We start from the raw sequence: 72089 nt of genomic DNA on the forward strand, positions 1-72089 counted from the left end.
TAAGATAAAATGCTTTGTGAATACAGCCCCAGGAGGGCAAAGTGCATAGAGTCATAGAAAGTATAAGGTGGGACCAGTGTGTGTGTGTGTGTGTGTGTGGTGTGTGGGGGGGAGGGCGCATGGGCAGTAGTGTAGTGGAGGGTATACGCAGGTATACGGCGTATACCCACTTATTTTTCAGGCGACATTGCGTATATCCACTTCTAACGGCCGCGTAGTGGAGGGTATACGCAGGTATACGGCGTATAACCACTTATTTTTCAGGCGACATTGCATATATCCACTTCTAACGGCCGCCTCCATTCGTTTCCACTGTTGTCTGTGTTAGTGTGTACTTCCACTGCGTGTGTCTGTGTGTCAGGAGTCAGGACAGTGAACGCCCCCCTAATGGCTGTGCCGCTCTGCCAGCTACGCTCTCTCGACCAATTAGATTACTCGAAACATTTTTTGATAGTAGCCGGCGTTTTTTTCTTCTGGCGGATAAATGCTGGTCCAAGCGCTTCCCGAGCGCTTCCGAGCACATTTTGTTTCCTATGACGCGAAGGCATGATAAAATAAGATATGAAGCGAACTAGTCAGACAAAAATCTGCTTTGTGAATAAAAATGCATGCGTTGCTACATCGCCGTTGCTGTTAGCAAGCAGCCCAGCACCCGCACCTGCTCCGTCTCACAGTCCCAGCCCAGTCGGAGTCGGAGAGGATGTCGATGCAGAAAGTGATACCGCTGCTCCTTCGACTACAACTTTAAATAAAGACGTCAACCACGGTGAGCACTTTAATAGCAGCAGGGACCTTGTAAATTATGTTAATAACATAGGCTATATTAAGACAATGAAAACTTAAAATGTTAAGTGTACCTGGCCCAAGAAAATGCATCCCTCACCACAAGACAGCCTGTTTTCAATATAATAGGCCTATTCATCCCTCAATTGCTTCTATTGTTTTGGCATCTAACATTCGCCTACCTGTACGTTCCAATTAATTTCGTGAGTCTGTCTGAAAATATGTCACTGAACAGAATTCAGGAGGCTAATTGTAATTAAATAGTTACATCTATAGCCTGTATTTCATTCACTCATGTTGTTTTTTGTAGCAACCAATAATGACTGGCCAGACCTGTGGACAGCCAAACAAAAAGAAGATTTTATGTCCAAGAACCCCTGGTTAGGATATAAAAACTAAAAATTGGGTAAGTTTAGGTTGTTAGTTTGGCAGCTTATATAACAGTTGACATGTGAAAATATTTGTTTATTACAGTGTGTGTGTGTGTGTGTGTGTGTGTGTGTGTGTGTGTGTGTGTTCACTACATACATACAGATGTGAATACTATTGTTACTATTGATGTGAATTTTATTGTTTAGCATGCTTCAATTTGGATTTGTTGTTTGTAGTCTATATTGTTTTGAACATGTTGGATTCTTTGAATTATGTTATTTATGATGATTTATCTGTTAACAGGTACTATGTCTGATGTTTATTAATAGTATTCAGCTATAGAAACCAAATCATTTATTTCATTTTCAGTTTTAGGACTGTGCATTTTTGATGTGTGGAAGAGGATGTGTTTTTTATTTAAAGAGGACCTATGATGCTTTTTGACTTTTATGACCTATACACGTTGTTATGATGATTCATAGTCATGCTTAACCATACTAAATTATCAAATAATGACTTACATGCATTTCGACGTATTCCCTGCTGACCGTCTGGGGTGTCGGTGCAGAGCACTAAACACTATTCTAGCCAGTCGAGAAGTCACGTCTTCAAAGCGGTCTACCCTTTCATAATTTGTGACGTCGCATAAAAATTTGTGACGTGACCACGCGGATGTTTCCATGTATGGTAATGCTGTCACTTCCCTGTTCGCGTCTGCCTCGCGCCCTTATAGGTCCATGCTCGCGCTTCCCGCCACTGAAAGTGTTCCGGAAGGAAGGTAACCAATCACAACGGAGTCGGGTTTGCAGGAGGGGGGGAGGGTAGCGGAGATGGCCGATGCACAGGCGGAGGGAGCGGAGATTGCCGAAGCACACACACTCAAGTGTTGACAGGATGTGCTGGATCGCCAAAATAAGAGAGAGAGCTTCCCGAAAATCTACATAGTTTTTTGTGATGTGATTCGTGTCAGGTTGCTCTATAGCAGTGTAAAACAAGAAATTAAGACCAGAAAAGTAGTATAATAGGTCCTCTTTAAGGTGAAATGTGAACAAAGCTGCATTGCCACAGTATGATAAATAATATTTCCTGTTATCCCTCTCTGCTATTGTCATAGCAGTACTTAACCTCTTAAGTATTTCTTTTACATGATGTTTAAAAATCAGTTTGCTGCAGTACACCCAGAGCAATCTTTCCTAAAGTTGGTTTGTGAATGCTTTTTATTTTATTTTTTTTAAATCAGTTTGTTAAAAATAAACTAATCTCTGACTGAAACACCATTTTTGCCTCATCTTGAATATATCTTATATTCATGCATTAATTTAGGCCTGTGTTGGACCACTACTCGCGAGGGGCTGTGAGGCAGCGCAATTATGGGAAATGTAGGACTGGCAAAAGCGGCTGCGCGCGCAATACAATTTAGAGTATACCCACTTCTCCAGGCACCACTACACCACTGCGCATGGGGATGAGCCAGTCGCTGCTCTTCTGAACTTCCAAAATGTTGTGAAGGGGATGGCTGTCGTTGTCGAGGATGCCCCGCACTTTCCTACTCACGCATCTCTCCACCACTGTCCCCACTGGGAGACCCTAACTCCTAACCCTAACCCTAACCCTGCCCAGCACCGAAAAGGCATTTTTAATTATCTTGTCCAGGCTTTTAAAACCCTCTGAGGGCCTGCAGCCATTTCTGGTCCGTCTGGATTTATTGTGATGCACAATCAAGCTATGAACATATATTTTTTTCAGGACAACCTGGGGCCTATTTCAGGAAGCAGGGTTGACAAACTGAGTTAAACCCTGCACTCTCAGTTGACCAACTCTGAGATGAGCAACTCTGGGATATCGGTTTCAGAACAGTGGATCAGCGTTAGGTCAGTCAACTCGGAGTCTGCTCACTCTGGGTGGAGCACGTGCTTAAAAGCCATCGTCAATGGATCGCTGATAACATGATTCACCATAGAAATAGGAGACCAAATGCCTGATCCTCCAACTTCTCCACTTCTCAGAAAAAAAATCTCCACGTCTCCACTCCTCCCACTAGAGTGAGACATATTAATGAATGAAGAATAGGCTTATGGTACGGAGAAGAATTAATGGGGATATTATCTCATAACTCTGATCTAATCACCTCTGCAATTCAGAAAAAAACGGGGCAAACATTTAATAGCCTATTTTTAAAAGTTCCCCACAGTCGCCAAGCAGCACAGGTGGGATGGGTAAGCATGATGGATAACCCTCTTTTTAATTTTGGAGGGTTCTCATGCTCGACTCCTTTTTGTTGACCATCTTATCTGCTTTTAACACAAATCAAATCCCACATCCTGACGAGCCGGCTTTTAGAACAATTCAACCTAGATTTTAATCGTGTGAGTTGGATTGTGGATTTTTTAACTAAAAGGACACAGAGAGTAAGGATAAATGGAGTACTCTCTAGCCAACTCTGCTCCTTTACTGGTTCACTACAGGGATGTGTGCTGTCATCCTTACTATTCATCCTGTACACCATAATTAAATATGCAGATGACTCTGTTATTGTACGTCTCCTTCAGAAAAGTTAGACTACATGGCCCGATCATTGAGGATTTTGTGAAGTGGTGTGAGGAGTCACATCTTTAATTAAACATATTCAAAAACCAAAGATATGATCATTGATTTTAAGGAAACATGTTTGCCCTCACGATGTCATAACAATAAAAAGACAACCAGTGCAATATGTGGATTTGTATACATACCTTGGGACGATAATTGATTCATTTTCATTTTCCTTTATTTAACCTCGAAAGATTCTAAACTGAGCTTTGAAGAAAATTGTATTGCTGTGTGTAAAAAGGGGCACCAGCGACTTCACTGTCAGAGGAAACTGTTCTTCTTCCATGTGGATAAAACCATAATCACTTTATTTTATCGTGCTTTTATTGAATCAATTATATACTCTTCTTTGTATTCATGGTATGGATTATGTGGTATATATAAGTATTTCTGTAAGGAACAGTAACTCACTCAATAAATTGGTGAAATGGTAAAGTAAGTTAATAGGAGAATCTCGGCTGAACCTGGCCTCCCTGTACACTAGACAGGTACAGCAGATAACCAACTCCATTTCAATTAAAGTTTGCATCCTTTGCATAAGGTGTTTCAGCTTTTCCCTTCTTAAAAAACCAAGCAATTTAAAAACAGCTTTGGTCCAGCTACAATCACGCTGATGAACAAGCTCTAAGAAAGACTGCCAATTAGCACAAAATTTATTTGAAGCTTATATTATTTGTATGTTTTATTAATTAATTAATTGATTTCTAGAACATTTGATCTGGTTTTAACTTATCTATCTAATATATGCTGGTCGGTTTTAAGTGTTTTAATTAGGATTAGTAATGGAGCACTTTAATTGTTTTATTTATGTAACTGTCCCATTTGTGTTATCTGAAACTGTGTGTAATAGAAGTCCACTTTTAAACCGTCTATTGTGTAAGGGTCAAAGTTGACCCATTTTCAACTTCAGATACGCAACAAATGCCTTTTAGTGTTTTTAATTGGAACACGATTTTATGATATTCTCAGTAAAAGCTATACAAACATGAAAAACAAATGTTTACCATGTAAGTCCATTCTGAATGTCTCAAAACAAAAAAGTCTGGAGGGGGCGGGGACATGAATCTGTTTGGTGTGTGCCGTGAAATCGGTCGTCGTAAATGTCGTTACATTTTGGCCGGCGGGCAGTCTTTCAGTTGGAGCAATTTGATTTGTGGAGGGCTAGCGAATCAGTGAAGCCCGGAAGTGAGGCGGGTAGCACAAACAGCTAACAACAGTTAGCCATCGTTTTAATGTGTTTGTTTGTTTCGTTCAGCGAGTACTCACATGCATCAACCCTTGTTGACTGCTCGACACCATGCTCGACACTCTCTGCTAAAAATGGTGCTCTTTATCAGGGCAGCTGCTAAGCTTTTGGGTGCCCTAAGCTTAAATTGTCAGTGTTTTTTTACCTTTTTATAGTAAAATGCATCAATCTGGTAGCCTGGTGCTACCAGACCATCGTACTTCATTTCATTTGTACAGAAGGTCTGGCAGTGCTGTAATTGGCAAACGTTCACTCATGGAGGCGGGTGTCTGTTAAAGTTTAAAACTATTGGATCTGCCCAGTGCCACTCTGGATTAGCCAACCAATCGCATAACGTTTGGTCGTCATGTGTGTCATGAGCCGGCTTCTGGCCGCAACTGAAACTGGAGCGCGACTTCGACGTCATCATTCTCAGCCACTCGCTCTGTTCGCTGATTGGACCGGCTGTCGAATCTCCGGCAAAACTGGGAAATGGGCTGTACACCCAGACTGACTACTGAAGGGAAAATAAAATTTGGCCGGAAGTAGGCGGGCGGGCAGAGCCAGGCTATCAATCTGGTGCACTTTGAGAGAAAATTTTAGAGGCTATATCAACTCCTGAGATGCAGAAGGAACATTATTTTTCAGATTTTTCTTAAACAGGCAGCACTCCTTACTCTGCAACTGTAAAAACAGTACAGTATATTGGTCTGCAGATCCATGTTCTATGATGGAGGGGCCCATTTCAACAGATAAAGGGTGGATAGCTGCTTTTTATGAACAATTTAGAATTCACACATAGAAAGCTTATTTGTGTATGTGTGAGGGGGCCTTACACAGAGCTAGTAATGTTGTTGTTTTTAACTTGCCTTTGTATTTCTCCCCTACTAGTTGAGGGGCCCATGATGATTTCTATCTTGTTACATTCTGATGAGTATACTTATATTTAGGCTATTCCTTTTTGGACCCTGTTATTGACCCTGTTATTGACATCAGTGACAGAGCTCTTTGACTATGCAACATGAAAAGTAACTATCAGTATCTCTGGCTAAGGCCCCCCCTGAGCCCTTGGGCCCCTGGGCCTGTGCCTGGTATGCCTGTGCAGTAATCCACCCCTGGATAGGTTGCACAATTAAGACAAAACAACAATGGGCCTGTTCATAACTAATTTATATATTTTTTGTAATGTAATGATCATCATGAAGTTTTTTAAAGAACCTCAATGTTGGGGGGCCCCCGGATCATATATTTTTCCTTTTTCATAAACATTTTTTTTTGGGGGCCCCCCAGGAACTTGGTGCCCTACGCACTCTGCGTACCCTGCGTATAGGGAGCGGCGGCCCTGCTCTTTATGGTCCATAAATATAAATACGTATTTCTATCTATGTTTATGGTCTAGAGAGCCGTCCCATCATTTCCGGCTTCCGTATTTTTTCGGGCCACAATACAGATTAGCGCCGCCTGCTGTTATGGGGACATTACGTCCCGCGCAAGCGCAGAGCGTACGGAAAGTCAGCAGTCGGTTTGGTGTGTTCTTTGCACTTTTTCGGCCGCGACGAGAAGACTGGAGCTCCCTGAATCGGCAGTCTCCATTTTCGGGTAGTCGGACTGGTGTGTCCTGGCCTTAAAGCTGGGAACACACCGCACTGGCCGCGCGGCGAGATTACATACAAAGTCAATGTACTAGCGCGTGGCCGCGCGTCCACCCAATAATCGGCGTCCAGCGGCGGGGGCTTGCGCGGCGCGTGGCCGCGCCTCACGAGAGGCGCGTGAATCGGGAGCGCGGCCATTAGCGGCGCATAGAAATTGTGTCATCGAAGGAGCGTGAATCGAAGGCTTGTGCGGCGAACACGGCGCTGCAGAAAAAGATTAACATTTTCATCTTTTTCTGCAGCGCCGCCGGGCACCGCGCCTCCACAGCCAATCAGCGTTGAGATTGCCCGGTGGCGGTGGTCTGCAAGACGAGGTGGGCGTGTGGAGTGAGGACATTGGGCTTCCAATACATTCTGCAAATATGTGTATTTTGCATCTGTTTAGCTGTTGGTTGTACTTTAGCCAAGGTAGCGCCGGTTAGCATAGTGAAACTCACCCAGCTGTGTGCTGCTCCTGAGGATAATATGAACCCAAAGTTGACAGGCAGTGTCCGTGTGGAATTCCATATAGTAGGCCTACAGCGAAGCACCGGTGTTGTCCTCCGTCAGCCGGCACACTTTCACTTTCAGGTAGGCTGATGTCTGCCTTTATTTGTGCTGCTGAGCACACACTGCTGTTGTTAATGTGTTTAGTATGTTGCTGAATTGCTGTTAATGTGTGTGTATTTGCGATCGGGGTGCGTCTTCAGGCTGTTTTAATGATATTTGTGACAAGACTGCTGCTGGTTACACAGTGAACCTACATCTGTATTTTTTGGCACAGCTGGACCATGTTATTGTTGTTGTTGCACCGTAAGTGTGACAGGTCTGATCTCGGCGTCGGCGTCAGGAATATATGGCCCAATATGATCAAGCGGCGAGCCTCCTGCAGTCACGCGGCCAACCGGCGCCTACGATGAGGCGGCGGTTGGCCGCGGCGGCGGCTGCGGTGAACATGGCCCAATATGACCAAGCGGCGAGCCTCCTGTGTTCACGCGGCCAACCGACGCAGGGGGCCAATGCGGTGTGTTCCCGGCTTTAGGGGTCAAATATGACCCGGCAGAGTAGTGGCTGTTACATGCATCTTTTAAGTTGTTGGTAGCTCTGTGGATCACATTTTGGCTCAAACAAGAATCATCTTTGACTCTGGACACATGGGGTCTCATTTATAAAGCTTGCTGCGCACAAAAATCTTGCGTAGACAGGCAGAAATGTGCGGTAAAACGTTGGTATTTATAGAAAAATCCTTTGCGGAGAAGTGTGCGTATTCCCAAACCAATTTTTGACCATGCGTAGAGCTCCCGCAAGGTTTCCCCGACTCGGGGAATTAGCAACACTCAATGGCAACACCACGAAATAAAGCTCAGTCATCAGAAAAACACAGACATACAGTATTACTGTGAAATGCTTGGCACCCACTATATTTAATCAATTATATGTATAAGCGTATCTACAGTTGCGAAAATGATGTAGTTATGATGTAGGTTGAATTACTTGTACAGTATCTCACAAAAGTGAGTACACCCCTCACATTTCTTCAAATGCTTCATTATATATTTCAATGGGACAACACTGAAGAAATGACACTTTGATACAATGTAAAGTAGTCAGTGTACAGCTTGTATAACTGTGTAAAGTTACTGTTCCCTCAAAAATAACTCAACACACAGCCATAAATGTCTAAACTGCTGTCAACAAAAGTGAGTACACCCCTAAGTGAAAATGTCCAAATTGGGCCCAAAGTGTCAATATTTTGTGTGGCCACCATTATTTTCCAGCACTGCCTTAATCCCGTTTGTGTGCGTGCACGTGTGTGTGCAGCAACATTATGAGCTGGATACTATCAAACACACGCTTGGGAGGAGTTTGAAAACGCTCCTGGCCGCTCCCGGCTCCATTTGACCGGAGCGCGATCCCAGTTGTCTATATCCGGCCAGCCAGACTAGTTTTGAGGTGAAAAACATTATTGGATGAGTATCAACTCTGTCAACTCTCCCTGAGATTTCTCAATTTTTTTATCCCAATAAAGGGTTTTTACTGGGAGTTATGGAATGTAAAGCCCACTGAGGAAAATGTCTATTTGTGATATTGGGCCAAACAAATAAAACTGATTTGATTGATCATTGTTTTTGGTGTATGTTGGACTATGTTAAATCATGGGTCAAATGACCTGATAACACTAAAGGTGTTTACAACTATAGTGCATAAGGTAATCTGAACCTGATATACACCCCCCCTCCCCCCACCTCTCCCTTTATATGCTGAGCCAATACAAGACCCTTAGGAGGGTGCTGGCCCAATGCCCAATTCTTTTTCATGTTGGACCGCTCCCAAAGGGAGTAAGTCTAATATACAGTGGCTGTCTTTATTATATTTGTTTGGATTAGTTTGGATTTGGATATATACAGTATATATATATATATGCTGTATAGTTGTATATAAGTTGTATAATGTGTATCTAATTTAAATTCTGTTAAATTTGTCAACACTGATTTCTGTCATTTCAGATGTTTATCCAAAATCTGTTATTATTTCTCTTGCACAGTACAGTTAAATTCTTAAATGTCAAGATCTCTCCAAAAAATGCAACATATAATCCAAAGTATTAATAAAGGGCATTTAAAATTTTGGCTAATGAGAACAACTGATTGTGAACCAAAGTGTTACATGTTGTTAAACCTAGTGGCTTTATTAAAGGGACATTTAAATACTGGTTTATGGGAAATAACATTAATCCAGCCAGTGATTCAAAGAAACATTGTAAAACATTATAATAATGATAATTAATTATGTTGTGTAAAATCTGTTGAATTGAGGAATTGTCAAATGTAGCTTCAATTCCATTCTCAGTCACACCTTTCACAAATGCTTTTGTGTTTGAAATTCCCCTTAAAACATGCATTATGCATATGTCACTTTAGGGGTTGTAATGTTCTTGGATTCTTGCTTCTCTATAATCTCCCGTGTCTGAGTTAAAGAATGTCCTAATTACAGCCATTTTAAAGGAGCGAATGACGTCTTTTGATGTAATATTACCCTCCAATCCAATTAGCCCAGCCCTTGTCAGCTTCACTCAGCAGTCATGGTTACTAGCCTGACATTTTTGCCCAGCCACTTACTGTTTCTTTCAAATTCACCATGGCATGCCTCTACTGGGGAACTACGTCAGTCTAACCTTCTATATCAGCTCAAGTTGTATTTATGTACTGTATGAGGTTTCTTCTGAAAAGACTGGTATATTTTCTTCTGCCAACATCTACTAGGATCTTTTGGCATAACAGACAGCAAGTAGACCCACACATAGTGAGTTTGTGTGTATTTTTATGCTTTATGATGTTTTTAGATGGCTCACCCACACCTACTTTTGTCCTCAACTAACTTCTATTTAGTGTGAGGTCCCAAATTAAGGCCATAGGAGGGAAAGAAATATGTGCCCTCTGAACAGCTACATTACAAAACATGTATTATGAAATGGATGAATAGTGTTGATAAAATGTTTTATCATTTTAATATATGTACAGTATATAATTGGATTCATGATTTTATTATGAAGTTAATGTAAACTGACTGGCTCTTTAACAGTGACAGACTGTGTATATTCAGAAAATATGTTGGTTCAGTTGACAGCAGTCAGGTTGTGCAGCAAATCAAGGTTTCCATCTAGTGGCCAACAGATTTAAATGTGTAGAAATGTTTCCTAAGAACATTACATAGCTGCACAACTATTTAAAGTAATAATCATTAGAAAAGAAAACTCTGAGATTACAAAACTAACTAACACCTTCTTTCTCTGTCACTCTGAGTCATCAAATTATTCAGTAAACTTTCAGTGCAATGTAAACTAACAGCATAAACAGTAAAAGGAGATTAGTTACACTAGTTAGCCTGCTATCTGTGTATGAATGTGTGTGTGAATGGTAACGTGTAAATGGGAACAGGTCTCCCTTGAAAAACAGTCTCCGGTCTCAATGGGATTTACCTGTATAAATAAAGGTTAAAAACCAAAAAAAAAACATGAAACACCTGCAGAATAAACGTTCTCTTTTATTTTACTGACACAATTTTCTTATGTCCCTTGCAAAAATAGATGAATTATTTATAATAATAATATATAATATATAATAATATAATTGTATATAAAAAACGATATTTAAATAAAAGATGTGAAGGATATATTATAATAAAAATCGTATTCCATACCACTCAAGGTATAAAGCCTATACAATTAGGGACAAAACTGTGCTTAAGACATTAACATCAATATACATGTATTTAATTCTAAATTGAGCTCTACTATGATCACAAAACCCTCGCAGTTAGAGCAATACCTTTTTTTAAATGTCCCCATGATGGGGAAATAGTTTGTTGTAGTTTTTACCCAACGATGGAGCCCTGTCCCATCTCTACTGCATCTCTATTGATGCAGTAAAAGTGTTCCCCATTGGTGGGTGATCGCTCTACTTTACATCCACATGCTATCCCATTCCAGACTGAGATCGCATCTAACTTTATATTTTAGAGTGGACACATTTTTATCTTCATTATGATTATGTTTTTATGTGCAAATGTATATGGAGATGTACATGTACTGTATATTTGAATGGAGACTTTTTATAATACACATGAAATAATGTTTTTTTTTCTTCTTTTTTACACTTGAATACTTGTAAAAAAAAGCAGGAAAAATCAAATAAAGTAATTGTATTGAAATGCATACAGCATATTGAGCTGTTTCTAATGAAAACCCAAGTAAACATCTTAGTAAAATAAAGAATAATTGAACAAAATTGTCAATATCCATATGTACATAAAACCCAACACTTGCACTGCAGCTTGCTCCCATGGAAGATGAGATGTCTTTCAGTGAGTTATGATGAGATAGATCACCCCCGCCTCCACTGACTAATGCACGGCAAATAATAATAGAACACCAAATTGGCGTGCTATTTATTTATATGGAAAGTTGCTCAGTGGTCTATGGTGCAATTTGAAACAGTTGCATTGAGTATAAACTGTCATTTGATTTATAATACTTGCTTTCATTTGTCCTTTAGTTTAAACCTTACATTGTGTTGTAGCGTGTTGACTGACACACGTCATTCAATTTGGTGTTTCGGCCATTATCACTAAACACCCTCGTCCAGGGAAGGCCCTTCTAGGATTGATCAAGTCCCCCAGTGTGTCCCGTCGCCAACCGGAGTAAACACTTACAGGAATACTTCACCCATACAGAGCCGGCATTCTGTCATTATAAAAGAAGAGGGTATTAATTGGACATTTCTGGAAACACCACTAACTTACTACAAATAAAACAACTCAGTAATCAACTGATTTAGCCAGTTCAAATTTGATGCTAAAAAGCTGAAGTTAAAAGGCTGAGTATGCAACATTTTCATTCAAAATGAAAGTATGGAGTTACACAAAAAACAATCCCTCTCAATGATCACTGCACAAAGTAGTGGCGTGAGGTAGCGCGAAGTAGCCTACCGGGAGGACCTGTGGTGGAGCCAGGTCTTAAGCTTCTGTTTACAACACAAGCAACAAATGCTACGATGTAAAATACAGCCAGAGAGAGGAGGACTGTGCAAATAAACACACCACCACATATTCTAGTGGGGCAGAAGTGATCATTGAGAGGGATTATTTTTGTGTGACTCTATAATTAATTTTCTCGTTAAAATGTTCAAAACTGGGCTTTGTTTAGTCTTGCACCTGCAGGTTTGTCTGTCACTGGGTTTTCTACTCAACGTCCCCTGTGACTTTATAGGCCGCACAGTTGCAGTACATGGCCCAGCAACACAGAGACAAAAAACAAAACCTCTTTTTCCTCAGTTTTATTAAATGAGTTACCTTATACTTTACATACACAGGTGAGATGATCAAACAAATGTACAACAACAACAACAACATGTCTGCTAAGTCTGTGAGAAACTACATGCTTATACCAGACAACCAAATAAGTTATCTAAAAGTTTTCAAACAATTAATTTAAAATTTAACATAAAGTCAAGACTTTCAACACAAATCACAAGCAACACAAACAGGAATACAGGGGTCTGTCTATGTGCTGAGGTGCAAGCTGTAGTGTAAACACACAGCTGGTAGAGCGTTAACACATGATAACTGATAGCTACACTAGCACACACAATTCTACACAGGACTGCTCATGCCTGGTGATGGTATTAGTGAATGACAAGGACTCGCTCTCCTGCTGTCGTCTGAGCTGGAGTCCAGTTCATACACAACTAAATCTATCAAACACATTAGAATAAACTGCAGGTACTCCTTCATTTTACATTGAACAGCATGTCCATAATACTGTATGTCATAGTTAAACTGTTGCTGCCCATAGGGGGCACAATTCAACACCATCATTAATGTTACTGTCACAAAATATTTTAAAGGGAAAGACATGCAGCTTTTTCTTTATACTAAAAAAAAAAATACAAGGGATATATTTACAATAACTACAGCGTGGGGGAAAACCACTACAAAATGCAATTAAGGATTCACAATGACATGACACCAGAAGAGACTGCGCTGTGACTGGAGCTGGGGGGCCAGACCAATTTAAACAATCTTGTTTTTGCACACTGTAGTAGATAAACCCCCCCGCAGTGAGAAAGCTGCAAATACTATACGGAATAGCCACACAGCAACTAAACAAAACAGTAGTGAAACATTCCAGCCAATGTGGACACAGCACTGCCTCCTCTAGCGGTTAACTGATGCAGGGGTTAGCTACATACTGGTTCACTGACCTTTGCTAAAACAAAACATAGGGATTGCAAAGCATGAATATGTGAATATGTCAGTTGTGGGACACTGTTTTCAGTCAAAGTCTCTGTTGACCAGCACAAATGGAGCCACCAGGGTCCACACGTAGAGGGCGATGCAGATCCAGCTGGAGCAGATCTTCACCCACACTGCTGGCCACTTGCTGGTCATGGCCTCGTAGTTGGCGTCAGGGCTGCACAAGACAATAGACAGCGGAGAAACACACAATCAGTGGCTGATTAACGACCTACCACTATCAGTTTTCAGACTGAAACATTATTAAGTACAATAAAGTATTTGAAAAAGATAAGATATATAAAATAATGATTTACAAATATGAATTACTAAAGTAACAGTAGCTTACAGTGGCTTGCAAAAAGTATTCATACCCCTTGAACTTTTCCACATTTTGTCACGTTACAACCACACACTTAAAAAGGTATTTTATTGGTATTTTATGTGATAGACCAATACAAAGTGGCGTATAAGTTTGAAGTGGAATGAAAATGATACATGGTTTTTAATTGTTATTATAAATATAACACTGAAAAGTGTGGCGTGCAGAAGTATTCAGCCCCCCTGAGTCATTACTGCAATTACAGCTGCAAGTCTTTTAAGTATGTGTCTACCAGCTTTGCAAATCTACAGACTGACATTTTTGCCCATTCTTCTTTTCAAAATAGCTCAAACTCAGTCAGATTAAATGGAGAGCGTCTGTTAACAGCAATTTCCAGAGATTCTCAATTTGATTTAGGTCTGGACTTCGTCTGGGCCATTCTTACACATGAATATGCTTAGATCTAAAAACGAAGTATTCTAAAACTATCAGTAACCTCTGTTTTTTTTTTGTTTTTTTTTGAGTTTGTGTTTTTGATATTAACATCATATTAAGCAAATTTAAGTTATCATACAAAAAAAGGAATGCAATGTTTTGGTCTAGAATAGTTAATAGCCTAATCAAGCAAGTAGACATAAATAATAACCATTACTCTATTAGGCTATCGCATAGTATTGTCCACAATAATCGCACAACATTTTGCAAGCCACTATACAGTATATATTTTAAATTGGATGATTAAACAAAGTATTAGCAAAATATATAATATAATATATTCATTTGGAAAGTCAGGCCTTCAGCCAGAAATGTAACCAATAATTTAAAGCTTAAAAAGCACACTAGTGAGCAAAACTTTTGCACTGGGTGACCTTATTACAATGGACACACATTAGTTTATTTTGACTCAATCTCACATACACAGTCCTGCTGCCTCCAATACTCACCAAAAAATCAAATGTGCTTGAACCACCACTGAAAATAGTCCTTAACAAATACACTACATCTTTCATTTCTAGTAGCTTTAAAATCTACTGTTATACTTATCCCCTAACTGAATCCCCCTGTCAATGTGTGGTAGTGCTGTGATGTACCCACAGCTGCTGCTTCAGTGTAAAGCCTACCTGTACCAGTTGGTGAGTGTCATCATAATGTAGAGTGATGCCAGGAACAGCATGAAGTGGAAGAAAGAGTAGGAGTAGGTGACCCCGTCCTTCTCATTGTCCACAGCTCTGTTCTGACCACCGTCCTCCTCAAAGCCGTCAGCCGCGGGTCCGTCCTCGATCAGAGTCGACTCGTCACTGGCCAGAGTCAGTCTGTTCACCTGGGCGTTGGACGAGTTACGGATACTGGTGGACAGACAGAGGAAACACACACACACACACACACACACACACACACACACACACACACACACACACACACGTTTTAGGCACCAAGTAACTATTGACTTATCTGTGAGTTTCTTAGCAAGGTGACAGTTGTTTAGATAATAAAACGAGTTCCTCACCTGGAGTAGAGGACACACATGAGGAAAAGGATCAATCCAACAATCCCCTGGGCATCCCACCACTGGACCACATGGTCCTGCCCTGCAGGACTGGTGCTGTTCAGCCCAATAATACCCAGAAGGCTAGGGTTACACTTCCTGTCTGTGAGACAAGAAAATAGTAAAGCTTACTTGTGGTTCCAATGTATGATCATCAGTGGTTGGGTAAATGAGGTTGTTTTATCATCATCAGCCTGAATCAGGGGCCGCAGTGAGTTCTTTCTCACTGCACTTTCAGCCCTCAAACACACTTAAACCAGGTTCAGGTTACAGTTCATCTGACTCTGGTTCCTTGTGTGTAATCTTCATCAGACTGCCATATTTGATTTACTTTTAGTGATTCTCCTTATATATATTTTTTTTTTTTACATTTGTATGCTTTTTATTGATAGTGTAGAGACAGAGTTGAAATGGGGCAGAGAGGGGAGTGACATGCAGAGAACGACCGCGGGCTGGAATCGAACCCGGGTAAGCTGCTGGCTGAGGCCCATGGGGGGGACGCCCTACCAACTGAGCTAAGGGCGCCCCCATACCTTTTTCAAGTATCACCAAAACCCTCAAGACACATTGAGGTTGAAAGCAGCACAGGTAATTACAACGTTGCCGATGTTATCTGTAAATTGGAACACATAAAAGCTATGAAGCATGAATTCTTTCTTACCAGGCTCATTGGTCATGGCAGACCAGGTGAGGTACATGGTGTACAGGGTGACCAGGGAACTCTGCAGCAGGCCAGACCTGGGCTGGGACTCCTTCAAACAGAGAACAGCATGCATTAATGCTAGAATAAACCTAAGACCATATCTGCAGGAAATTGCCGTAACACATGAACCATTTGTCTAATCACCATAAATAGTGTTAGATGACTTTAGTTCATGTTTGGAGAAAGGCGTGCCAAGCTATTCTAACCTAGAGAAAGAATGAGAAATCTGCTGAGTGAACTTTTGCATAATGACCCTGTATCAAGCCTAGTCACAGCCTTACTGTACAAACATGAATGTAAAAGAGAAGTGGTGTGAACCTGGATCTGAGGCAGGATGGACAAGACGGAGGCGCCCATGCAGAGGAGCATGTTGATGCTGATGAAGACCTTGTTCTCAGTGCAACCATCGTAGTTGGTGTAGTACACATAGAACAGGACCAGAGACATCAGAGACACCAAGTAGTTGACAGCGGTGACCGACAGCAAAGCTGTAAAACACAATACAAATTCATTATTTTTCACTTCATTCTCTGCCTATTGATGATTCAACAGAACGCCATGTAATTCACAGGGGTTTAAATGTCCTGGAGGCATTCTCTTCTTGACATGAATAAATACAAATCTATTGAGGCATGCTGTCATCAGGGCTCCAGAGCAACTTTTCCAGTGAGCACACCGGTGCTACCAAATTTCCATCACACTGGCAAACACAACCTCACTCACTCTTCTTTGGTGTAGTGTCTCCCTCTATAACAACTACTGCGCTACTGAAAAAATATACATTATGATTAAGATGAAATTATTATATGAATTAATTTAGTTAGTTAGTTTTCAGCGACAGTAATAACTCAATTATTTTACAAGCTACTTTATATTAGTACGTGGATGTCAGGCATCACATTCATCCAGAGCTCTTTTAAAGTTATTATTCATCCATATGGTCAGACTCATAATAACTAGGGCTGGGTATTGTTCAAAATGTTTCGATATACCTGTTCCTGAACGCTACTTTTTTCGATACCCATTTGATGAAATACGTTTAACAAGATGACATTACATAAATGAATGACTTATTTTTCAGCTCCTTTGCATTTTTGAAATTTTTAACAACAAGTGCAAGTCTGTATTTAAGGCTCAGTGCTGCATACTTAAAACATAACCATCACTCAACAGTTATTTTTTGTAAAGATCAACATGTTCCTGGGCATTTAATACATTTTATCAAAATATAAAACTTTAACTGAAATCGAAAAATTCATGCAAACAGTTTTCAGTGCAGGAGGGGGAGACGCCAGCCGAGCGCAGCTGAAATGTGAAACGTGCAGCGGGATATGCTTTTGCAGAGCTTTGTCAACACACTCAATCTCCAAACAAGAAAAAAGTCGCTAGATTTTTCACTGGTCTTTAACTAATTAAGTCGCTATGGTGGTCTGGAAAGTCGGCAAATATGGCGACAAATGTTGCCTAGTTGCCATGTTAAATACAGCAAGACATATCGATGTAACTACAAGTGACGCGTGTGATGCCCCCCAGAGACGGGACTCCCCCGTAATAATTCCATGGGCTCACCCACATGTCTAACGTTCTTCCTGGATGCCACGACACAGCCAATCACCAGACTTTTAGATCTTGGCACGCCTAGCATGCTGCATGCTTATCGGCTCACTGACGCTGATGAGATTAACCTCTAGGTATGGAAATTTGGCACCGAACGACAAGACATTTTTCGATACTCTATGCTATTGAGCCATTTCGGTCGATGCCAAAAAAGTATGGAACGTCGATACCCAGCCCTAATAATAACACTGTCACCATACCTGCATACCAGCAGCGAGAGTTGCCCTCTTCCATCTTCTCCACCCAGGATTCATTCCAGGAATGGGCAAAGTCAATGAGTAGAACTAGCTGGATCAGGATGAAGCAGAAGGCTCCAGCCATGCCCATATAGAACCACACTGTAGGATACAAACAGTACTTTTAATATCTGTACGTTTTTAAACAGTGAGCATCCAAAAAATTTGAGCAACTTCTTACTGCCGACTTTAACTGAATTAAAAACACCGAAAGAAAAACTAAGGCAGGGCTGTACAGCGCGACAGTTTTGATCGCATTTGCTACTGAAATTGATCACGTGCGATGATGAATACAAGTCCATTCGCACTAGTGCTAGTTGATAATGAGGAGAGGCTGTCTTTGAAACACAGAGGAGAGATGCACAACACTGCTTAGAGGGCTCTACATTAACACTCCAAATGGGGGTAAATGTAGTCTTAGGCAAGTAAGTTATTGAGTCCACCCTTCACTTTGGCTGGTGAAAGATATTTGTCCTCGGGATCTGTGCTCGTGCAGCGATTCTACCGTATAAAAACTTCACCAACGGTAATAACCGGAAGGAGATTACCGCAGTTAAGTTAGCGCGTGTGCAAACAGAACATTTCCTGTGCGCCTTCACGTTAAAAGCCTGTTACTAGCCAAACGTGAGTTGACTTTTATTTTGAAGCCGGTAAGAACAGGAAGTTAGCGCTTCACAGCCCTGCAGTGCTCTAGCTAGAAAGGCAACTCATTCAGCTGCAGAGAAAAGTCAACAGTAGTCTAAAAACAAAGTTTGAAATAAACCACTGAAGAACAACTTCCAACACATTCACAACAACTTATTTAATTTATCCTAAATTGTACCAATATGTATACTTATTTATTTAATAGGCTATGTTTAATGTTTTAAAGTTTGGTTTTAATTAACAGATTTGTTTTATTATTATTATTAATATAATAATTATATATATACAAAACATATATAGATATAGATATTATATTTATATTTTTATGGGGAAAAATAATTCTGAATCAGCAAAAAATTGCAATTGGCAGGTTAGATTATTTTGTCTAAATTGCAATCAGTGCACCCCTATTCATTATTCTACAATTATTACTGCACACACTAGGATATAATATTAATTGAGAATCTCAAAGGAGACCAAGATGAGATGCTCAGAGGTAATTACAGTGAAATGCAAGGGTTAAGGTTATGCAAGTTTTCGATCATACTTTGTGTGCTACCAAATTTATTTTTGTGCTACTGAATTATTTTGCTTGCTAGCGCCAGTGCTACTACCTAAAAAAATAAGCGTAGAGCCCTGTAAGGTGAATCAACAATGTCCAGTAAACACCATGATTTACGACAAGAGTAGTTACCAGTAGTGAAAGGACCTTCTTGGATAAAGAATGATCCAATAGTGATGGCTGTAGCTGCAGCAAACTTAAAAAACCAAAACCTGTAAGAGAAAAAGAAATCCAAAAAGTATTCATGAAAATGTATAAACTGCAGAATTCATTTAATGAACTTTGTATAAGTCAGGTCCATTCAAGTGTGTGCTAGGGGTGTGAACATTTACAAACATTTCTAAACGGTTACACGGCTGCAAATTTTTCGTGTACACGTTTAACTGTTTGATATGGGGGGGGGGTCATGACAGTGTGCAGTGATAAAGTCAGGCAGACAGAAAGACAGAGGCAGAGAGGCCTTTATTTCGTAATTTTGATTTTAGTTTAATTTTTGACTTCGAAGTGATCATAACTGCCTAGTGATCATCTGGCATTAGACTGACTCCAGCTGTCGGGGCCGTTGACCAGCTGATCGGAACAGCTGTTTGAGACAGAGATGAAAAGGAAAGTGAAACTGAAGGTGGAGCAGTGAAATAGGCTAGTTAAATGAATAAATATTGTAACCAAACACAATAATGTATTGTGTTATCTGCTTTAGTAGCCTACAGTAGCTCACATCGCCCACCACTCCTTGAATAAATTACAATTTTCCAAACATAAAAAAAATAAAAAAAGTTTTTGTTTATTGATTTTTCCTAAACGGTAATGATTTACCAAACGGTTACACGTGTACAAGTGCACACCCCTAGTGTGTGCAAAGCTTGAGCAGAGAGAGAGTGAACGCTTTCTCACCCGTTGTGCAGCGCAGCTCGGGGGTCCCGGCTGCTCTTAACTTTGATCATGAGCAGAGAGAAGAGCAGGAAGAACATGGCCATGCCGAAGCAGACACGGTACACAGCCTTGTAGCCAACCAGCACGTCACAGTTCACATGTCCCTCCACGCCGGGAATGGAAGTACCCATTCCTCCGTCACAGAAACCTGGAATCTACAGGAGCACACAGAATACAAGCTAATGCTGCAGAAGGAAACCATCACAGACTGTATATCAGAAAGGCAGCATACAGCAAAGAGAAGTGTCATACAGCTACTAACAGCTGACATTTCCCCCCAAAATGTAACTCTTATCGAGGCCCTAATGATCCAACAGACAAATATTACAATTTTAACCAAAGACATAAGTTAAAGGCAGACTAGGTAGCATCATAAAGTACAGATTCATACAAAAATAATCCCCCTCAATGATCACTTATCCTTGACTGTGTGACCCTGCCGTGACACAGTGAGCGTGTCATACCATTGGTTAGTCATGTGTGTACAGGCACAAGACAGGAATGTTCCGGAGTGGAGCTGCATGTGTCAATACTAGTGAAAATCACTAAAAATGTATTCCCGGTAATTTACTGGGAACTATGTGTGAATGAGGCTTATGTGAGGAACCCTGCGTACCTTCTTGAGCTGCCCCTCCATGCCGGGCATCAACATGATACAGGCTATACCCACTCCCAGTAACAGGAAGAAGGCATAGATGAGGCGAGTCACTGTGGAGTTATTTCCACTGGGGCAGCATTGGCACAGCAGGCAGGGGGCGCTGCCGCACAAGCATGGGATCTGCAAACAAAAAAAAATCGGTATTACAATGAATTACTTGGTTATGACTGGTACAACTATATAGCCAGACTATATAGCTATACTGTAGGCTACATAACCTAGCAGTAGATTAATGAAAATGATTTAGTTTTTGGCTGTAGGCCTTTATACATTTCCATCCTCCTGCACTTTTTAGATTATTTAGACATGGATCAAAATAATTCCAGCAGCCGTAATACTTTTTTTTTTAAAGAAATATTATAAATTGTAGAAGTTTTCAGGGATTAATAATTGTATTAAACACAAGTATCCCCTTCCATTTCATTTCATCATCATTATATCCTATCAATGACACTTGTCTTCTCAATACATCCAAAGACGTGCGTCCACGGAGAGGTTTACTCATTCACATGCAGTAAAACTGATTAAAAAAAGTGTTCTATTAAGATTAAAACGAGCTTGTTTCAGCAAAAGCAAAACTTAATAACTTCTCGTATCAATTCAAGCTGCTGTGTTTTACAACACATGTGTTTTATACGGTTTCTAAGTTGTGTCCCCATTTTTTTCGACACCGTCAGACACTATACGCTGATACAATCACTCAGGGTTTAACGCAGGGCTTTGTGTCGTAGGCGGCTGTCTAGTCTGCGCCAGCCCACGCCTTAACTACCGACCGACCATTTCACCCGTCAGAAAAAAAAAATGCTTTTGCTTGGACATAACTGTGTAAAATAAAAGGCTGTGTGTCTCCAAGCAATCCTCTCCTCCGATCAGCTGCTTTGTGTATGTGTCTGTGTGCGGCTCTGCGCGCGCAACTGTACGGCATGCAGACGGAAGAGTAAACAAACATGGAGGCCAACCATGGACCTATTATGATACCGACGAGAAGGAGCATGCTGAACTGGTGGCGAAAATACTATGCTATTGCACAGTTCAATTAAAGAACGCAGAGGAAAATATTTAAAAAAAAAATGTGTATATATATATAGGCTACATATTATTACTATTAAAAAAAAAAGTGTGGCCTCAGGCAGCCTTGGTGGACATTTGTTCAGCCTACTATAGGCTATGGGTCTAGCATAATGTGAATGCAATTTCATTTCTGTTTTTGGTCTCTTAAGGAGAGATGGTTGTATCAAAGTGTAGCCTCGCTCAGAAGCTAATGTTAGATACTTGTCATTTAATTTGCTTGAACATATTTTTCCCCCCAGCATTGCAACCTGTTTTGTCCCACTTCTCAAGAATCAATTAGGCCTAACTGCATGTGGGCCTAAGTTGCCTACATCAAAATCAGCCTAAAACCGAGTCAAATTCGTTGTAGGCCTATGTATCACACGTATACTTGGCCAATAAAACTGTTTTACGATTCTCGGTAACCAGAGAAAGATGATACAGGGCCTGTGTGCCTGTCAGTCTGCCTCCATATGTCGCAATGCCACTCCGTTGATATCCGACTCTGTTTACATGGCTGCAGTGTTGCAAGAGCTGTGTTGCCAAACATTAAACCATCAAATACCTACACAGTTTAATACACATTACTCTAGAGTCTACACTACGAATTATTTTAGCACCAAAGGGACAGTTCAGACCTCTGTTACATGGTCCGTGTTCAGGTTAGCTGCTTTCGAAACAAAGGTGTGTGTCGTGCATGGACGTAGCAACATTACCTACAATTTGCTTATGTAAGAACGCGAGCCACTCTATCCACATTTTTAACTGTAGTCTTTAGTATTGACTTCATGTCCAGTAAGTGGACGCTAACTAGCTGTATTGTGTTTTCTTATGGGCTGACCCTTTGCGTTATTGCGCAGTCATTAATGTCGAAGCAGTTAATAACAGAAATGACACAGACACGGCTTTCGCCGTCGATAAATACGTGTTACTCACCCAGCTGGCCATGGAGCACAGTCCTAGGACGGCTCCCATGATGGTTGATGGTTGTTTTTTAGTAGTTGAACGTTAGATCAGGGAGCCGATGGCTTCAGAGAAGATGGATGATGGATGATACTCGATTTCTTCTTCTTCCGATTCTTCTTCGTGTTTCTTGGCGGATTGAAAATCCAGCTGGTCGGTGCATACCGCCCATACCGCCACCTATCTTGCAATATCTCACGTTTCTTCTTCTTCTTCTTATAGCTGGCGTGTTGCAGCCATGGTCTGTTATTGGTGCCGCCACCAACTCTACTGGAGTATGAAATAAAAAACAATCCAAATGTCTTTATACCATAACAGCCTATTTCATAATAACAATAAATGGATAAACTATTCACTAAATCATGTAACATAACCCTATCTCCTTCAAATAGGCTATCCCACCTATATGTGTATCTGTTAGGCAAATTTATTTATATAGCAAGGCAAGGCAAGTTTATTTATATAGCACAATTCAGACACAAGGTAATTCAAAGTGCTTTACAGGGGCAAGATTAAAATACATCAAGTATAAGAACACATTAGAACAGCGAATGAGAAATAAAACATTTAAATTAAATTAAAATTACAGGTTAAAAGGAAAACAGAAAAATCTTCAGATATGATTTAAAGGAGCTGAGAGTTGCAGCAGACTTCAAGTTTTCTGGGAGTTTGTTCCAGATATTTGGTGCATGAAAAAACTGAAATCTGTTTCTCCTTGTTAGGCCTAACTCTGGGGACTGTAAGTAGACCTGTCCAAGACGACCTGAGAGCTCTGGATGGTTCATAACGCATCAGCAGGTCAGAAATGTATTTTGGCCCTAAACCTTTTAGGCCTTTATAAACCAACATCAATATTTTGAAATCAATTCTTTGAGTGACAGGAAGCCAGTGTAAAGACCTCAGAACTGCCCAGATCGGCTTTATGAAACGCGCACATTATGTAAGTGATCACTGTATGAATAAAGTACAGGTGTTGTAAACTAGCATTTATGCTAACACACTGTAAACAATGCATCTGGTTCGTCCAATGACATTGTCATGTCCATGTCCAAATAAAATCTACTATACTAAAGAGCGATTTTACACTTATATTAACATAAATAAACCGCTTACTTCACCTTTAAGGTGGCATATAATGATGCTTTTAGGATTTGACTTGGATATCCAAGATGGACAAGTGCTAGCCACATGTTTGTAGGCAGTAATCTTCATGCCGCTCTTAGAAAGTTTATTTACAGTTTTATGTGTCGACTTAACCAGTCAAAGAATGGAGTCATTATGGCCCTAGCCGTACCTTCACAAAGTGACACAAAATATCTGTCTGACTTCTGGAAACACTGGCATAGATGCCTGTATGTGTTTTAACCCTATTTTGCTTTGCATTGTCTGTGTTTTCTATGTGTTTTCTATGGACCACCTGAATCTGGAATAAAGTTTATCAATCAAGAAACCCGGGGAAAGACCTACAAGTCCAGACTGATAGCTTTGATGTAAAAACAATGCAGATAAGGGTGACAATAGAGTAACATATTATATGGAAAGAAACAAGTCGTTTTTGCCATATGTATCAGAGTGGGTTGAGAGGAGCTCGTATGACATGATGTCTTCTAATGAAGTTAGATCAAATGGATATTGGCGGTAAAATGTATGATTGGATTAAAGGTTTCTTATTGGGTCCATTGAGGTTCTTGTGGGAAACTCTATGTTAGATACATTTTTAGTTGAAAATGGAACCCCTCAAGGGAGTGCCATTTGTCTGTGATTGTTTTCCATTATGATAAATGGTATGATATTGTTAGACCAGATATTGGGAAATCACTTTTTGATGATGATGTTGATGAATTTGGAAAAGAGGGAGGAATATAGAATATACTGTGAAGAAAGTCCAGGAAGCTGTCGGTGTTGTTGAAAATTGGTCTCCGATGTGGGGATTTAAAGGATCTGTGGAAACTTCTCTGTAGGGGCAAAAATGCATATTTGGTCTGTTTGTTTATTGTTTATTTTGAAAGGTTACTCACACTCTTTTGGTTCATGTCACTTCCGTTTGATTGACACATGGGTGGGGTTTAATCTATACACCTGGGCACTCGGATGGTCGGGGGTTAGTGGCGCTCCTGATTATATTTTCTGTTAACCGTCAAACTATCATCAAATAACCGTCAGTAACTAACAACCCTCATCACTTTATATATTTTTTTGTTTTCATACCATCTAGATGTTTTCATTCATCAGTTGTGATTCTGTCTTCAGCAATAAATGCTAAAACTGTATTCATCACCGGACTTGGATTCATTTAATGACACGTAACCCACCTAAGCCTTTTAGCGGCCTTGTCTGTGGCTATAATCTCTAACCATCTTCTTTACCAGAGAGAAAGTCAATGAGGATGTTTGTCTGAAGTTGTATAATCGAAGAATACACAGAGTAACATCGTTGTGTTTTTTTTAGGGATTGTGGTTGGATATATTTCTTATGTGAAAGAATCATGTTGATGAGGTGGAAGATAAATGTAAGAAAGTATTGACCATTACGATATGCCTGACAGGCTCAATGCGGGGAGCTGATCCAGTCGCTATGAAGAGTATTTATATTGCTTTAATTAGATAAATGCTAGAATATGGATGCATTATTTTTGGTTCAGCTGCCAGTACGTCTTTAAAAAGAGTGGATAGAATTCAGGCTCAAGCTTTGAGGTTATGTTGCCGGACAGTTAAGTCAACACCTGGGTTAGTGCATCAAGTGGAAGTTGGAGAAATGCCAACTTTTAGAAGACTTGAGGTCTAATAATTGGGCAAATCTACAGATTACACATACATATGATGTGTTTGTACTGTTATTTATTGAATACATGTCGAAAACGATTAGGAAATAATCACATTCTGTTGTATTCACATTTTACAAAACGTCCAAACTTTAGCGGAATTGGGGTTGTTCTATTGGTATAATAACTACTTCTTTCCAACTGTCTTGTAACCTTCCCTCTTCCCATACTTTATTATATATTTCTAAAAGCTTGCTTTGTGTCTGCCCTCATACATGCTTTAACATAATGTAAAATGGAGAAGTGAACCAAGAGTTTGCTATTTAAAAGCTCAAAATCAGGCATCTTCTTTTCAACAGAACATGGATACAGACACAAAGTGATACAAAATTTGAATATTTATTGAAATGTGCAAATTATGCAACTAACCCTAGCCATTATAAGCAGATAATAATGTCTCCCATGTGTCTGTCACTGTGTGTTTCTCTTATAGATTGCATTGTTGGAGGGAGCCTGGGACTTAAGAATTCCATTGCCAATGACTGCTGCTGAAATTGTTGGCAAATAAACCATCTTGAATCTCTTGAATAATTATTTTGTTTTTGAAGATGTATCATCTATGTACAGGGAAATGGGGAAACATAGACGACAGGAGAGTTAGGTCTGTTCCCATTGGCTGGCTGCCATTGTCAACTCTTTTATTTCACATCATATGAAATATCCCTTTACTCTGTTAAAAAACTAATAAATAAAATCAAATATCCCAAATAAAACATAAAACCACATTCCTTTTCAATACCGCAGATAATGATTACAATAATGCATTTTCCATTTAATGAATGAATTTCCATTGTGCTCTTAGCAGTATCCTATGGGGGAGGGGGACTTATTGGCATCATTTATATAATTGAGCAGGAAACCAGAGAATCAGAATTGTACAAGAGACAGAGGAAAGAAAAACGAGACGGGCAAAATGGTTAAGTGCGATAGGGATGGAGAGAGAGACAAGAAAATCTATTTAGTTGTAGACAAGTTGATCATGAAGTCTAAAGTTACAGGAAGAGAGCATCAGCTGAGGAGTGGTGTAACTGAGCAACAGGGATTTCTTAACTTGGTTTTAAAGACATCTCTACAGAGGAGGAAGCAGAGATACAGCTCTTGGATACCTGGACACTGCATTCCACATTGGATCTGAAAGTTGGGCACATTTGCGGACCGAAATATCTAAATCTCACAGACAATTTTTTTCAGTTTTAGCCTTTGTATCCTTTATCCACCCATTTTGGAACTGTCTTGATAATATTTAAATATTTAATTTACTCATATCACATACAGAAAATACACAAACAATAGGTTTGTATTGTATTTACTCACACACACACATACTGCTAGAATGTGGACCTTTATAACAGACTTCTTCACCTATGAAACCACTAAGTCAGTTGTAGTGAAAAGCTGGACCATCGGCATTATCAACCGTGTTGTCCAACTCCTCATCATCACTTACTTCATTGGGTGAGTATTCTTCTTCCTTCTGTCAGGTTTGAAAGATTATACAATTTTGATACTTGTTTTAATGTTACAATAGCAGCTGAAATGTATATTCAGAAGACATATGTATAATTCAATGTATTGATTGTTTTATTGCACAGACCAAATTGACTATCATTATCAAATTGAAAAGCAAATAATTCCATGGTGATGAGACTTCATAAGACTAATTTAAGATTACATAGTTGTTGTTGTTTTTTTTGTCTCTAAGCACTGTTATATTATTAAGTATATATTGGTGAAGTGAGTAAATGATAGGTGTTATTACGGCAGTTTTTACACGATTTCCCAAGTTTTGAAAATAATATTATGCACCCTATTCCATTACATGTATTCCTCTTTATTGACACTGTAAAAAAATATCTCCGGGATTTCACTACTAACCAGATCATATGCCACACATTCAAGTGCTGGTAGGAATCCATAAAAAATTATCGGTGCCCAGGACACATTGTTTTTTTTTATCACAATATATTTATTTGAATTTTTTTTAACATTATCGACACTATCAAATTTAAACAACACAATGCATACACAGACAAAACTAAAATTGGATACAGAACAAAACAAAACAAAAACACTTGGCTCACAAATATCTACACTAACAGGACGCAGGCACAAAATAAGAAACAAAAAGGTATAGCAAAACGGGGCTCAGATGTAGCCCCTAGAGATAATAACCAAAATGTCCATCCCCATGTATGAGAGAAAACGCTCACTGACTCTACTGTGCGCCTGGTCCTAAGAGTGTACCAAGCAAGTTAAATAGTCCAAAGACACATATTTTAAAATTGTGTTATGCCAATGAGTTTTGGATGGGGCCATCTCAGATATCCAATTTGAAAGAATACACCTACGTGCACAGAATGTCAACATGTCATATAGCGTTGCTTGGTTTCTATCAATAGTTTGTGCATCCGAATTTCAAAGTAGCATAGGCCTACCTCTATATCTATATATATCTAATATCTAAATCAGTGGACAAGATTGTATCAATTTCTGTTGATACAGTCTGCCAGAAATTCGCTATCTTAATGCAATACCAGTGAGAGTGCCTGTTTCTGTCTTGCACTTTAGACTAATGGGAGACAGATCAGCATTGAACGTATTACGCTGCGGAGGGGAGATATGTGCTCTGTGGAATTGCTTTAATTCTATTGCAGATGCTCAAGGTTTTAGCATTCTTCCAGGCATTAGACCAGTCATCATCCGTGATCTCAACATTGAGTTATTTTTCCCATGTTTTCTTTGTATGACTTGTACCGTGTTGTCATGTTCTTTAAACTATAGACAGTCCTTAGAGAAGCCCCATTCTGTTGTGTAATCCATACACATGAGACATTTGACTGACAAGGAGCGTAGTGTCCTTTACAGAATCTCTTACCTGGAGATAACAAAGTATTTATCAGAGAGTTGACTGAAAGACATACAAATAAATAAATGAGCCTCATTTATGCTCCAATTCCGTGCGTAAATAGAGACGTACGTTTACAACGTCATATCCGTCACTGCCCTCATACTTCCATGCGTCCTTTATGTTGGAATGGACATTAAGCAAATCAACCATTAGTGGGCAGCAGCGCCGCTCAGAGTAAAAAGTTACTCAAATAGGAAGAAGAAGAGTCAAACAGTGAATTAACTGGAATACATATTTTATAATAGGTCCATGGAAGAAACAGCTTTAGCGATATACTACCGTAGCAATGGAAGAGGCTAAACTGGAGGCTGTATTATAGACTGAGGACATCAATCACGACATGTCAAACAAACTAGTCTCGCACGGACCTCCGGTACTTCTCTATTGCTGCCGTCTAGCTGACATTCTTCCCCGTGCGATCCCCGCTCATGCTGCTCATTTGTAGTTGTCTGTCCCTGTGTCCCGGCCGTGTAACTTCATAGATATATAAATGTGTATGTAATTTCGTACCAACTCACACAAACCTCTCCTCAAAAGTTAAGACCTTTTCTAAAGTGTTATGTCTTTCGTTTGTGTTTGGAAACAAATGTACAGTAAGTGAAAGTGAACTGTTGGTTATGCGCCCCCCGTGATCTTCGGTAGTAATGCTCCGTTCTGTCCGTTTGGTCCGCATCCGCAAGCTTGCAGGATACGTGCAGAAATACGGACGTAATGTACGCAGAATACGGACAGAAGGCTCCGTCCGTATCCGTATGCGTATCTAACGTAGAGCATAAATGAGTCTTTACGATAATATCGTAAAGAGCACGGCAGAGACGGTGGGAGAGCCCCATGGACATATAAAGAAAGCCCGGCAGAGAGGTGGGAGGGGCCAGCCAGATCGCACAAATATAGGTCATCCTGAGACCAGAGGACAATCAGGGTATAGAGGCTGAATGGGTTTTTCAGCAAACATCTAAAAAAATAAGTATTAGGGATTACTTACACCATATAAAATTGACAGCAAAGTGCATAATATGTGAGCTTTAATACACAATACTTTTCTTTTTATTGGCTATAAAGAAAGTGTGTACGTTTCTGTCAGACCCAACTATATTAAACATGCCCTACATTTTAAGTATAGCTAGTTTTTAAATGATATGTTATTTGTTTATGTGTGTGCTTCAGGTGGGTGTTTGTCAATGAGAAGGCCTACCAGGTGAGAGACACAGCAATTGAATCCTCAGTGATGACTAAGGTCAAAGGATTTGGAATCTACAATGACAAGGTCATGGATGTTGCAGACTATGTCACTCCTACACAGGTATGGATGGATGGATAAATGGATGGGTGGACTGATGACAGAAAGTACGATACAGTGATGTTGGTTTGCTGTATATTTTTTTCCACAGGGAGCTTCAGTGTTCTGCATAATCACCAAAATGATCACTACAGAGAACCAAGTCCAAGGATACTGTCCTGAGGTCAGCTACTTTTACTATCATAACAACAATTATTCTACCATTAATAACCCTTTCATGCATGATGTCCACCACAGCTATTCAAAAGCTCTTTGCCTGTGTCTTGACTATAGTTGCACTTACGTCGATTGAAGAGTCATCCCATACACTGCAATCCACTGGCCAGCCATTCTCAGTGCAGCACAAATTACTCAAAACTAATATGGCCGACTGACAGCCAGAACTGCTAAGTCCTCTGGTAGAATATATCTTGTTGATCCTTCTATATAACAGTAGGAGACCCTGGCAGGTAAAACATCCAGTTTAAACCAAGTCAGTGTTGCCAACTTAGCGATTTTGTCGCTAGATTTAGCGACTTTTCAGACCCCTTTGGCGACTTTTTTTCAAAAAAGCGACAAGCGACAAATCTAGCTTCTTTTCTGGAGTTATTGGTGACTTTTTCGCCGAAGCAAATATCACTTTTAACGCTTCTCAACGAGCAGCGGGAGCCTCCCGGCCCGTCCCCCGTCACAGAGCATTGACAGACGGCCCGGTCCTCGAGCAGCAGCCCCTCCCAGCTGCGGTCAGAGCAGGAGATACACCTCTCCGCTTGTGTTCCGTTAGCATCATTATTAGCAGTTAGCAGCTTTTCCCACCTCTTCTACAGTCTACGAGTAGTGCAATTCAAAATGTTATGCAGTGCTTTTTTAAACCATGAGCATGTATGATTACTGCTAGACTTAACATTACCACGTTGGTTGTTTATGCGATTGTCACGTTCATAACACTAGAACCTCATCTATTCAAATATTACTGTATAAAACCCCTGTCTACAAATATGCAAATTAGGTGATGACGTCATCTGGCGACTTCTAGCGACTTTTTGGACAGCCAATAGCTACTTTCCTTACTGAAGAGTTGGCAACACTGAACCAAGTAACAACTTCAGGGTAATGTTAGCGTTAAAATGTCCAAGTATTTTGATGTTTCTGGGTTGTATTCATGACAACCAACCTTTAGCTTCCACAACGACGTGGATTTATTCACAGAGGCTCGTACAGGCATCGTTACATCTTCTTTTTACTTACTGTTTACCAAAGTACATAACAGTTATCCTGCAATGCCAGCAGGGGGCATACTCTTATTGTGAACATCACATTCCGCCTTCTTTTTTCAACCAACTGCCAGCACAATCATTCTGACACTGGGCTTACTCTTACATACCACACAAAAACATGGCAAATCAATATTTTTATTTTTTGGCATTTTTATGCTTTATTAATAGTGTAGAGACAGAGTTGAAATGGGGCAGAGAGGGGAGTGACATGCAGAGAACGACCGTGGGCTGGAATCGAACCCGGGTCCGCTGCTGGCCGAGGCCCAGGGGGGGGACGCCCTACCAACTGACAAATCAATCTTAAATTGGCAAATCAATCTTAAATGTACTTCACTAGTTTTTTTTCCCTCGCATTTTAGGCATGAACAAATAACCCAAATGATAATACATAGTTGATGAAATGAATGATTAAAATATCCAAACGCTATACATTCCTTGCCACTGTTACAGTGAAAGGCTTGCTGTTGTATGGTGTGGTGGTGAGCCTGTTGCGCTTCGGCTGACCAACAAGCACAGTGTCACCCGGAGTCACGACAAAAGTCTGCATGGGATTTCATCTTGGCTTTAGCGTCATTGTACATTTTACAGTTTACATCCTGAATTAATGAGAAATGTGTACATTTGACTGATAAATCATTTTAGCTCGCTTAGATGGGAGCAAATGTAGAAAGTGTCTCACTTTACCCCATTCTCCCCTTATACGATCTACTGTTAATAAAATATAATTATTAATACAGCTATGGTGTGTGTGTGTGTGTGTGTGTGTGTGTTACCCAGAGTGAGAAGAAGTATACTTGTACTCAGGACAGCAACTGCACAAGGCACCTCAACAAGCCAGGAAGTTACGGTGAGATCTTCTGTCTCTTTATTGCTATGCACGCCCCTACATTCTCTGCCTCCAGACATTGCCAAAACACTGTCCATGAGTTGGGACTGGTCTTGAGAGCAACAAACATTATATCTTTGTTGAGGTGACAAATTATAATTTTCTAACAAAGATCACAGTTCAAATACACAAGACACTGAATTGAGTTAAGTCTTTATTTTTGTCAATTAACAAATGCAAGCAGTCACACACATGGCAATCGAAATGACTTTTTTCGCTCACCCCTCCTACATCTCTAACACACACTTGGGCTGTGTTCGAAACGGCCTACAAACGTCCTCCCTCCTACATACTCAACATGTAAATATTACTACTTAACAATCGATTGTGTATGCGAGGTTCGTCGGACTGTTTACACTGAAGTATACAGAAGCAATACATTATTTAAAAAAAAATTACTTCTGTGTCGTTTGAAAAGACGCAATGTATTGTGGGACGGTTGAGCAGGAAAAATAACCTATCGATCCATACACAAAATCTTACCCGAAGTAGGTACTCATCCGGGCATTTCACGCCTACACAACTATAACATACTCATATTGACGTCAAAATTAGTATGAGTAGGATGTTAGTATGGCTTTTCGAAACACAGTCATGCAGTTCTAGTATAGAGGGGATCATCGCTCTAATAGAAATACTATTTATCTCTAATCCTAACATTTATTTAAAAAAAACTTTTCTTTCCCTGTTAAGGAATTCTTACAGGAAAATGTGTTCATTTCAACGCCACTGTTAAGATGTGTGAGATAAAAGGATGGTGTCCTGCCGAGATCGACACCATTAAGACGTAAGACAATGCTGTGCATATGATGCAACTATTTCAAGGCTTTTTTTTGTTTGTTCTGCACTGTTATGCTACTGTTGAACAATGACCTGAAATGTTGATGCGTTATCCTGGTAGCAAAGTCAAAATATTAGGGTTGTACCATTTTTCCTGGCTGATCCCAATCAGAGGTTAGATTCTCTGCCCGGCCTGAGATGGGCATACATCGAAAATGAACGACTGTTCGGTGTGAGCCCACTGTTAAAAGTATTGCAATTTTTTTTTACTGTTTTTTTAAGGAACACAAACACTCAACTGAAAAAGTTAAACCACAAACAAAAGACAAAAGAACCACTATGTATATTGCAAGCTTTCTTTAAATGGTAAATGGACTTGACTTATATAGCGCCTTCTAGACGATTTTCTCAGCCCCAAAGCGCTTTACATATCTTACCACATTCACCCATTCATACACACACTCATACACCGATGGCAGTAGCTGTCATGCAAGGCGCTCTCTGAACCATCGGAAGCAATTTGGGGTTCAGTGTCTTGCTCAGGGACACTTCGACATGTGGCGGTGAGACGGGGGATCGAACCTCCGTCCCTGCACTCCAGAGGCGATCTCCCTACCCACTTTACTCTTCTTTCACCGTGTATAACTCCCACACTGAAGATATGCTGCTAGCATATGTAGTTCATTTCAGCATTCACCACAATACAGTGTAGGTAAACAGAATTGTGTCCATTGGCAGAAATGTAAACCTTTTCATGCCATAAAGCAAAGGCAATTATATGCTGACTTTTTAAAGATGAAACATATTTAAAATACAATGCTGTTCATACGTTCAGGTGTTTCTCTCTTCTTCTGAGTTCTTTCTGCTCTCTTTCAGAACGCCAATGATGGAAGTGGAAAATTTTACCATATTTATTAAGAACAGCATCCGCTTCCCGACCTTCGACTACACCAAGTATGACAATCTGAATTTTGAATATGATGTTGATTATGATACTGTTGACACTGATAATGAAGTGTGGCATGTTGACATGTTGATTTGTCTGTATGTGTGCAGAGGGAACTTCCTTCCAACCATCACTGACAGTTACATCAAAAAATGCAACTTTGACAATGTCAACAACACCTACTGCCCCATCTTCAGAGTGGGAGATGTGGTCCGCTATGCACAGCAGAACTTCACTAAACTGGCAGACAAGGTAGAGTCAAGAGACGTGTTTTAAGAGAAGGGGTTTGGTGCAAGTTCGAGTCACGTCTTTTTGAAGACATTGCAAGTCAGTACTGACCATTACAATGACTTTTAACATTTTCCTTTCATAGCTGTGTGTTTTATGTGTGTATTGATTTACATCTCTCATTTGGAAAAGGGAGGAGTGATTGGAATAAAGATCGGGTGGATATGTGATCTGGACAAGTCAGATGACCAGTGTAACCCCTCATACTCATTCACTCGACTGGATGCCATGTCACAGAAGAATTCTGTCTCACCGGGCTACAATTTCAGGTATTTAGCTAAATGGTTGGACTCTTGTGTAGCATCCATACAACTCGAATAAAGAAACATTTACTTTTGGCCAGATTGTGGCTATTCAACATAAAAAAAAAAATGTGTCCCCTTGCATATTTACACAGACCCAGCAGCCAAAAAATTTACTTTTTCCATAATGTTGGTGATTAATTAGGCCTATAGGCTATGTACTATGTATGTAATATTGAAGTTCTCTTTATATTTGGTTGATTTGTTTTAGTTCATATGCAATATTGATACATCACACATACTCATAAAAGCTGTATTTTTATCCCAACGTACTCTACAAATCGCACAAACTGATTGGCTGTGTGGCCCGGGAAGGCCAGTGACTTGCTAATCAACTCATTTTACTGTTGCCATGTGTTGTGTTGGACCCTGCATGGTCCCCAGGGGATCATTTCTAATTATTTTAGTGACAACATGCCCTTTCCTCTACCAACAATATAATCAAACTTCCTTTTTTACACAAGTCATGTACAAACATATCAATATGTTTTAAATAATATATATTTCTTCGTACAGGTTTGCCAAATACTATAAGATGGAGAATGGGACGGACTATCGCACTCTGGTCAAAGCCTATGCCATCAGGTTTGATGTTCTGGTAAATGGAAATGTGAGTATATATACTGTGATATATAGTGGTCACTCTTTCTCAATAAAGTGTAGACATGTCCATTCAGAAATAAATAATATGAAAAGACTCGTGACTTAAAGCTTTTTTTTTTAAATATATATATCTAATTTAATTAATAAATTTATGCTGGAGAGCTCCTGAGAGCAAGGTTTCATTTACAGGAAAGACCAACTTCCAAGTAAACATATACAGGAAAACAATTACAAAACAATAAAGTAGGTAGGAAATTGTACCATGTAGGGCTCTCTGGTGGCGTAGTGGGTACAGCGCGTACCATATTGTCAAAGGCCTTGTAGCAGTGGTTGTGGGTTCAAATCCGGCCAGTCCGGCATGTCATCCCCCTCTCACTTCCCATTTCCACACTATCTCTCTCAGTGATTTTTTTTAAAAGTCTTTATTGAACATGTTAAAAATAATACAAACAAAATAAAACTAATAAACAGTAAAAAAGGAAAGAAATACATATTTTTTTTAAACAAATTAAAAAAAGTTAAGTAGTCAGTTGGCTCAATTAAATCAAAGAAAATGTGTGCGCAAAGTACATTGAGCTACCTTATTATTTAAATAAACTAGCAGAACTAGATACAATTTATTTAAATGAACAGCACTTTATGTATAAAGTGCTAGTGATCCCCATGAGACTGAAACCTGCTGATATGAACCACCGTTCTTCCTTCATATAGGCAGGGAAATTCAACATGATCCCTACACTCATCAACATGGTGGCAGCCTTTACATCAGTGGGCGTGGTGAGTTTTACTGATACATTTTACTACAGGTTAAACTTGAAAAATTTGTATATCGTGCAAAAGTTCATTTATTTCAGTAATTCAACTTAAAAGGCAGTGGCGGCTCCTGACAATAATCTCGGGGGGGGGGGGGGGGGGGGGGTTAATTGTTGCCATGATGGGTAAAATTACCCAAAATGAACCTAAATCAGATAGCTCATATGACAATGTCATATTGCATTTAACAGTTTGTTTTTCCTGTTCATCTGGCATAACCACTCTGGCACCATTAGACAAGCATTGTACTGTACAGTATTTTTGGACATTAAGTTAGTTAATTTTTTGAATAAAATGTATTTAGCTCTAAAATGATTTAATTATCCGGCTGTGGCCATCACAGATAACTTGTCATCTACCAGTGTGCTCCTCAGATAGGCTTCCTTTAAAAGTGAAGAGAGACCTGCTCTACAATTAATCACAATAATCTGATTGACTTGACAGTTGTGTTCTGATTCAACAAAAATGGATGCTGGCATAGCATATGTGCAATCATCACATTGGTTTGCATTACTACCGTCTACCTTTCTTTATATGTCCATGCTGTCTACAGCACCGTTACTTGGTAGGCGGGTTTATGCCGCGGACGGACAGCAGCTAACAGTCTATGGATCAGCTGTTGAACGCCGCAGGCTCGTCCATATGCAGATTGATGTTTAATGTTTGTTTTACCTTTTCTGAGAGATGATGCATAGGGGTGACACCCGAAGTTTTCCATGCGGTGTCTGTGCTGCCATCAAGATGGATAAAAAGCCAGTATACAGTTCATAATCATCATGCAGCGGCAGCAGAACAGAGCGTTAGCGCCTTAGCATCCTGCTAGCCTTGTTAGCCGTTCAAACGAGCCCCGTGAAAATCCGCGTTTATACGATCCCCCAATCCATCTTGGTAGATACTTGCTTGATGGTTAAATTTTTTCTGGAAAGGACCTAGTCCTTTTAATGACATGATCAAGTAGCTTGCCAGCCTACCCTGAGTTGATATTAGTTATGTTGGTCTTGAATCTGACCGCTTTGGGCAGCAGACCGGACATGTGACTGTATCAGTCACTGTAATTGGTTCATTGTTTACTGTACGTATGACGACAACACGTTAGGGCGAGCACCCCCGGAACCCATAGAGATTGCATTGCGAAGCCTGCAGTTTGAAAAAAAAAAGTTTTACATTGAAGTCTATGAGAGCGCTCAGGGCGATTTTCAACCAGCCCGAAATCGCCCCGGAGTGACGGTACAGAGCACAGACGCTGATTGTACAATGATATTTATACTTAGATGCAGGTAAAAACTGTATTGAAATAATAAAGTATGATTAGAAATACAAAAAAAAATAAAAAATTCTCATCATTATTATATTTTTGTTTTTTGCTGGTATGGCTCAAGGAGGGTGTCGCCCTATCGCCCTCTATGGGCGAGTCACCGCTGTTAAAAGGTGAAAATAATATAGTATAGACTCATTATATGCAAAGTGAGATATCTCAAGCCTTTATTTTTTTTAATCATTTTGATTATTATGGCTTACAGCTAATGAAAACCAGAAAAGTTGAATATCGCATGAAATCAATAAAAAGGGATTTTAAATACAGAAATGTCAGCCCTCTACAAAGTATAATCATCCATATTGTAATGGTGAATGGTGCAGGATATGGTTATGGTCTGATAGCAACAGCTTCGGTTAGCATGAAGTCTCGGTAGGCAACTTGTCAGATTCTTCTCACAGTACTTTTATTACACATTGACCATATCAAGCCAGGTCTCTACGGCACTATATCAATTAAGCATACACGCGTTCAGGAACATAGTCCGAGATTCCTGCCTACACCAACTCCTTACAAAATAAAGAATATAAAACGGAGACTTCACTCGTAGGCTGCATAGTTACTTTTAGCAGAGCGGAGAAGCACATGCACTTCTTCTTCATGTTCAACATTACATTCCACAGCAAACAAAGAGAGGCGCCACCTAGTGGTGCTACATGTTGTAAAACCGACTGTTACATATTCCCCCGTTTATAATACAGCTGTCCTCAGCCGCACACAGCAGAAGAAGCAACCAAACTAAACTTAACGTTTCACAATACATTACTACTCCATAGAAAGTTAGCCATTATATTCACAGGGCAAGAAATAATGCTCAGCGTAATGATATACAAGCGGACAGAAAACAAAAGGAGGCGACACATAGTGGCGCTACATGTTATAAAACTGACTGTTACATATTCCCCCCTGTTTATAATACGGCTGTCCTCAGCCGTACACAACAGAGGAAGTAACCTAACTAAACTAAACGTTTCATAATACATTACTACTCCGCAGACAGATAGCTACGGTGGCGCTGAGCATTCACCAAAAAAATTAAAAATTCACAGCTAATGTAGCCGTTAGCACACTCGGGATCTCGTAATTACGAGAAAAGATCTCGTATTTTTTATATTTGGTGAATGCTCAGCGCCACCGTAGATAGCCATTATATTCACAGGGCAAGAAATAATGCTCCGCGTAATGATATACAAGCGGACAGAAAACAAAAAGAACACCTAGTGGCGCTACATGTCTTGCCTCAATTCCAATTCATTTTCCGTGATATTCTACTAATATGAGTTTCACCTGTAAACACAACCAGTCTAAAAGTTAATTATCTGCCTGACATTTTTAATTTAGTTTTTTCTTTGTTTCTCAGAGGTGCTCAATTACCCTTTTATCTCAGGTTTTAGGGTTTTGTCTTAAATACAATTTGATCTTTGTTGAACTTAAATACATTACCTAAAGGCAGGGTCGCTAATGGTGGAGAAAACTAGCAAGATGTGAAAGTAGCATCTCCTCAGGGCTCTGTCTAAACCACAGAATTAATGGAGTTGCCAGCGTGTCTGTACAAGAGAGGTCTGCAAATGACTAGGTGTAATGTTGGCTTTTACCTGAATTATCAGTTTTCTTGTGGATATTTTTTGAAAGAAGTCCACTTCTAGGAAGATTTTCAGGCACCTTTGATGATTTGCCTTTATGGTGGACTGATGGAGCTCAAACTTTTGTGATAAATTTAAAGTTACATTTACATTTAAAAGTAACAGACCACTGCAGTGGTAAAGTTTTCTCTTCCAGTAGACTCAATAAAACGGCTTTGTTCAGGCTCAATATGGCAAGGGTACATGCAGGAAGGAATGAGGAATTTCATTCTGTGGACTGGGAGGCACTGATTGGTGGGCATTTTTACAGGATTACAGCAGCCTCAGATGACAGACCTTTTTTCTGACCTTATTCAGAGCGCGTTAGCTATTCATTGCTGTCTGAATGTAAAGACAATTTAAAACAACATTTAAAAAAGTGTATATTGGATAATACTACAGACCCTGCATTTAAATTTATATTTAATATATCGCTGAAACTAAACATACTTTGTTTGGAACTTTGTATAATAAAGTCATTTGGAAGCTGTTACTCTCTTAACATTATGGTTTAATGATTTGAATTATTATCATGTAGGGCACAGTGCTGTGTGACATCATTCTGCTGAACTTCCTGAAAGGAGCAGAGCAGTACAAGGCCAAGAAATTTGAAGAGGTAAGGCACACCGTTCTTAAGATCACTGGACAAAATGTAATATGAACTGGATTCGACCATATGTCAATCAAAATTATGGTAATTATGGGGTATGGCAAACCTTAACCCATTGATGACTATGGCAATCTAGGATGCATGTCCTTAAAGGCCCTGGCAACCCAAATCCACTAAATCCTTGTAACTATGTTATTTGGGGAGTAAAATTAATTTTAATATGTATATGAAAGGTTTTAGGAATAGCTGACAACCCCCCGCTAAGCTACTGTCATGTCAGTTGGTCGACCACTTGAATAATACTGATTCGAATGTTGCATGACAAGCCGTTTTCACACGCATCTCCATTCTAACATACATTGGAATTCCCGAATTTTGGCTTGGAGTTTTGTTTTCACACGACACGCGATTCTAAAAGACTATAAAAACAATTGTATACCATCTCTCTGGTGCCGCGCAAGAGATACAGACTGTCTCTTTGCGCCTGAGCCTACACTCAAAGCCCCGTCTGAGCGAAGCATTGCTTCTACCGGTTAAAGTGTGATGGTAACGTTCACAGTGAGACCTCGCAAGCCGCCGTGCAGAAAAACTATGTGGTTTGAGACTAAATGATCACCGGGGATTCCTATTGCATGTCCCGAGCCTGGATACACAGAGACATGTCTCCAAACTGACTACGCGACTAACTGTAAAGTGAAACAACCGCCTCGCTCCGTTAGTTTCAGTCTACAGCCGACACAGTTAACCTCTTAAACCCTAGGCCTCTGGCTCAGGATTCCGTTCGAAAATGACATGCCCATAATGAATAGAGTATATCTCTGCAACTACATGGTCTATATGAATAATCTTGGTATCATAATAAAGGTAACACTTGTGAGATTGCTGTAAAGGTGTAAGCATTAGTCTAGATGTTACTGGGTCAGAGTAAATGAAGATGGAACACAGCATAAATGAAATATTTCATTTCCGCCTAACAGAACTGTACACTTTAGTGAGTGAATATCCCCTTTGAATCATGCAGTTGCAGCCCAAATCCTCCAGTAAATAATAGCATGCAATCTGAACATTACCTGTGCCAAGATTGATGCTAATAAAGTAAAGCAGAGCAAAGTTAGAGAGGTTTTAGTAGAGAAATCTTTCAGGCGGAAATTAGCCATTTGGGCACACCCATTTGAATACTGTTCTAAAAACTGTTTTGGCTTTGTTTTGAAAAATAAACCACACCTAATATACATTTTCCCATTCAAAGAACACCATACAAAGTAACTAAGGTTTATCTCCAACTGGAGCAGATTTAATAATAATAATAATAATAATAATAATATATAATAAAATAATAACAGTAATACTAATAATACACATATTATTACATTTATAATACAATAATAATAGTAATACTAATAATACATATCTAAATATACATCTTTATATATACAAATTAGAACAAAAAGAACAATACAATTGTTATAACAGTAACAATGAAACTAAACTACACAAGTAAAAACACGCTGCAAAAAACTCTGAATGTCAGCTATATTTACACTACTAAAACAAACTGGCAAGAACTCCAAACATCAAATATATTTACACTAATGTAAGTCATGCCATTGCTGGAAGCAGTTCTTTTTAGATGTGAAGCAAAGAGGGACCTGGCATTGCCTGCAGTAAACCGGTGTCTTCACCCTCGGCAAGCCAGCATCCTGGCACAACCTGCAGTACCTCCTGGACTGTGTGGCATTGCTCCCATAATACATTGGCATGCAGGTGAGTTGTGGTGGTGGTGGCGGTGGTGGTGGTGGTGGTGGTGCTGAGCCTTCAGCAAACTCCACCATCTCTGCAGCAAGCTGCTCCCTAAAGGTCTTTTGGGTGTGTGGCGTTGTCATGGTGGGCTCATTCCTTATCTTGAACAGCTCCTTGTGGAGAAGGAAACTGTTCACCACAGCAATGTCCACAAAGTGATAAAAGAACGTTTTGTACCATTTCATGGTCTTGTGGCTGACACTGTAGTACCCGATCAGAGCATCTGACAGATCCACACCACCCATGTTCTGATTGTAGTCAGCTACAGCGTCTGGAACAGGTATGGCCTTGGTCTGCCACACACCAGCCTCTTTCACTTGCCGTTTCACCGTCCGTCCACTGAAGGCTTCATGCACTGTAGAGCACATGTTCACTTCCCGGGTGTCCATCCACTTCACGAACAGGAGTTTTTCGTTCCTTATCCACCGCAGATCTCCCCTCTCAGCCTTTTTGGGTAAGTCATTACCCTCAGCCTGTGGAAAACCAATTCGATTCTTCCTTATGGTCCCACAACAGCCAATGTCTTTTTTTGACAAATCCAGAAAGAGGGCAGGGCTTGTGTAGAAATTATCTACATACAGTGTGTAGCCCCCACCGAGCAGAGGAAATGGCAGAAGGTCCATCACTGAAGAGTAGCTCAGACCCTGGCCTGTTGTGAACGCACTTTTACCACAGTACACAAAAAAGTTCCAGGTATACGCTATTGCGGAGTCTGCAAGTACAAACAGTTTGTACCCCCACTTTGTCGGCTTGTCTTTCATGTACTGCTTCATGCTGATGCGGGCCTTGGATGCCACCATTCTTTCATCAATGGAGATGTTCTTATTTGGCTGGAAATTTGCTTGGCAGGCAGTCACGATGTCAGTGTACAGGGGCTTGATTTTGAAGAGTCTGTCATATTCAGCCGTGTTCCTCTTGCGCTCATTCTCTTCATCCTCTCTTGGGTTGCTCAGGTGCAGCGACCACAAGATGGCTTCAAAGCGGTCCCGGGGCATCTTTTCACTGGGGAAGGCAAAGTTATATGGCCACTGCTTTCTCCAGTAATCCGCTCGGTGGTGCACATTCACAAGGCCAGAGAAAATAATAATGGCCATGAAAACATAAAAATCGCTCACCGTCAGAGCTCTCCAAATAAACTTTTTTCCAGCCTGTAATCTCTTGACAGCGTTGGCATTGGTGTTGTCAATGATGCTACGGACTACAGTGGCGCTAAAAAAAAGCTGGAAGAGTGAAAGGGGGGACCATGAGGCCTTGGTGTCAAATGTGGGGCCAGGGATCCTGGCTGGCATGAATCTGAGTGGGTCCGGTCTTTTGTCTTTCTCCGCTCTGTTGTGCCAGCTCATTTCTTCCTCCTTCCCTCTGGAAGTAGCAGACCCAACTCGAGCACGCTTTGGATTTGCCGATTTCCTTTTTTTAGGTTGTGTTACTTCAGGTGAATCTGAGTCGGATGAGGATGGCAATGGCTGAGGAAGGGGAGCTGAAACACGTCGAGTGGAGCGGCCTCGCAGTGGCTGAGAGATGGGAGTAGGCCTACATGCTGATGATGGCCCTGGCTGTGGCTGAGGGGGTGGGGCAGATGCCGTTGCAAAAGCACCTCTTTGCTCATCATCATCATCATCACTGTGGAAGAAAAACAAATATATTAATTCACTCATCTAAAATGTGACTCCAAACAGAAAACACTATGTTGAGGTCAACAGGCCCTGTAATTTGGAATTCAACAAACAAGTCTGAACGAGTTTGAGTGTGTGTAGCCTATTTATTTACTAAATTAATTTAAGGATAGGTCTACTAATAATCTATCTATCTATCCATCCATCCATCCATCCATCTCCAGTTTTATAAATGTAGATCGGTAATTTGACACCAAATCAATAAGTAATCAATAATCCATCCATCCATCCATATCCAGTTTTATAAATGTAGATGTAATTTGACAACAAATCAATAAGTAATCAATAAAAAAACAGAGATTACATACCTTTGCGGTGATGGAATTTGGTAATCTGAATCGCTGCTGTGGTCCGGATCCAGTTCTCGCCGCAGTAGGTCCTCCTCCTCCGACGGTGAGTCCACAGGAATAAGCCGGGCGCCGCTATCATTTTCAAGTATTGCAAGTACCTCCGAAACTGAAAACAATGTTTCTATTCCTGTCTGCCATTATTTGTGTGGTGGCAAAATGTCAAGAAAACCCAAAAAAGTGTCTACTATCTCAAAAGTCAAAAACCGCTGTTAGTGTTTTGTTGTGGAGCTGTCAATTTTCGCGGGGCGGTCACTCGCGACGTCTTCATTCAATCCATTGGTCAATGTGGATCCGTCAGAGCCAATAGGATCGAGGTACAGTCCCCCAGAAACACCACAACAACACTTATCCGCCAATCACAAGGAGGCAACACTGTGTTCATATGATTGCTGTTTGTATAGGCTACTATCTATGTTTGTATCGTTAGCATGATTATGAAGTAGCATAATCGCTAGCGCCGATTTTTCGGACATGAGCCGTTAGCGTCTTTTTTTCTACCTACTCACTTAGTTGCTTGGTGTCAGACTTGTGTTTCGATTTGGTCAAAATGGATATCATAAGCTTTTAGCCGAGCTTCTTTCCGTTAAGTGGGTGTGCTTTATGACATGTTGCTACATGGTTAGCATTCCCGTATTAGTGTATGTTGTGAAAAGCGCAGCTGCCCCCGGTACCGGGGGCTCTCGGGCGGAAGAGGTTAATATGCTCACCACCTGCGCATTGACAACATTAAAATAAAGCCTCTCATTCTTATTAGGCTATCATAAGGGCTTTGCAAATGATTAAATCTGAACATTACGGAGGCAGTGGTGGCACTGGTGCGTAAAAGGACAGAGCAGTTGGCAAGCTCTCCTCACTACTACTGCCACAGCAAAAAAGCCAAGTCGATCGCTGTGCCGATTCGTGCCTCTGACACGTTGACTCACAACATAATGAGTCGAGGCTTTGAATTCAGTGCTGGGGATGTGGAGCTCTTTGGCCATTTCCCGTGCCTCTTTTTCCTCTCGTCGCATCGTTCTCTCTCCCAGCGCACACACGCATGTCCCGACCGCTTCCGAAAGCACAGCAAGTTTTCCACCTGAAAAGTTGGACACAAGCCCTGAAGCTGAATAATCGCTCTGGTAACGGTCAGTTTATTACTGGACGCCGGATATTAGACCCCAAATACTAAACAACCCGACTTTTTACGACCTATTTCCAGGGGGAAACCCCTGCGATCGCATATCGCAACATCATCTCACGTGATGAGCATCATTATCTCTATTCCCACTCCTATCCTCAGAAAAATCTGATTTTAAAAATGCATCTGGCTTAAATGGATATGGGATTTTTTGCAAGTTAAACGAGAAATAAACTAATAAGAGATATCGTAACAATAAATAGGCTACGAGACAGATCTTTGTCTCGTAGCCTATTTATTGTTAGGATATCTCTTATTAGTTTATTTCTCGTTTAACTCTTTTTAATATGTTGCCACTTGGAGATGTCATCAGGAGGCATGGCATACATTTCCATCGTTATGCTGATGATACACAACTGTACATTGCCGTGTCCCCTGATGACCCAGAGCCAATCGATGCTCTTTTTGATTGTATTTTAGATATCAAGTCATGGATGGCAGAGAACTTTCTACAGCTCAACCAGGACAAAACTGAGGTTTTAATTATTGGTCCTGAAGCACAGAGAGAAAAAATGAACGCTAAACTTCAAACCCTGGCACTTAAACCCAGCCAACAAGTTAAAAACCTGGGTGTTATTTTTGATTCGGATCTTAGCTTTGTCCAACCCATAAGAAACATCACAAAAACAGCTTTTTATCATCTTAAGAACATTGCCAGAGTGAGCCCATTTCTCTCTCAAGCCAACACAGAGACATTAATGCATTCTTTTATTACCTGCAGAATTGACTATTGTAATGCCCTACTTTCTGGTCTTCCCAAGAAAAGTATTGCTAAACTACAATTACTCCAAAACTCAGCTGCACGGTTGCTGACGAGGACCAGAAAGAGGGCACACATTACTCCCATTTTAAAGTCTCTGCATTGGCTACCTGTGTCCTTCAGAATTGATTTTAAGATCCTTTTATTGGTTTATAAAGCTCTTAATGGTCTTAGTCCTAGTTATTTATCAGATTTGCTTTTATCATATGAACCCTCTCGAACCCTCAGGTCTTCTGGCAGTGGTCTTTTAATTGTTCCAAAACTCACGTGAGGCATCCTTCTCTTAAGGCTGTTACATTACTCCACGAGAAGAAAGAACAAAGTTCTCGGTGACAGAGCTGAAAGAAGTTCTTTCTGATCTGACATTACATACTTCACGAGAACTCAACTGCCGAACTCCTCACCGCGGCGCATTGTTACCATGGTAATTGACTCAGTAGCGCCAGCTGATTTCACTTCGCTTTCCTCATTGACTTCAGACTGACCAATCACACAATAGTTCTCGGACAAGCTGCGAGAAGAAAGTTCGGCCCGGGTGATGTGTCGAGAACAAGCTGCGAGAACAGCTGAACAAGAGTTGAGAGAAGAAAATGACGTCACTGAGAACTTTGTTCTTTCTTCTTGCGGAGTATGTAACAGCCTTTACTACGCCCCTCGTCTGTGGAACACCCTGCCTGATAACCTGAGGGCCGCAGAGTGTTGATATTTTTAAGGGCAAACTAAAAACTTACCTTTTTAGTCAGGCTTTTTAATTAAGCAACTTTTTATTCAGTTATTTCATTATTTATTTAATAATTTTATATATTTTATAGCCTATTTTATTTATATATGTAACCTGCTTTTATTTAATTTTTTACAACTACTTTTATTAGTTATTTAATTTATTGATTATTATTATTACAATTTTTAAATGTTGGTTGTATTAAGCACTTTGTTACATTTGATTGTATGAAAAGTGCTATATAAATAAAGTTTGATTGATTGTTTAAATCTGATTAGGATTAGTCTTCCTACGTGAACGGTAGTAACCAGACCGAATAAGAACGAAAATTTTGGTGCCTCATATAGTTGCCGTCCCCTGGTGTAGTACGTCACGTTTGAAGTTTGACTGACTGATCACACTTCATGTCATGATTGGATGAAGCTTTTCCATTTGGGGATGTTGTTCTGTAGACAAGTGCGAGTAGTATTTCTCACCGTGCTCTTGCCAAGCCCCAACCACAGCGAGTTCTACCAGCATCAAATGCGGAATGGACAAACAAGAGACTTACACATTGTCACTGCAGATTAACGTGTCACCTCAAGTTAATAATATGCTTTTGGCTATTGCATTTTTCACGGTGTTTGAATGGTGCACAGTGGTCTGGCCGACACATCTGAAGTGAATGTAGTGATTATAGCCGATCAGTGCCGAAACAACACACTCACCTGTTTCCTCCACTATCGTCATATTTTTGCACTGTTATGTTCCAGCACACGACTGAGTTTGTGTGTGTGTTTGAACACAAGAGAAACTATGGGTGACTAGAGAGTATATTCCCATGTGTTTGATTGATGGTTGTGTAACAATGATGATGAAAATCCTGTTTGCCACAAGCTTAATAGTTTATTTTTAGGGAATTTGATGTGATTGATTTGAGGCTCCATGTTATTTTCTGTCTTATTTAATGTCTTTTCTCTCTCATTCGTTTTCAAAAAAAGGTTTTATCAATGTTACGTATGGCCATGTGTTTTTTTGGTGTGCGTGTGTGCCCTTCTCTTAGTTTGCCACTGATTGAGTGAGCTCAGGTGTGCTGAGCCACTCAAACACAGGTGTGTTCAATTAGTTCTGCTTCTAGGGGCAGTATTTAAGCAGGAGAACTTGAGACTTTAGGCTCTCCCTTTGTGCCACTTTGCAGCAGACCATGCTGTGGGTGGGTTGTGCTGTTTGCCGGTGTTCTGCCAATTTTTGCTCTGTTGTCAGATTTTGCTACCGTAGTGCGACTTGATAGCAGAGTCTATCAAATCATGCTACCGTATCAGCAAATGCTACCTTACGTCTTTGGTAGCGTATTTGATCTGTAGACCAATTACCTCTATCAAGCAATGCTCCCACTGCAGAATCACGTTATTTTACACACCCCTCCCAGATCACCAGCGACAACTTTCTCCGCTCTGAGTCCCGTAAAGATAACTCATAGCTATAATTTTATTTCTACATTTAGCAGCAAAGCCAGTGTCTACATGTATATGCTTACAGGTCAAAAGGTGCAATGTAAAACATGTGTAACATAACTGCGCAGTTTAAAAACATGTTTTAAAGAAAATACTCTCAATCAATAGATTTGCCCTGCCCCCTGAGACACTTTGGCAGGAATGCAGAAAAACAACTAAAGAAAAACGCACACACACAAAAAAAAGACACTCATTCATGGTGATTTAGGTGGAAAGGTTGTGTGTTATACTGTATCTTAAGAGCGAAATATCACTGTTTTCTTTTCTCTCTCTCTTTCATATATTGTAGGTATCGGACAGCCCGCTGACCCGAAGCAAAGGTTTATACCGCTCACAGCTGTCACTCCGACTTAATACCATCATGAGATCCAGTGACTCAGGAGCCTTTTCTATTGAACATTACAGCTAGGGCAGAGGATCAAGGAAAACTGGTGTGGGTTGGGTTACTCATTACTATGTTAAAGTTTGAGGTATTATCAAATACATGCATTCTTTGCCCTCTTGATATAATTTGGGCTGGGCAATTAATCGAAACCAACATTCAGACCCTGTAATCAATTTAAATTTACACACGTGGATTATTTTGATTTGGCCCGTCTTTTTCTTTTCTTTTCTTTTTTTACTTTTAAATCAGCAGTGATTTAGTGCCATTTTATTTTATTTCTATCTATTTAAATGTTTGTTTACCAGAGATTCAAGTTATTTTCACATGGAAAACTTAAATAAACTTTTTTTTAACTTGCAGGAAATGCACGTTATTTATTTTCTCCTGTTTTAGAGAACTTGATTTTTACTTAAACTGCGATGCTTTGATTTCAGTTGGAAATATTCAATAAATAACATCGGTGCGTTTTCCTTAATTTTTCGTTTTTAGTCACAAAGCTATACCAGTCGTGTTTACCTGTAGAAGCAAGCATAATTTCAGTGCATGCCGATCCAACTGCATCCATTCTTACTAACTTGGAGAGATCGCCCCTTTTTAGTTTACATAATGGCTGAGCCCAGTGCTGTTTGCCCTATGAATAGAGCCATTGGCTATTGGCATCAGAAACAACCCCAAAATTACCCCCGTACACCTTGTTAAGATGGACCATCACATAGCCCTGTATGCTGCTGATATAAGCTTGTTTTTCTCGCAGTTTGAATAATTTTTTCCGCCTCTAATGGACCTTATAACAAACTTTGGAAGGCGCCATATCACTATCTGCATTGTCACAGGCAGAGAGGAAAATGGAAAGCATGTCCGGTGTACACTGTCAATGAATAAGGAGACCTAAAATTGTCTGTGTATTGGAATGCATCTTCTTAAAAAAAAAAAAAAAAAAAAAACTTTTAACTGTATCAGTAGCTGTGTATCTGAATCTTATGGCAGTGGGGGCGGGACCTGATAAGCTTTTGGGTTCTCTTTCGGACGATAACACAAAGTAATGTGTGAATATGCAAAGAGAAAATTGTGTGTAATTGTCCGGAAGAATAATAATAAATAAATAAAAATGTTAAACAATATGAACACAATTAACATTAATTTGCACACTACCGTTCCCCACCGACACACAATTGGCGCCAGCCCCCCAGCACCTCGCCCCCAGAGAGCACGCCCCAGTGCGGCACTAGTCTCGAGGAGGACCGGGGCCATAGAGAATAGACAGTGTGTATATAGCCAAATGCACCGCTGCCACGAGGAGCAACCACAGCCGAAACCAGCCCATGAGGCAAGGCCAGAGGCGCCAAGCACAAAGGGCGCGACACATCCGCCATCGGCACAGCCAGAGCTAGGATCGGCCGGAGGAGTACCGACGCCAGGCAGCGAAACACAGACGCCAACAACGACGCCACAGAGCGGACCGCCAGGCAGGGATAAATTATTAAAACAGTTTAAAAACAGTTAAAACGCAAATTGCATAGATTGCTTCTAACCGCCCCAGGACAATCTATCCGCAGTTCTCCCGAGGCGGTCAAAAGCAATTGTCATTAAATATAATTTCAAAATTATAAATGAGAAAGATGTGAAATACCGATAATAATGAAGATAACCTGAAGTTGGTGTATTCTCTTATTAACATTTTCATTGGTATTGAATTTGTTGCAAATTGCGGCCCAACTATTTATTTGCTCAGTCCCAGCAGTATGGCTTTTAGATTTAATAACCGGATGGTCTCAAACTATTTTTTTTAAGAGATTTTTTTCAAATTCATTAAAGTTTATTGACAGGATTTTTTTAGCCTCAGGCATTGTTTTTTCTCACAAGCAATGGTGTTTCTGCTCCACTCCGGGTTTTTATGATCACCGTTGGACCAGCAGCATGTGCTCATCAGGCTTACTTACCTTACTCCAGAGGGGTATACTACGAAGCGAGATTAAGGGCTGAGCAAGGTCTGTTGAGTCTAAAGCCAGAATTTTCAGTATCACGAAAGGTGGCTCTCTTTTTACCTGGCTAGATCACCGTGGTAACAGAGGCTGCACGGCTAACCTGCTCAGACTAGTTTTTGTTTCAGAGTTTGAGTTTAAATTCGGCACTTAAGGTACGAACACACTGCACATCGCCGCGCGGCGAGTTTACATAGAAAGTCAATGTATTTCGAGCGCCGCCGCGCGAATCGGCGGCCGGCGGATCACGCGGCGCAGCCAGGGGCGGCGCGGCGCGACTGCTGCGGCCGCCGCAGAAGTTGAAAATATTGAACTTTTCGCCGCCGGCCGCGCCGCGATAGCCAATCAGCGTTGAGCTCCTCCCGACATCACTCGGGTGAGTCTGCTGAGCTACAAGACACGTGAAACCTGGCTGGCGGTGCAGCCGGGACAGGAGGGATGAAGGGAAAAAAGAAGGAAAAGACAGAGAGACGGAGAGAGAGAGAGAAAGTTCCAACACATCGATAAAATGTATGACAGCAGTTTAATGAGACACCTTTTAGTAAAAGGAGCAAGGAATAGACTCACATTATAGAAGAGAGAAGGAGAGAAAGCCAGGGAAGATGTACTGCAGATGAGTGAATATGCAGAGACAATAAAAACTAAATATGACAACTGACACTTCCAAACATTTCCCTAAACATCTGAAAATCTGTTTGGGTTTTCTCTACATGTTGATATGCCGGCGTGAATGTGTAGCCTATATGCACGGCCATGGATACATATGTGCGTGTGTGTGTGTGTGTGTGTGGGCGGGTTGTGTGTGTATGTGTGTGTGGGCGCATGTGTGGGTGTGTTTACGAAGCTTGGGTGGCAGGTGGCGGGGAGAAATGTGTGAGAGGTGCAGTGAGACCAATACAAGGGCCGATGGCAGAGATGATGAAGGCAGAATAGCCTACTTCAGAGACGCTCCCAACAAAAACAAATCAGTAAAGATGATGAGAGAGATGTAAATAGCGGGGAGAAACTGGGCGTGCACATTCAATGAGTCATCGGGTGGCGGCGGACACAAATGAGCCAAAATGATCACGCGGCGCGGAACCTGCGATTCGCGCGGCCAACCGCTGTGCAGTGTGTTCGCAACTTTAGAGCGCTGCCCTTTAAGGAAACAACACATTTTGAAATCCCGCGGACCTGACTATATTGTCTGAGCGATACAGTCTCACTGAGGAAACTCGTTAAATAAGTATAAACTTATTGATCAGTAATATAGTGACATAAGGCTTACAGCAGAGTGAACTGTCACATCGCGCACATATACTACTTTTCTGGTCTTCATTTCTTGTTAAAAACTGCCATAGAGCAACCTGACACGAATCACATCACAAAAAACTATGTAGATTTTCGGGACACTCTTCCTCTTACCCTAGCGAGCACAGCAGTCTCTCTCTACACACTGCTTTGAGCTTCTCTGCCCCTCCCCCCCCCTGCTGCAAACCCCACTTCGTTGTGATTGGTTACCTTCCTTCCAGCGGCGGGAAATTTTCAGGAAGGTGGGGGTATGCAGCCGGAGCTTGCCTGAGCGGCAGCATTACCATACATGGAAACATGACGGAAACGACCCGAGCGTGACAGAAACAATCCGGTAATTTGAACGAGTTCGGCTCGACCGGCTGCTATAGTGTTTAGTGCTCTGAGTCTGCATAGCCACCCCAGACGGTCAGCAGGGAATACGTCAAAATGCATGTACGTAATTATTTGATACTCTAGTATGGTTAAACATGAATATAAATCATTATAACAACGTTTATAGGTCATAAAAGTCGAAAAGTATCATAGGTCCTCTTTAACGCGCATAATTGGAGGGAGGAGCTACAGCAGGTAGAGCGTGTCAGGGAGGGACCAGAGAGAACACAAGTGGAGCGGTTGAGGTATTTGGGGGCCTCTACGGATTCTCTTTTTTGAAAGAGAAAGAGTGTCTGTAGAGACAGCCCCCGCTGGAGCTGCAGTAGAGGACCGGGACAGAACAACAGGAGTTAGCAATTAGCCCAGCCAGGTACCTGTAGCTATACCATAAGCTAACGTTGTCACTCTCCAAAATGCATGTCATCATCAATCTTTCAGTAGGCTAACATTATGGAAGGGGCAAGCTTGATTAGCTAGTGTAGCCTACCAAAAGTTATTACCGTACTTTCCGTACTATAAGCCGCATTGGACTATAAGCCGCAGGTGTTATAATGTTTAATTACCATATGTAAGAGTTCGTGCACAGAGGATTGTCGGGAAAGATTGCCTAAAGATTGCCTAAGTCACCATTTAAAATAAGAAGGGCAGCAGATAATATAAAATGATTGTCCTACAATTTAAATACATATGAATAACTCACCAAAGCTGATAGTTGTAGGCCTATATCCAACCGCGTAATGCTCACTCCATGTCCGTGAATAATTACCGCGACTAATTCCTCATTAACGGAACGTTACACCGGTCGGTTTTTTAATCTTATCCCCATATTCCCTATTGAAGGCTTCTTAACTGTTGTTAACTCGGAGCGAATGTGTCTGAAGTAAGCCTTGCTTCTTCTTTTCTTTCCAAGCGTAGAGCACCTTGCATGCTCACCTGGAGTCTACTCATTACTAACAGAGTAACAGGTGTCATCTCCCCTTTTTATAAACGTAACTTTATCATCTGCTTTGAAATAATTGGACAGTTATATTCCTGAAAATGTTCTGGAGAAGAAAGGAGAGACCGTGTTCAGCTCCGCGGTGCTGTGGAGAACACAGGCTGCGACGCGGTGGAACGGAGGTGGCAGTTATTTCCCGTTGATGTTTGACACAACGCTCAGTTTATTGCACTTGCATCAAAATATTTAATTTTGTTAAACTTTATTTTATCCATTTTGTGCCGTTTTGTACACATATATAACATTTTAAAATAGGGGCAGCCGCGGCCCGCCGGCCTAAAGGCTACAGACACTTAAAAAAAAAAAAAAAAAAAAGATTTTCCTCATCCACCAATCGAGTTCATTTGAAACGAGGAGTACTCGAGTACTCGATTACTGACGCCCATCCCTAGTAGCTACAGAACATATACTGTGCTGTGTAATAACAGGGTCGAAAAATGTCGCGGCTTGTAGTCTGAAAAGTACAGTACCTGTTCATCAGTGCCTGTTGGTGCATCTGAAAAGACAGATGGCACCTCATTCGTTTTCAGGGATTTTTTATTGCGGGTTTTCTCGAAGTCGTCCGGTCTGAAATGATCGCAACAAATACACCGTTCGCGAACAGTTTCCGCCGGTGTATTGATGTCCAAGCAAGCAGCAACAAGCCACAGTTGCGTCCTTTCTGGATCTCTCACTGGAAATTTGTGGAAACTTTGTGGTGTCCATCTGTAGGGTTTATTTGTACAATTCCTGAATGCACACTGACCATGATGCCTAGTCGTTCGTTTCAGTTTCTGTCCCACGCTGCTCTGTTTACTTTCTGCTGTAGTGATTCAGTTACATAGCAAAGTAAAATTCCGCTTCTGCTGAGCGGCAGGTCTGGATTTCCAGGCTAGATTTCAGTGGATTAAGTCTTCACAATCATGATCTTCTCAAAACTAATTGACTCACTGGCGGGCAGTGTTGGGAACGTTACTTTAAAAAAGTAATTAGTTATAGTTACTCACTACTTGTTCCAAAGAGTAACTGAGTTAGTAACTGAATTACTTTATATTAGAAGTAACTAGTTACCAGGGAAAGTAACTATTTGCATTAGCCTACTGTAAAAAAAAAAAAAAAAGTTGCTATATGTCAACACATTTGGATTTTTCTGAGCAGGAGCAGTTTTCACAACTCAGTTGAAATGAGTAGAACAGACAGGTAGGCCTACTTGTAGGCTACATAACCTTCAATATTTATTGCACATCAACAGACAGTAAGAGGTTTATCCTGCACTTCTAGTATTTTATTCTCAACAAAAGTAGTAGAGGAAACTGCTGATTGTACCATGCTGATCTGCTATATCACTGGATTCACTTCAGGGGTGTCGGCTAAAACACCACATAAGGCCAAAAACGTCAGACTATGAAGCACAAGAGGAGGAGTAAGGATTTATCCTATGTTTATTTCCTTCTTTAACAAGCACAGCAGCATACAGATCCCAGGAAAAGAACAATAGCAATATTCGGCTCGTGATGACACGCTAAACAGCTGTTGCAACCGGCGAATCGCGGCCGTTTAATAACGTGCATAAATTATAATTTATAGAGATCGGGAAACTCGATGCACTTACTCACAAGGGCGATGCAAACAAACTCAGGGAGAGCACGTTTCAACCGTGGATTGATAGGTGGTTACTGCGGCAACGTACATGCTCACACAACAGAGAGAAAAAGAAACTTCACTAAACAGGCGCTCCGGCTGACTGACGTGACGGCGCTAACTGACAGTTATAATGTCATCCACACTGAATAAAACACAACTTAAAACACACCGGTCTCCTCACTAGCAGTTTGTGTAGTATGGAGCCAGGGGTGCGTTTGGATTACACAGTTTATTCAATCAATTCAGAGTAACGCACCGCATTTAACGTTCAGTAACGATAACGGCGTTGTAACGATAACGGCGTTGTAACGACGGAAAAAGTAATTAGTTAGATTACCCCGTTACTGAAAAAAGAACGGCGTTACCTAACGCCGTTATTTTAAACGGCGTTATTCCCAACACTGCTGGCGGGTCAGGATCAGCCAGAACATCTTCTGATGGGGGAGGTCGAGCTGGTTCCGGACATTCTGGCTGGTGGACAAAAAGTCCAGGCAACACAGTGCATCTGAGTCTCTCTGTTACCAACAGGTTGTACCTGTCAATGTCCAGGACCTTTCGAGCCCTCTTGTGGACACTGCTGCACCCCACAGCAGGACCCTCTGGCAGAGCGGTACTTTATCAGTACCACGCCTGCCTTGGTGGGGGTGCCTGCCTCGGTATACAGCTGGACACCTGGCACGTCCTTGATGCACGCAAAGTGACGTTCCTGCACACGCCAGGTGTTCTCCATTAGCACCTGGTCAAGCAGCGGCACAGATCAGAGCAAGGTCCCTAGCATCCCACTGAAAAATGCAGGCAGACAGGCAGCCCATGAAGGTGGGGTAGAGGGTGTGACTGTCTGTGGTGACGCCGCAAGCCATCCTCCTCAGAAAGTGCCAGATGTCCAGCCGTATGTGGACATCTGGCCACCCCGCAAGCCTGGTCTGCAGCTTGCTGGAGCCGTCCATTTTGCAGCAGCTGCAGTCAACATACAGCAGCAGTGGGGGTGTTATGGTATCGCTCCATAACACCAGCCGCCATCCTGTCCAGTCCCGGTCCCTCCTGTACTGTCACAACACTGATCAGGATCTGGAATTAAAAACATATTATTATATAGTATGTATAAATCCATATAGATAGTATATACTGCATAAACCATAATTATACACACACTTATAATGATTTCACAACATATTACTCTTTTAATGAGAGTTTTTGTTATACACTTGGAAGCGTTTTAATACGATTATTATTATTTATTACCTTCTTAGTTGAATCCATCTTTAAAATGGACCCAAACGTGGACGTTATTCTCGCCTTAATGTGTTCAAGGCGAGAGAGGCTGTCCCTGCCGTACACGGACAGCACCCAGCTACTGGTGGGGATGTCCATGGGTTGGGGCGGTTCCTGGCACAGTACTGGGAAGAGGCTGGGACGATCCACGAAGTTGGCACACTCCCCAAGATAGTGGGCCAACCTGTTGAGCCATTCCTCCCCATGGTTCTCCCGAAGCAGCCGAATGACACGGATGTCACAGGCATACCTGAAATTCACATTGTTGAATTGATTTCAGTGGATTAAGTCTTCACAATCATGATCTTCTCAAAACTAATTTACTCACTTGCGGGTCAGGATCAGCCGGAACATTTTTTGATGAGGCAGGTCCAACTGGTCTAGGACAGTTTGGCTCGACTAAAGAAAGTTCAGGGAACACACAGTGCACCTGAGTGTCTCCGTCACCATCAAGTAGTAACGGTCAATGTCCAGGACCTTTCGAGCCCTCTTGTGGACACTGCTGCCCCCCACAGCAGGACCCTCTGGCAGAGCGGTACTTTATCAGTACCACGCCTGCCTTGGTGGGGGTGCCTGCCTCGGTATACAGCTGGACACCTGGCACGTCCTTGATGCACGTTACGTGACGTTCCTGCACACGCCAGGTGTTCTCCATTCGCACCTGGTCAAGCAGCGGCACAGATCAGAGCAAGGTCCCTAGCATCCCACTGAAAAATGCAGGCAGACAGGCAGCCCATGAAGGTGGGGTAGAGGGTGTGACTGTCAGTGGTGACGCCGCAAGCCATCCTCCTCAGAAAGTGCCAGATGTCCAGCCGTATGTGGACATCTGGCCACCCCGCAAACCTGGTCTGCAGCTTGCTGGAGCCGTCCATTTTGCAGCAGCTGCAGTCAACATACAGCAGCAGTGGGGGTGTTATGGTATCGCTCCATAACACCAGCCGCCATCCTGTCCAGTCCCGGCCCCTCCTGTACTGTCACAACACTGATCAGGATCTGGAATTAAAAATATATTATTATATAGTATGTATAAATCCATATAGATAGTATATACTGTATAAACCATAATTATACACACACTTATAATGATTTCACAACATATTACTCTTTTAATGAGAGTTCTTGTTATACACTTGGACGTTTTAATACAATTATTATTATTTAGTACCGTCTTAGTTGAATCCATCTTTTAAATGGACCCAAACGTGGACGTTATTCTCGCCTTAATGAGGTCAAGGCGAGAGAGGATGTCCCTGCCGTACACGACAGCACCCAGCTACTGGTGGGGATGTCCATGGGTTGGGTCGGTTCCTGGCACAGTACTGGGAAGAGGCTGGGACGATCCACGAAGTTGGCACACTCCCCAAGATAGTGGGCCAACCTGTTTAGCCATTCCTCCCCATGGTTCTCCCTAAGCTGGTTGACCAGTCTTGCAGGACTGTTACCAAGCGTTCTCTCCCGAAGCAGCCGAATGACACGGATGTCACAGGCATACCTGAAATTCACATTGTTGAATTGATTTCAGTGGATTAAGTCTTCACAATCATGATCTTCTCAAAACTACTTTACTCACTTGCGGGTCAGGATCAGCCGGAACATCTTCTGATGAGGCAGGTCCAGCTGGTCTCGGACAGTTTGGCTCGACAAAAGAAAGTTCAGGGAACAGGGAAGGGAACACACAGTGCACCTGAGTGTCTCCGTCACCATAAAGTAGTAACGGTCAATGTCCAGGACCTTCCGAGCCCTCTTATGGACAACGCTTCCCGTCAGCTGCTTCCCACAGGCTGGGCAGCTCACCCTCACCTTCCACAGGTGGTAGGGCATCCATACCATCAACCGATGTGTAAAAAAGCGGTCGGGCACCGGTGTCTGGTGGTATATGAGGCCTGGGACAGGGGGCTCGTACCACAGAGCCAAATCTGACCTCAACTTGCCGAAATGAAAGAGTGCAGCTGAAATCCATCTCTGGTCCTGCACAGGGATGTTTTTCTTCATCTCTGCCGGCAAGAAGAAGGAAATTGCTGTGGCTGGCTGAACTCCTCCCTGCTCATCCTGATTGGAGGAAAACAGCAAATAAGTATTACTTAATTGCAGGTATGAAGGCTGCACTAAAGATGACATACAGTAGGAGCCTACATGCCTGTTTGTTTTATTTATGTTAATATTTTATGATAATGTTTGGATTAATATAATAGTTAATTGTGGGCATTTCGAATATATTGAATTTTATTTTGAAGTTCACTCGCATTATTTTTGGTGTATGCGCACATTTACTTACTCTATTTTGAAGTGTGAGAGGAAACTCTATTGTGCTAACTACCTATGACAGACAGTCATGATTAACAAGCGTGTTTTGACCTCTCTTTATCTCTCTATCTCTCACCTCTAATCGTAACCTCATATTGTGAAAAAGGATTTTTGTAATTTTGCTTTTGACAATTAAACCTTTTAAACTTCACCTTGTGGTCCCGTGGATTCTTTTTGTGGATATTGGATGAGGTATGTGTCGTGGGGAAAATGGAGCATCAAGCTGGAGCTTCACTAATTAGACCTATTGATCCTATACACCATACACCTAATCAATTAATATATGTTGCTTTACTCAAAGAGACAGAGGGTACAGCCATGCTGGTGCTAGAAGCAAGGCTGCGGGTCCTCGGAGAGGCTAGAGCAGCACTGGGTGTTCTTGGAGAAGGGCTGGAGCTCCTCCTTGCCACTAAATTGGGCTTGAGTGAGCTAGACTGTGCCCCACCAAAGCGAGTTTTATCGAACTAAAGGGGGACACAAGTTTATTTTATGAAATTAAGTACAAAATGATTTATGCAAATGTTTTATTACTTAGACAATATTCTCCATTGACAAATTCAGAGGAGGGCGCAGGAACGTGCAGGGGTCCTCAGCAGAACCACCAGAAGCACCAGAATGTGAGGCGGCGGCAGCAGCAGCTGCAGGCTGAGTGCCGTACACGGCCAAAGACTGAGGCGGCGGCAACGGCGGCAGCAGCAACAGGCTGACCGCGGGACTGCTAAAACAATAGAATTAGCACATAAGGGGGGCGCCTTTAGCTCAGTTGGTAAGGCGTCCCCCTCCCGGGCCGGGCCGGGCCCGGGAGCAGCAGACCCGGGCTCGATTCCCACCCGCGGTCGTTATCTGCATGTCACTCCCCTACTTTCCTTTATTTAACCTCGAAAGATCAATTGAGGGGTGACCCTCTTTTACAATGAGAATACATAACAAGTTTACACACACACACACAGACAACAATTTAAAACATTCAGATCAATTGAATGAAAGAGACAATAGCCTAATTAAAACAGTTACAAGTGTAGAGGGGCTGATTCAAAATAATAATTTTAAATTGGTTAACAGTTATGAGTGTATTTATTTTAATTGTATGTTGTAGGCTGTTCCAGGAGTCAGGGGCACTATGGCTAAAAGCGGTTTTACCAAGCTCAGACCGGGCATAGGGAACATATAACATGAGCATGTCAGTTGAGCGGGTTTGATAAAGCCCATCTGAAATAAGCAGCATTTCTGTCAAATAGAGTGGTAGCTTTCCAGTCAGAGCTTTATATATAAAAATATGCCAATGTGCATCACGTCTCTCCTTAAGGGAGGACCACCCAACCTTTTCATATAAAACACAATGGTGTGTATCATAAGCATCTCCTGTAATGAATCTCAAAGCAGAGTGAAATACAGAGTCTAGGAGTTAAGGCATGAACGAGATGCATGCCGATAAACCACATCACCGTAATCAAGGACAGACATAAAAACTGCCTCAATAATCCTTTTCCTACTGAACAACGGGAAGGTTGCTTTATTCCTATAAAAATATCCAATCTTTTGTCGCAGACGACAGACAAGATTTTTTATGTGAAATGTAAAAGAGAGTTTTTCATCTATCCAGATGCCAAGATATTTATATTCAGTGACTCTTTCAATTTGAGATCCATTATTTGTGTGAATAATAAGATCATTAAAAGAACTGTAGTGATGTCATAGTTGGTTACAGTAGAACTGTAATGATGTCATAGTTGGTTACAGGAGAACTGTAGTGATGTCATAGTTGGTTACAGTAGAACTGTAGTGACGTCATAGTGGGGTTATATTAGAAACGCAGTCACGTCATAGTCCGTTACATCCGAACTGTAGTGATGTCATAGTTGGTTACAGTAGAACTGTAGTGATGTCATAGTTGGTTACAGTAGAACTGTAGTGATGTCATAGTCCGTTACAGCAGAACAGTAAAGATGTCATAGTTGGTCACATTAGAACTGTAGTGATGTCATAGTTATGCCTCGTTTTCACCAAGTAGAGCGGGTCGGGTCGTAGTGGCTCACAGCGGGACAGCCCACTTTTAAGAATCTCGTGGTGTTTCCACCGCCGACCCTACCCTTACTGGTAGGGTGGGTTTAGGCTGGACTGCGATAGCGCGCTGTGGAACATCTGTGGTCAAGCCAGCAGTCTCTCGTTTTTGCTTGGTCAAACCAGCCGCTTCTTTATTTATTCCCCCCGTGTTGTTGTGAGCGTAAGCGCACAGAGACGGCTCGGTGCAACTGATACAGACAGTGAGCAAACAGCGCTGGCTGCGGCAGCTACGTGACATCGTAGCAGTGGGACACAGGGTAACCAACTGATTAATTTAATGACGAGGAAAAACACCACACAATAAACAGTGCTGTGCTCACATTTTCGCCAAAACACAAGACTCTCTTCACTCTTGCCGAGGTGACTACAAACGGCGGAAATGATTCTTTCGACCAATAAACGGACGGCATGTGTAGCTCCGCCTTTTAGTCACCCTTTCAGGCAGCTGGTTCCCCAACGGAGGAATACCGGTATTACACTGCATTCCAAATTATAAGGCAAATTAGATTTTCCTAGATTTTCCTAAATAGTCGATGCAAATAACAGTCAGTATAATTTTCAAGTCATCAACCGTTAGAGTATATTTTGAATTTTATTGAACAAACCTCCCAATAATCAAAGTATTTTTTTCAAAAATAAAAAACTCCAAATGCACTGTTCCAAATTATTACGCACAACAGAGTTTCAAAACATTTTATAGGTTGTAAACAACTAAAAACGGTCATTTGTTGAATTTGCAGCATAAGGAGGTCATATTTAGAGAAATCAAAAGATATTTCAATCAAAAACATCTTAACAGGCCAAGTTACATGTTAACATAGGACCCCTTCTTTGATATCACATTCACAATTCTTGCATCCATTGAACTTGTGTGTTCTTGGAGAGTTTCTGCTTGAATATCTTTGCAGGATGCCAGAATAGCCTCCCATAGCTGCTGTTTTAATGTGAACTGCCTCCCAACCTCATAGATGTTTTTCCTGAGGATGCTCCAAAGGTTCTCAATAGGGTTGAGGTCAGGGGAAGATGGGGGCCACACCATGAGTTTCTCTCCTTTTATTCCCAAAGCAGCCAGTGACACAGCAGCATGAGATGGAGCATTGTCATGCATGAAGATGATTTTACTACGGAAGGCACTGTCCTCCTTTTTGTACCACGGAAGAAAGTGGTGAGTCAGAAACTCTACATACTTTGCCGAGGTCATTTTCACACCGTCAAGGACCATGAAGGTGCCAACCAGCTCTCTCCCCATGATTCCGGCCCAAAACATGTCAATCCTCTGTCGTCGCAGCCATTCACCAACCATCCACTACTCCATCCATCTGGACCATCCAGGGTTGCACAGCACTCATCAGTAAACAAGACTGTTAGAAGATGAGTCTTCATGTATTCCTGAGCCTCAGCTTATGATCATTGTTTAGGGCTGGCCGAATAATAGGTTTATGCACAACTGCAAACTTCTGGATCAGAAGCTTCAAATACCTGTCTGCTGCTTTGTGATGGCATTTTAGCAGCTGCTCTCCTATTCCGATGAATTTGTCTGGCAGAAACCTTCCTCACCTTTATCCGAACGAACCCGTCTGTGCTCTGAATCAGCCTCAAATCTCTTCACAGTACGATGATCACACTTAAGTTTTCGTGAAATATCTAATGTTTTCATACCTTGTCCAAGGTATTGCACTATTTGACGCTTTTAGGCAGCAGAGAGATCCTTTTTCTTTCCCATATTGCTTGAAACCTGTGGCCTGCAATTCATGTGGAACGTCCTTGTTAAATAATTACTCCCCCGGTGGAAACATGAAGGTGTATTGAACTCTATACTCCTATGTAGTATACATGTACAAAAAAAATTGAAATCGGTTCATCCTAGCCTGAGAAAAAGCAAAAACAGTGTTTTCATGGTCTCTCTGGCTGTCTCTGCCTCTAAAGTCAGAAATCCTTCTACTACCACAATCCACTGGGCTCGCAGTCCTCCAAGACCCCACCCACATTTCCCTTGTAGTCTCTCCATAGCGTCTCGTCTGCCTGACTGATGAGAGTTGGTAAACAACAACTTCCAAATACAGTTGTGGGCAATACCTCGACAAATACAGACACTATTTAGATTCCACAATGAATGATTTTTTCTAAAGTATACATAGTTTCCAGTTTCACTGTAAAACAGAGGGAAGGAAACGCACACACGTTTGCTACAGTTTTCAAGATAGTTTTTCAACATGCATGCTGCACGCTATAAACAAAACTAGCCTAGCCTAGCCTTCAAACCGGACTCTGAAACGAAATATTCTGGGGCCGGTTTCCCGAAGCCTTCTTAGAGCCTTCTTAACGCTACGTCATTCGTAGCCCCTACTTAGAGTTCCTACTTAACATTTCGCCTGTTTCCCGAAACGTTCTTTGCTACGAATCTCTTTTGTATGTCATACGTTGGTAAGGTTGGTCTGGAGCGCCCTCAGAGCCTTCTTAGCTCTACCGTAGGGATGTTTCAGCTCTCACTTGTGTCATTTAACTAATAAATCTGACTGTATTTCATATCAAACGGACACAGCGATGACTGTATTTAATAACAAACTGTTAAAAACGATCCAACTGTATATAGTGTATATCACGTATATTTAAAGTAGGCTATTTGATATTTTAGCAGAATACCATTCACTCTGATTCACAAAGTGTTCAAACTATATGAACAAGTACTTTTTAGTCATCTAACTGACTTGCATTAACTGAATGGATGCGATGTCTGTCAATATGAAAATACTTTATACGTGATACATAGCCTGCAGTCGGATCGTGTTTATTAGTTTGATATTTAATTCAGTCATCGCTGTGTCCCTTTTGATATGAAATACAGTCAGATTTATAAGTTTAATGACACAAGTGAAAGTCTCTGCGATCGCTGTGGCATCGCCAGAGATACGACCCCCACATTTTCTTCCTTTAAAGCACCATGCGTAAAACGGACACGAGTGACATCCCTGTTGCGCATGGAACTGCCACACATTCATGAAGAAAATAATGGCTGGAAATAATCTTATTCTCCTCCGCTGTTTCTATATTTTCTATAGGCTATCTTTTTTTAAATCAGTATAGGCTATGGTAGTATTTTCAACCATGGTTAACATAACCTCCGCACTGTGTTCCACACGGCTCGTCCGGCTCAGCTGATAGCTGCCGGGCAGAGTGCGTCGGATCCTCCGCCTCAAAACATGTAAACGTGTGAAGAAATTAATTAATAATCAATTAAAGCTTACCTTAAAATAAGTGCGCCATGTTACTGTTTATTGTATTTAGGATTTTAGCTCATTTGGACGCTGTTTTGGCCGTCTGTTTTTATTGATATAGGCTTTTGGCGATATTATATCTACTTTCAGTTTCCTTACTGACCCACCACGAAACTTGATTAGTGTTCTTAAAGATAGGCCTATGTGGTACTCTCAAAACTGTTAATTTTATTTAAATTAGCCCAAGGTAATTTTCTTGAATTTTAAGGGCTTCAGGATATTGTTATACATTTATGAGACCAGTACATTAATTTATTCGCCACATTCAATGTGAGAGGAACTTAAAATGTAAGCAGCACCCAGGTGGAACTGTTGACACTATAGTAGTTGCGTTACGGGTTGTTGTCATTGGGGAGCACCTCCGCCCGCATACTCAGATGCAACTTGGATGACAAACTAACCAGCCGTGTCTTCATTGCTTCTCACCTTTTCTGTATATTACAGGTCAGTAGTTGGTATAAAATGTCAACCTTCTAAAGCCTTGCTTTATATGTATAACTGTTGAAGAAGTTAGGGTCATGTTTTTGAGTGTTTTAGCGAACTTAAGAGACTTTAAAATACTGCCGTTGAGAACAAAGGGAGAGAAAAGACCGTAAGGCGCGAAAGCCCCGGCTCTGCCGATTATGGGTTTATTATCGCCCTGTGTAATGTCTATCAGGCGTGCCGCTTGATTTAAGGTTTATTGTCAACCTACTAAAGCCTTGCTTTATATGTATAACTTTTGAATAAGCTAAGCCTTGCTTTATATGGGTAACTGTGGAATAAGCTCGGGTCATGTTTTGAGTGTTTTTAGCGAACTTAAGAGAAAATACTGTAAGGCGCGTAGCCTCCTGCTCCGCCGAATATGGGTTTATTATTCGCCCTACGTAATGTCTTGCAGGCGTGCCGCTTGATGTAAGGTTTATTGTGTGTATTTTGCACCGTGTTATTTTGATGTGTGTTCTCCCGCACACGCAGCAGCTTAAAGGGGAATTTGAGTAAATGTTAAAGGTTCATGGCTACAGTTTTACAAGTTATGAAGAATTTATGATGTTTATATTAATGCATACTGTTTAAAGATAAGAGTGTAACTGTTACATCCAGAGTCACAACTGGGTTTACCTTGTATTGAAAACATTTAGCTTTCTCTGAGTGATACTTTGTGTATGTTTAAGTGTGTGTGAAGCTAGAATAATTGCAACTTACATGTTGCATTCAAGTACAGTAGATAAATGCTGTAATTTGCACTGTATTATTACTGATGCCTTAACTCACTTATACAGGTGAATGTGAATTAGAATAGGATGTATGTGAACTAGATGTAATGCACTTATACAGTTGAAGACTGAACAAAAGAGAAACTCAGGAGAAATGTATTGTATTTTATTTGTGAATTTGAATATAGATGCAACTTGGATGACAAACTAACCAGCCGTGTCTTCATTGCTTCTCACCTTTTCTGTACAGTGTTTCCCCTACCATTATACAGGCCTGGCGGCCCCGCCAGGCCAACGGGACCCCCGCCAGGCCAACAGCAGCCTGACTTAAAAAAAATAAAAAATAAAAATAAATGTTTTTTTTTTTTTTTTTTTTTTTTAATACATTTTTCATTGATTCCGTAATAATCATTTGCGAGCGTCTGCGCGGCACTGTCGGCCTGTCTTTACAACCTCTCGTTTGATCATCCCATCAGCTGATCTGTGTGTCTGCTTGTGTGTGTGTGTGCTCACGGCGGGCGCGATGCGCGTGTGCATTCGGTGCGCACTTGTTAAACACGGAAGCCAATGAGCAGGAGCATGACTAGCAAGCAAACGCTGAACTAGTGGCGAAAATAAAACCAGCGCCTGCTCCATGGAGATATTAAGGACTCAGTAACAGGGACGTTGAACAGGAAAAAGTGCTGAGCAAAACTTAGAAAGTTAAAATCGCTACGTCGCCGTGGCAACACACCCAATCTGTATCAACAGCAGAGACAGCGCTGAAAAAAACGGCATGCACATGTTTCAGTAAGTTTACAGAAGTGCCACACTGCTACTGCCTTTGACATTCTCAGAAAAGCATTCATTTATGTTCAAGGGACATATTAATTTACTTATTGTTTTAACTGTTAAGTTATCTTGAAAACAGCTGGCTATTGTAGCCCTATTTGTATTTTCAATGCTACTTTATTTTTATGTTTTAAATTGAGAAATAGGCTAGATGAAATATAATGGTCGGAATAGGGAATTTGCCTTATGTAGCACACATGTTGATAGGCTAATCATGATGTGTAGCCTATGTTAATTCATTTATTTTCAACAAGGCTATTTGCATTAAAAAAAAAAAAATAATTAAATAGGCTAGCTTCAGGGTGAGGTGATTCAGATTATTCCAGAAATGAGTAGGCTACTAGACAGGAGCTGTCTATATTAGATCTTAGTGTTTATTGTTTTTTATTGAAATCCACGTGTTTTTCTTGAATAGTTTACATGGCTTGTGTCTCCAAATTATTACAGAAAATAGTTATAGGCAGGACATATGACAGCTGTTTACAGAGCACATAATTAATCAGAGTTCATCTCTCAAAGTGCACCAGATTGATGCATTTAACTTTAAAAATTATAAGGTTTTCTTCTGCTGGGGCATGCCCCCAGACCCCAGAAGGTCCATTCTCACCCAGCAGGGTCTAAAAATCCTGTGAGAAACACCACATGTACAAATGTACTGAATGTGAAAGCATAACCCTATGCCCTCATTTTTAACGGGCTGTCAAAAGAGGCTCATCCCAAATGGGGTTCGTTTTGGTCAATTTTTTCTAGAAATTTGGTACGCACGCGGCGCGCATACTCTTTATCAGCTCTTACCACCGGGCCTAAAAAAAATTCTAGGGGAAACACTGCTGTATATTACAGACATCTTTATTGTCACGTGGCACCCCAATCCTGGGACCCGTAACAAATTGTGGGGGCTCGTCCGGGATCTGCCTCCAACAAAACTGTCCAGGGGAGCAGATCCAGTGATAAACAAAAGAACCACGAGGCCAAGGCGAGGTGACGTAACTACTGCCGAGACGACAGCTGGTGGGTGTCCACGAGGGGAGATCGGAGCCAGAAGAGGGTCTTCATTCTTCCAAGGGGAACCGTACCATCATCGTCAGGTCCACAGACGTCATGTCTACAGTGCGCAAAGAACTCGTTTGGAGCATCAAAAAGAACTTGTACCGACTGTCAGGAGACGATGTCTACAAGCTAACGAAGGACATTGCCGGCGACAGCAGCCAAGAGTTGGAGTCAACTGATGAAGAAAGTTGTGTCAACTATATCCTTAACTATATGCAGTCTGATACCTTACTTAAATCCGAAGATATGGGGATGTCTGATTTATTAATGTTAAATGACCTGGTTAAGAGTATCATTGATAATTCTGTTGCAGCTGTCATTACACATGGTGTAACACAGAAACATACACCACTCACAACCATGATAGATGGCCACACTACATTTTCACACGTTAATGATGACACGTCAACCACCTCACACTTTACTGCCCATACAACCACGACAGAACACAACACACAACAATATGCTAACCTAGACACAGACATTACCACTCAAAGTGTTGACCAGCTACAAGCCATGCACGAAGACCTCGGCAAAAAGCTTCAATACTATAAAGATATGGCTAGCAAAGCACACGGTGAGCCCATCAGCCTAGGTGAGCCACCACAACACCAACTCCCACATCACAACCCACTACATGTCGAGAAAGAGAAAGTGGTCTCCCTAAAGCACCTGTCTTACCTGCAACGGAGGGAATTCAAACTCCATGGGGGACAAATTGGGGACCAAAGTTCAGATATCACATATAACAGTATCAGCAAACAAATAGACGAAGGAGACAGAGAGGGCTTCACAGAGACAGAGGTCATCCGAGGGGTGCTGAAGTGTGTAAAACCAGGTGCTTTTAAGGACATGCTCACCAACAAAGATGACATTACAACCTGTGAACTTAAGGGTTTTCTCCGATCTCATCTGTGTGAAAAGGCAGGCACAGAACTGTTTCAGGATCTAATGTGTGCAAAGCAAAATGAACATGAACCCCCCCAGCAGTTCCTCTATCGCATGATAGGCCTCAAACAGAAAATCCTGTTCCAGTCAAAGCAGGCACACACAGACATTCACTATGACCCCAAGACCATCCAGCAAGTTTTCCTGCACTCCATCTACCAGGGCCTAGGGTCCAAACACACAGACATTCGACAGCAGCTGAGGCCACTCATCACAAACAACCAAATTTCTGATGAAGAGATAGTCAGCCGGGTAATGAGAATAATCAATTCTGAAAATGAACACCAACGTAGATTGGGTAATGCCTCCCGACAGAAGGCAACACACACAAATAGTGTTCGAGCTGATGGTGGTGATCAGACGTCAGACAAAAAAGAACAGCAGACAATACAGCAGCTCAGTGCTCAAGTGGAGACTCTAACCAACATGGTTGCAGCTTTAATAGACCAGCAAAAAGCAGTGGTATATGCAACTCACTCACAGACTCTACCCGTCCAAGCACAAGGCCAACCTCATGTACAGTCACACGCCCCTCCTAGGTCTTTCCCAGGCCAGCTCTCTCACCCAAGGAAGGGTAAAATGCCTGTCTGCACAAACTGTTCACATCAAGGTGCTGAGGAGTGTAACCATTGTTTTGTGTGTGGTGAACCAGGACACCGGGCTGTGGGCTGTTTAAAGAGAACCAGGCAGCAGGGAAACGGGAACCGGTCTTTGATGAGGGACAACCAGAGGCCATTCCACAGCTCCAGTCCCACTCAGTAACTTCCACACTAGAACAGCAACACCCAAAACAAGGTAAAAATCGTAAAAGAGCCTGTGACCGCTACTCTAGAGTGACACCAGTAACCCCTGAAGATTCCATTCTCACAGCACCGCTGGTTGGGAGAAAAAGCATGCTCAAATGTTTCATCAGCGGTTATGCAGTAACAGTGCTTTTTGACTCTGGCTCACAAGTGAGTATGATTGACCGGCCCTGGAGAGAGACATTTATCCCCAATCACCAAGTAAGACCATTGCACGAGCTTCTTGACACAGATGAAAGCCTTGCCCTGTATGCAGCAAATGGACAGCCAATCCCGTATGATGGATGGGTGGAGCTAACAGTCAATCTCCCCGGAAACGACAATCCAAACCTTTCAATACAAACCCCTTTTCTAGTCAGCCAGCTCCCCCTCCAACAGCCTATAGTGGGTGCTAATGTTCTCCAAGTGATGATGAATGGGCATGAATCCTCCGCTGGTGCACATGAAATGGTTATTGGCCTCCTCAAAGAAGCATTGGGTGTTGAAGAGGAACAAGCAACAGCTATGGTAAACTTCGTACAGGTCCAAAAGACACCCAACTACAGCATGGCCACGATCAGAGTTGGAAAAGAGGATGTGAGCATCCCAGCTGGAAAAACAGTGCATGTGCGGTGCAGAGTACCACCTACCTTTGACACGTCCAACCCTGTTGTCCTTTATGAGCCCCCAGAAGAGAGCGTTCCCTTGGAACAGTTAAGTGTCGGGGAGGGTATCCTGGGAATTAGTAACAGCAGGTGGCCACTTGTTAACGTGCCTGTTTCTAACCATACTAAGCATGAAGTCATTCTCCCAAAAAGAACTCAGTTGGGCTCCATCCAGCACGTAGCCAAAGTAATTGAAATGAATATGACAGAGACACAACATGTTGAGAAACCACAGGGTAAAACAGTTAAGGCTGAAGTACACAATGTCACCACCCCTGAAACCCCCCCAACTGAGCCCTGGCGTCCACCTGTTGACCTCAGTCATCTTAATATTGAACAGCAGCGGATGGTTGAGGAAATGCTGTATGAGGAGGCTGCAGCATTCGCCCACGACGGCGATGATGTAGGGTGTATCCCCTCTCTCCAGATGTCAATCAGACTTAAAGACGACATCCCCGTTCAGAAGTCTTATGCTTCCATCCCAAAACCACTGTACAAGGAAGTAAAGGAGTACATCCAAGATTTGATATTGAAAGGATGGATCGTGAAATCACACTCACCGTATGCGGCACCTATTGTGTGTGTCAGGAAAAAGGATGGATCATTGCGCCTTTGTATCGACTATCGTCTGCTCAACAAAAAGACAGTGCCCGACAAACATCCTCTTCCCCGCATACAGGACTTAATCGACTCACTTGGTGGCTATGGCTGGTTTTCCATCCTAGATCAGGGCAAAGCCTACCACCAAGGCTTCATTGCAGAGGGGTCCAGACACATGACAGCCTTCACAACCCCTTGGGGTTTTTACGAATGGGTCAGAATACCCTTTGGTTTGTCCAATGCCCCAGCCGCTTTTCAAAGAAGCATGGAGGAGATGCTTGACACGCTGAGGGATGAGTGCTGCATCCCTTATCTAGACGACGTCCTCTGCTTCTCAAAGTCCTTCGAACAGCATGTTGAGGTACTCCGCCGTGTACTTCAAGCCCTGCAGCGCCATGGAGTAAAGTTAAGGCCTGAAAAGTGTGAACTGTTTCGCAAAGAGGTCAGGTATGTGGGTCGGCTGGTGTCTGCAGATGGTGTGAGGGTGGATCCGAAAGATGTGGAAGCAGTGCAGGCCTTGAAGGCGAAAACTCCAAGAACAGTGGGGGATGTAAGGAGACTCTTAGGGTTTCTGAGCTATTACCGATCATACGTACAAGACTTCTCACGGATAGCGAGGCCCCTATACGAGCTGCTCCAGATAAAAAACAGTCCACCACCACCACAGCCTGCTAAGGGAAAAACACAAGGCCCTCAACTACATTCACGTACCCCAGTGAAGTGGAACAGTGAGCACCAACAGATTCTTGAACGCCTGATAAACATCCTAACAAACCCACCAGTGCTGGGGTACCCAAATTTCAATCAGCCATTCATACTCCACACTGATGCCTCTCAACAGGGCCTTGGGGCGGTCCTCTACCAAAATCAGGACGGAAAAATGAGAGTGATCGGCTATGGGTCCCGCACACTAACACCAGCGGAGCAAAGTTACCATCTTCACAGTGGCAAGCTCGAGTTTTTGGCTTTGAAGTGGGCAGTGTGTGAAAAGTTCAGGGATTACCTATTTTATGCCCCCCATTTCATTGTCTACACCGACAATAATCCCTTGACATACATGATGAGCACAGCTAAGCTTAATGCAGTGGGCCATCGCTGGGTAGGGCAGCTTGCGGACTTTGACTTCGAAATAAGGTACAAACCAGGGAAATTGAATGTTGTTGCAGACATCCTATCCCGCTGTCCCCTTGACATCAATGCCTACATGAGTCAGTGTTCTGAGAGACTGTCAGAGGAGGCAGTGTGCGCAACCTGGGATGGCAGCAGGACAGCCCAGCATGGAGAAGTAGCATGGGTGGCAGCCCTCAACATCTCATCCCAACAGCAAACTCACACAGAACCTTTCCCAAGTATTGACCACCATGAACTGGCAAGTGAACAGCGAAAAGACCCCGTCAATGCCTACATGAGTCAGTGTTCTGAGAGACTGTCAGAGGAGGCAGTGTGCGCAACCTGGGATGGCAGCAGGACAGCCCAGCATGGAGAAGTAGCATGGGTGGCAGCCCTCAACATCTCATCCCAACAGCAAACTCACACAGAACCTTTCCCAAGTATTGACCACCATGAACTGGCAAGTGAACAGCGAAAAGACCCCGTCATTGGGAAAATCTTGGAATTAAAGGAGAAAAATACTGAACTGACGGAAGTGGAACGCAGAGCAATGGACAAGCCAACAAGGAAACTCTCAAGAGAGTGGAGCAAACTGCATTTGGAAAATTATATTCTCTATAGGAAAACCCTTGGTCGCAAACAGCTAGTCTTGCCAGCCACATATAGACAGACAGCCCTTACCTACCTGCACGACAATATGGGACATGTTGGTGTAGAACGAGTGTTGAGCCTTGCAAGAGAGAGATTCTATTGGCCATATATGAAAGATGATATTGAGGAGTACATCACCAGGAAGTGTCGTTGTATTAAACAAAAGAAGCCAGCTGTACATGACCGGGCGCCGATGGGCAGTATAACTTCAAGCTCACCCCTCGAACTAGTCTGTATTGACTTCCTCCACCTTGAAACCAGCCGCGGTGGATACGAGTATATCCTGGTGGTGATCGACCACTTTACCCGGTTTGCCCAGGCATACCCTACCAAAAACAAGGCCGGCAAAACAGCTGCTGACAGAATTTTTAATGACTTCGTCCCTCGGTTCGGGTACCCGGCCAAACTCCACCATGATCAGGGCCGGGAGTTTGAGAATGAACTGTTCAGAGCTCTCAGACAGTTTGCGGGCGTGAACCACTCAAGAACATCCCCTTACCATCCCCAAGGTAATCCCGCAGAGAGGTTCAATCGGACTCTGTTGCAAATGCTCCGAACTTTGGGCGAGAGAGAGAGAGAAAGCTGGAAGGATCACCTGCCTCACATTATCCATGCATACAATTGTACCAAACATGAGGCAACAGGCTATTCCCCATACTACCTGTTATATGGTCATCATCCACGCCTTCCTGTTGACCTTTTATTCGGTTTGGTAGCAGAGGAAGAAAAAAACACAGCAAGTAGCTATGCAGAAAAGTGGGCAGAGAAAATGATCGAAGCATACAAAATAGCTAGCAACAACAGCCAACAATCAAGTGCAAAAGGCAAACAGTACTATGACAGGAAAAACAGAGGTGTCACTCTACAGCCAGGAGACAGGGTCCTCGTTCGCAACGTTTCTATAAGAGGAGGTCCATGCAAACTGACACCCTACTGGGAAAAGACAATCTACATTGTACAAGAGCAGCTCGGCGAAAACCCAGTCTATAAGGTGAGCCCTGAGACAGGAAACCGTCCCATGCGCACTCTCCACCGAAACCTGTTGCTCCAAGTGAATGACTTACCTGTAGAGCCACCAGTCACATATGCACCTGTTAAGTCACAAAGGCGAAGTGGAAAGCCAACCAAACCCACAAGAACAATCGAACAGACACAGAATGAAGACTCAAGTGAATCAGACAACGAAGACGACCAACCAAGATATTGGCTGCGAATACCAAGGGAAATGCAAAGAATCGAAAATTCAATACCTCATCAAAGTGTTACCAGTGAGACACAAAACAATACCGAGCAGATTGAAACTTACCGTGAGGAAACAGTTCATGTTGAGCCTGCACCTGAAAGAGAAAGTAGCAGTGAGGAAGAACATGAAAGACAAAATGAAAGTGTGCCTTGTACTGAGGAACACCAGCCTCAAAACGACCAAGAACTGGCTCAGGTTCAAAGTCCAGACAGAGATATCCAAGACATTCAGCTTGACGCTCAGCCTGAACTAAGAAGGTCTACCAGAGACAGACACCCAGGCCAGATGCTCACATATACAGCCCTTGGTCAACCAACATACCAGCCACGTCACTTTGTGAATGTAATAGAGACACAGCCCACAGTTTACACTCCTCAGTACCCACAGCCGTACTT

At 41.7% G+C, this 72089-nt stretch overlaps 2 protein-coding genes across 2 annotated transcripts; one reads left to right on the forward strand and one right to left on the reverse strand.

Annotated features, from left to right (window-relative positions):
• Window positions 1-12433: 12433 nt before the first annotated feature.
• serinc1 (serine incorporator 1) lies at window positions 12434-22741 on the reverse strand. The gene is made up of 10 exons (XM_080047735.1): window positions 22601-22741; window positions 20573-20734; window positions 19918-20111; window positions 19156-19235; window positions 17781-17918; window positions 16282-16451; window positions 15922-16012; window positions 15222-15363; window positions 14836-15060; window positions 12434-13570 (listed from the first exon to the last, which is right to left on the reverse strand). The coding sequence occupies exons 1-10, from the start codon at window positions 22637-22639 to the stop codon at window positions 13432-13434; spliced, it is 1380 nt and encodes a 459-aa protein (XP_079903861.1). The 5' UTR covers window positions 22640-22741; the 3' UTR covers window positions 12434-13431.
• A 4040-nt stretch (window positions 22742-26781) lies between these two features.
• LOC307265781 (P2X purinoceptor 3-like) lies at window positions 26782-47460 on the forward strand (the record flags this gene model as incomplete). Its single annotated transcript, XM_080047584.1, has 12 exons — window positions 26782-26903; window positions 29524-29659; window positions 29748-29819; window positions 31690-31759; window positions 32492-32585; window positions 33455-33532; window positions 33635-33776; window positions 33945-34081; window positions 34631-34724; window positions 35429-35494; window positions 39006-39083; window positions 47341-47460. 12 exons carry the CDS (start codon window positions 26782-26784, stop codon window positions 47458-47460), a joined length of 1209 nt encoding a protein of 402 aa, XP_079903710.1.
• Window positions 47461-72089: the final 24629 nt, after the last annotated feature.

The sequence above is a fragment of the Ammodytes marinus genome, assembly GCF_949987685.1.
Source record: "Ammodytes marinus genome assembly, chromosome: 19".
NCBI lineage: Eukaryota > Metazoa > Chordata > Actinopteri > Uranoscopiformes > Ammodytidae > Ammodytes > Ammodytes marinus.

Coding starts and splice junctions, on each gene's coding strand:
- serinc1 (XM_080047735.1), bottom strand. CDS start 22,639: ATGGGAGCCGTCCTAGGACTGTGCTCCATGGCCAGCTGG. Junction 16,452..17,780: donor CTCTCGCTGCTGGTATGCAG/GTATGGTGACAG, acceptor TGTGTTTTACAG/CTTTGCTGTCGGTCACCGCT. Junction 16,013..16,281: donor CCATCCTGCCTCAGATCCAG/GTTCACACCACT, acceptor CTCTGTTTGAAG/GAGTCCCAGCCCAGGTCTGG.